General features: G+C 48.3%; 1 protein-coding gene and 1 pseudogene across 1 annotated transcript; one reads left to right on the forward strand and one right to left on the reverse strand.

Moving 5' to 3' along the window:
* The first annotated feature begins 27,244 nt into the window (after positions 1-27,244).
* Positions 27,245-37,720, forward strand: LOC144130141 (chitinase-like protein 3). Its single transcript, XM_077664153.1, has 7 exons — positions 27,245-27,450; positions 28,911-29,158; positions 30,441-30,535; positions 32,396-32,483; positions 34,450-34,635; positions 35,299-35,427; positions 37,352-37,720. The coding sequence occupies exons 1-7, from the start codon at positions 27,246-27,248 to the stop codon at positions 37,583-37,585; spliced, it is 1,185 nt and encodes a 394-aa protein (XP_077520279.1). The 5' UTR covers position 27,245; the 3' UTR covers positions 37,586-37,720.
* Positions 37,721-39,717: 1,997 nt separating this feature from the next.
* LOC144129536 (inactive selenide, water dikinase-like protein pseudogene) lies at positions 39,718-55,118 on the reverse strand (annotated as a pseudogene).
* Positions 55,119-71,870: the final 16,752 nt, after the last annotated feature.

A 71,870-nucleotide genomic window follows, 5' to 3' on the forward strand; every position in this document is an offset into this window, starting at 1 on the left:
GCAGCAAAAAGGCACTATTTGCGGAGTAAAATACAGACATGAAAGAAAAATTCAAACAGCAATTTAATGCATGGCTTGCAGAGATACATTGGAGTTTATTAACGAACAAAGAATTAAAATAATTAAAAGTGCAAAAATATACTATCCCTTCGTGGAAAAGAGAGCTCAGTCTTGCTGCATGCGGGTTCTCGGCTCACCCGAATTGATGACCAGCACGCAGCACAATATGCTCAGAAACAAACTACTTTAATCAGTTAGTCAGTCTTCCTTGAACAGCAACTGCAGATGCCTCGAATTTTTCTGGGTTGAATTGCTTGATGATGATGAATTTCTTGGTTATAGTCATTTCTGCGCTTCACTATACGCTCTAGGTGCACGTTCATCATACAAAGGCCGTCCAGCCTGCCGTTTGTCATCGTTGAGCGCAGCCAGGTTTTCACTCTCCTCAATGTGCTGAAGAAGCGCTCGACCTTACAGGTAGTAACTGGTAAAGCCAGAGCCATCTCACTGGCTTTTGCAACACCGGGAAGAATGTCTCGACCTGAAGTAGAAGCTCTCAGTAAGTTACTTACGATGGATCCCCAGTTTTCTTGCACCACATCTGGTACCAAGAGAGTGCCTCTTCCTTGAAGTTTTCAATGCCGTAAAAGCATTGAAGTTCTTCGGCGAGGGCAGCGAACTCAACACGACTGAAGTGCTTCATTTTTGATGGATGCAGCTGGAGAAGTTTGAAGCTGCTCTCATTGATTTCAGAAAATCGGCGAGCTAAAGAAGCAGTGAGAGAGTCCAAGTACGGCACATACAATGCCACACGGTAGTATTCCTCCGGCGACTGAATCCCGTAGTTGTCTCGGTGGGCCGGACGAAAGACTTGTCTTGGTACAAATATCAGCACACTTAAGTGATTGGCTACCTTCATTGCGGCATTCATGATGTCAGAATACTCCTGAACAGCGTTTGTCCGGTGGCCGCGAAAAATACGTTGCAACTCAGTGAGAATGGAAGTCCATGCATACACCTTGCAGAACGTTGGTAACTGTTTCGAGCCGAGCGCTGTACTTCGCTGCAATGTGCAAGCAGACGATGAAAGATGAGCTTGTTGTTGCGCAGTAGAGGATGTGGGCTCGTTGTCTAGTTGCAGCGTTCGCGCATGATATCGTTGACGCGAGCTCCTCGAGTTTTTCCACTATGACCACGTAATGCTGAGAGAAGTTCCTAATAGACATGCATTTTGCATAGCATCTTGTGTCACACAGCATCGGAATGTTGGGCACCCATTTTCTCCTGAGCACTCTCTCGCCGAAGAAGTTTATGGTTTGTTTGATTATCCCAATTGTGTTTCGAAATTTCAAGATGTCATTCAAATCTTTGATGAGAAGATTTAGTTTGTGACTTGCGCAGTGTAAAAATAGTGCATTCGGGAACTGTTTCTTTGTACTTTTGTTCACTGCACCTTCTTTTCCATCCAAGGTAGAAGATACATCGTACCCGTGTTCAACGAGGTTCGAAAGAATCAGCCCGACATTCGTCAAAAGCTTCAAGATTGCTGAGGCGATGCAAGGGGAGTTCAATTGCTCCATCTCTACAAATCCCAAAAACTGCTCTGAAACGCACGCTTCGGCTCCCGTCTTGTCAATAAAGCGAACGCCTATAGACGTCTGCTCTTTCCCTGAAGTATCTGCAGTTGCGTCAGCATGAACGGAAAAAGCGAACGCTGTGTTAGCTTCGGCAACTATCTGCTCTCTCAGGATGTCGCCACAGATTGTGATGATCTCGTTCTGGACGCGGACAGAAGTGCACTTACCATTGCCAGCAGAAGAAGCGAAGTGCTCATGAAGTCGAGTTTCTCCAGCTTCTATCCGAAAGTCAAGGAGATCATTGACGACTCCACTATTGGACTGCTTGCCGCGAATTGCCAAGTCACGCGTCGAGCAAAAGACAATGCTAGAAAATACTGAAATAGTTTCTCACGATTCCTTTCAACTTGCTCGTGCAGTGCTCTGTTCAGCTGCTGTAAAACGGGTAGCTGCTTGCCTTTCATCTCATCCATAAAGTTCGGTGAGGCAGTCATTGCCTCCTGGCGTCATTGGGATTTTACGTGATCCCTGCACCCCTCGTGCATTTTTCTTTAGTTACTGAAAGCGTGCTCGATAAAACTACCTTGAGTACCCCGGTGAACACGCGGAGGAAACGTGACGCAAAAACGACAAAGGGCGCCTTTCACCGTCGCTGAGTACGCAAGACAAGGTGCGTAATCTTTCATCCATTGGTGGCGAAAAGGCCTCTTTCCAAGAGGTATTCAACACGACCGCTCAACCGACCGGATGTATTCAACACGAGGACTTAAAAAACCAAGCTGCTCCTCGCCCGTAGTCACACCGTGAAGAAGCGACCGAGGCGGCCCCGAAACGTTGTGTTTTTCAAAAATTAACCTGGTTGGCGTCAGTCATTATTCTACTAAATTAATTTTCCCAACCATACAGACTTCTGTAAAATGTTTTCTTTTAGCGGCTTACTTGCCGCAATGTCCCCGAGTGCACACTTTGATGGTGGAAGGAATGCCGCGTGACTTCCGAGAGGAACACTCACCACTCCGGTCGCAAAATTTGTTTTGTGTGTTTTTATGGGGTTTAGTGTCCAAAAGCGACTCAGGCTATGAGGGACGCAGTAGTAGAGAGCTCCAGCTAATGTCGACCACCTGGGTTTCTTTACCGTGCACTGACATCGCGCAGTACAAGGGTGCCTTCTGAATTTCGCCTCCACCGAGACGCGGCCGCATCGGCCGGCATCGAACCCGCCTACTCGGGCTCAGCAGTCGAGAGCACTACCCGCGGAACAACCGCGCCGAGGCTGTGGTCGCAAAATGTAAAGGAAGCACTCACAGCAACAAACATATACGCATGAAAGGATGCCATGCAAAGGGCGCTCGATTAAAATAGCGTTCATGCGAGGTGGGTGGGTCGCGGGTCACACCGAACATTAGAATAATGGCAGTAACGTTAAAAGCCGCATTGGAATGTTACATTCCGGTTGAACATTATTAAATAACATTATGTGTTATAAAGAATACATTTCTCCAGCTTTGAGAGTAAACATTGTTTCAATATGGTGACTTCTTAATGTTAATCTATTGTTAAAATTATCACGCAATCCTATATGTTGTGCCAAAATATTAGTGTAATGTTCCAAATGATTATTGCTTAAATATAGTCCTCTAAACTTTATTACAATGTTGCAATCATAAATATAAACAAAAGTGAAATATGTTTGTCCCAGACTTTTTATAACTGTTCGTGCAGTAAATATAATATTCGACTAGCTGTACGTTGCAATTAAATCTCTTATAATGTGCCTGCCATGCATTCTATGAACAGCTCTAATATTTTGTTAGGAAGCTTTCTTTAACACCCGTTCGCCCCTATTACTCACCAGCCACCCGTTGGTATCGGGTGTGTAGGCTTGACACGATTGCACCTGTCCGGAGGCGAATGTGTGATTTGCATGGTGTGCTGTGAGCACACCATAATAAGAAAAAGGCTGGAGGATGTGCTAGCGATACTTCCTTATCACTTTACTCCGCCGATTCAAAGTTTTTGTGCTCGCATGACTGGAATTTTCGTTAGCTTGCGCAAGTGTGAAAAAATATATATCTATGTGTTGGTGTGAGAAGAATAAAGTAGTTGTTAGTGCTGCTCCAGTCCTTGTGTTTCTCCCGTCTGTGCGATTCGTCGATTGTTTTGCGCACATCGTTCATCTGTATCACTATGCAGCATTTGGCTGGTGATGCCGTCGGGACCTGGTGCACACCTACGCCGCAGGCCCCTGGGCGCAGTCTGAAGCTCACGAAGCATGAACGGGACGTCCATGATAGACATTGAGGAAGCAGGTGGTGTATATGTATGCATTCGAGAATTAGCACGTTCAAGTGCGTCTGCAAATTCCTCAGCCAAGCACGAAATAGGTTTTTCCTTGCGTATTGCGAGAGCTTCAAAAGGCTTCCAAGGGCGAGATTCTCCAGCAAGGCTGCCAATAACTCGCCATATTCTCGTCATCGGTGAGAACACAGTCAAACTAGCGCAGAATGAGGCCCATTGCGACCTGTAGAGCTTGTTCGTGTGCAGTCGCATGGCAGAATTCAGCCTATTGAAGGTCGCCTTCAAGTCTCTGTCGTCCTTCGATCTCCCGCATGATTTGGCGCTCCGCTCTTCTCGCTGCGCAAAGGTTCTTGAGTTTTAAATCCCGGTCCGGAAAATGATCAGGTAACTTGACGTCCGTAGTTTCTGCCAGCTTACTAGCAATAATTTTGTGAATAACATCACCAGAGACACATTCTAGGTGCTCTCTGTACTTGTTCCAGTTGACCACATTGCTGATTTTAGGACCGCGCATACAAAAGTCAGCAGAAAACACAAAAATCGGATAGTGATCACTTTTCATGCGGCCAGGCGCTGTTGACCACCTCACGCGGACGTCAGATGAATGCAGTGTCAGGTCTATAGCTGTCGCTGAGGCTGGAGGCCGGAGGAAAGTGGGGCTTCCGTCATTGGCAACACACAGGTCCAAACTGTCAATAACCTCTACGAGTTTGCGTCTACGGGAATCCGTCTTCCTGTCACCCCAGACGGCATGGGCTTTGAAATCACCGCAGATGATTCCAGGAGCAGGGCAACGGTAGCAGAGCTGTTGTAGAAACCAATCCAATGCTACCTTCTTCCCCGGGGACACGTACACGGATGCAATAGAAAGGATTCGAGTGCCGAGCTGTATTCTCGCAGCCGCTACCTCAATGTCATCCGTGCAAAGATCGGCAACGCTTAGTGAAACATGTGGAATTTCCCTTCTTATGTAAAGCGCAGCACTTCCTGCAGGAAATGACTTTATGCTGCAGTTTTCATGGGCGACATATCCAGTCAAACATCTCCCGCTTGGCAGGCCAGCTTCTGACAGGGCCAATACTGGAACACAAGTCTCTTTCAAGAATAGTTTTAGTTCAGCTAACCGACTTAAAATCCCAGCGCAGTTCCACTGCAATATAAACGGCACTTTTCGGTGCATATGAGGTCCACGAGGTTTAGCCCCATCCATTTTAGTTCGCAAGGAAGTTTGCTGCGAAGGTGGAAATTAGGGACTCAAAAGAAAGCACCAGCTGTAGGAAGTTCTTAAGGTTACCAGGCGGCATCGCTGGAACATGTGAACGCAGGGCCCCAAACAAAACATGAGGAAGGTCAGACAAACCTTGATTTTTGAGCTCCTTATTTTGCGCAATGCACTCACTTCCAACATCGAGAAAGGATGCCGACGGGGACACACTATTGGCCGCAGTAGCTGTTTTTTTTTGTCACTTGTGCCTATGAGGGTCCCCCTTGCCGTGGAGTCTGACTGTGATCCGGCCGCTCAGGAACATGGACACTTTTTGCTGGAGGTCGAACAACCGACTCGCACGCAATGGACCTTGGCGTCTTGCTGGTCTCAGGTCTCTTAGGGACATTCTTGGGTAACGCTACATCATCAGACTCCAACACTGGGAACTCGTCTAATCCTGGGACAGGCGTCTCACTCGGTTTGGTTTTGGGACCAGCAATAAAGGATATTCGACGGTGCAGAGCGCTCACACGGAAAGGGCAGCCTCCGAAACCCGCTGGATGATCGCCATCGCAATTGGCGCAAGCAAAATCGGCCTTGCAGGTTTTAAAGTCGTAGTCGCCACCGATCCCCTTACAGCGTCCATCCTTTGTGCAAACTTTGGCCACGTGCCCAAACCGTTGGCTTCTAAAACACCGTAGAGGAGCTGCAGTGAAATTGCCAACTGCGTGTTTTGTGAATCCCAGATCAATTTTTTTCGGAGCGCTCTGAGTTGGAAGCGAATTTCAGCAAAATAGCGTTGGTGGGTTTCGCAGCCCATTCTTTTTCTGGAGACTTGTGGTTTCAGGTAATCAAGTAGGCCGCTTTCTGCTCTTCCGTTGAGATATCCTGCTCTTCCGTCGAGACATCCAGCTGAAGAGCACCTTGCATGGTGAACCGATTACGAATCGGAGCTAATCCCAGCAGTGATTGAATGGCCGCGAAAAGCAAGATGGCATTCCTCTCTCTTAAATTAACCTCTTTCTGTGTGGGCTCAACCAATACCGGGATCCCGACCATTCGTTGCTTGCGATGACTCACCAACTTGAAGCCCTCGTTGTCCACGTTAGCCATATCGGCAACTGACTCGACACCGTCCACAATCGTTGACTCATCGCCACTGAGCGACCCGGTCTCGCTGGACGGGTAGTCGTCTCCATGTTGTGGCTCCACGGCCTGGGAAGCCATGGCCGCCTCTTCCGAGCCAGCTTCCTTAGGTTTGCGGGGTCCCTTTAGGCTTGCCGGCGCGCCAGAGTAGCCGTTCTCTTCCCATAGGGACAGTACCGCCTTGAAGAGGCGGCCGTCCTCGAATACTCAAATAAAACTAGGTAAATTAGGCAAGACGGTAAACAACAAGAGCTTAGGCGACAGTAGGTCGAACAACGCCTTCGTCTTCCAGCGTGCTGATCTCGCACTCCGGAAGCCCTGGTTCGGTTCCCTAGCTCGACCAGTTTTCTACTCGGTTTTATTTTTTAATGCTTCTGCGATTTTTCGCTCACGGCCAACGCCGACGACACCGACTTTCTGTGACGCGGGGCCCTTAGCGCTCTCGCGTTAAAAGGCGCCCGTGTGCTGTGCGATGCCAGTGGCGTTAAATAGTAGAATTATGAAATGAAAATTGGTTTTTGGGGAAAGGAAATGGCGCAGTATCTATCTCACATATCAGGGGACACCTAAACCGCGCCTAAATGGAAGGAAAAAAGGAAGGAGTGAAAGAATAAAGGAAGAAAGAGGTGCCGTAGTGGAGGGCCTCCGGAATAATTCGGACCCCCTGTGCATATTTAACGTGCACTGACATCGAACAGCACACGGGCGCTTAGCGTTTCGCCTCCATCGAAACGCAGCCGCCGCGGTCAGGTTCGAACCCGTGAACTCAGGATCAGTAGCTCCTGGTAGCCGAAATTTCCTGGAGCCCTTCACTACGGCACCTCTTTCTTCCTTTCTTGGTTCACTCTCTCCTTTACCCCTTCCCTCACTGCGCAGTTCGGGTGTCCACCGAGATAAGTCAGTCAGTTACTGCGTCATTTCCTTTCATCAAAACCAATTTTCAATATTTTCAACCCAATCTTGACATGCTCATGCGTGGGAGCACCATTCAGAGAAAATGCAAACAATAGCAAAGACCCAATTAGAAACAGCTGACGTTGGCCATCCACCTTAAAAAGGGTTTAATTGCCATTTATTTCAAGGCGAAAACTTTATATAGTTAATTAACAATTGAACCTGGCGTCGTTGTCGCCGTCTAGGAAATGTGGTCCGCGAAATCCTCAGTGACGTAATCAGTAAAGAAGAAAAATATCTTTTTGAAAGTGCGCCACCCGATTCTTGGTCGATCCCCCAGTGTGGGTATGTGGCATCTTTTCAGAATCAGAACGTTTATTCACGCAGAAATTGATACACAAAATGCTATGTAGTCATCTGGATCCTTAGCCGCTATGGCTAGTGATGGATCCATTACAAACATTGTCAGAGTTAAACAATCACTATATGGAGCATTGCTATGAGCAACAACACGTATTTAGCTTGGTGCATCAGATTGCTTGTTAAGGTAGTGGAGTTTAATTTAGAAACAAAGTTGGACGTGTATTTCATGTAACACGGCACGGTATTCCATATTTTAGCCCCGATAAAAGAAATTGAGCGCCGCCCGTATATGTTGTGAGCTATGGGTAAATTAAAATTATTGTGCTGTGCCTGCCTAGTGTCACGTTTGGGAGAGATGAATATGAAAGAAGGATGTGGAGAGTTCGTGCTAATTATCTGGTGGACTAAAATGGCCGTTTTGTACTCACGTACATTGGTGAAGGGCATTATGTTTAATTCATCAAAAAGAGGTTTGGATGGTATTGCTCTCGGTGCATATGATATTATTCTGACAGCCCTTTTCTGGAGAGTGCTAACTTTTGCTAAGTAAGATGCGAAGGTGAAACCCCAGGATTCAATGCAGTATATTAAATGGTTATGGAAAACGCTGAAATATATCATTCGTAGTGTGTTCTTGTCAAAATGTTTTTGTGCTTTAATTAGTGCATAGCACCCAGAGGTTAACTTTTTGCATAAGTTTTCTATATGAGGTGCCCAGTGTAGATTCTCATCAAGAGTTACTCCTAAATATTTGTAGCTTTGAACCCGTTCAATTGGTAATCCATCGAGATGCAGACTACATTCTACGGGGGTAGATTTACGACGGGAGGTGAAAGCAATGAACTTTGTTTTTTTAACATTTAGCGCTAATTTGTTAGTGCTAAACCAATTTGCTGCTTTTTGGAGGCTATCATTTGCAAGTGATTCAGCCTTTTGTGCCGACTGATGAGGTATTAGTAGAGCTGTGTCATCTGCGTACATGACTGCTTGTCCATGCTCAATGAAACGAGGAAAATCATTTATAAAGAGGGAAAAAAGCAGGGGGCCAAGTACTGACCCTTGCGGAACTCCTGTCCTAACTTCCCCCATTGAAGATCTTTGATCTGAGATTTGCACGAATTGCATGCGGTTGGTAAGGTAGCTACGGAAAAAATTGCTGGCTGGTCCTCGAAATCCATAACTTTCAAGTTTCTGTAACAAAATGTCATGTTTAACAGTGTCGAATGCTTTTCTATTGCCAAGGAATATGCCTATAATAATCTTGTTTGAATTTAAAGCCCGGTTAATTATTTCTGTTGCTGAGTGTACTGCTGTGCCTGTAGAATGACCTCTGCGGAAACCATGCTGTTCTCTTGCTAAGATGCCATATTTTTCAACAAAATCCTGTATTCTCTTAGCTATTAGTTTTTCGAAGAGCGTATTATTGCAACTCAGTATGGTGATTGGGCGGTAATTTTCTACATCATTGGGATTGTCGTTTTTGTAGATCGGTACAACTCTCCCAATCTTGAGCGTTTCAGGATAGATACCCGATAAAAAAGCCTGATTAAATATTTTTTCCAGTGGAAGGCACAAAATATGAATGTTGTCCTTAATGATGTTCACTGATATTTCGTCATGACCCATAGCTTTATTAAGCGACATCTGGCGGACGACAGCAACAATTTCGGCAGCTGTTATCTCTGTGTAAGCAAAAGTATTAGAGCACGGAGTTGGCAAAACAGTACAAGAGTTGATTTGCAAGGTGGCAGCTATACTACTACCTATGTTAAGAAAAAAATGGTTGAACGTTGAAGCAAGACATGCTAGGTCAGAGTTGAAGGCACTGAGCTCTGGTAAAATACTACATTTCTCGAGGGATCTAGTAATGGAAGCGATTATCCGCCATATTTCTTTTGAGTTACCTTGGGCTTTCTTAACCAGGTTGCTATAATACTGTTTTTTTCACCTCCGCATCATAGAAAGTGACATATTCCGTATGCTTCTGTACTTTTCCTTGTAATAATTGTTGTTTGGATTTTTCATCAACTTAGTATGCCAATGCTCTTTTAGTCTGATTATGGAGAGTATTTCTTCATTCATCCAAGGACAAATAGGTGAATGAAGGCGCCATGCTCTGCGAGAGTTGTATTGCTTTTGGACGCAACATGATGAAAGCAGCGTGCTGAATGCATTATATGCTTTGTTGGCGTCATCAAAATCGATGCTTGAAAAGTCTTTTTCTTGGATAGAAATTTTTGTTGCCTCATAGTCCCATCTAGGTGACATATGAGTGTTGTCCTTGGAATGATGTACAGCTATTGTAGGAGCGATAAGGAAGGTCGGGAAATGGTCTGTAATGTTATATTTTATCACACCAAATTTCAAGGGGCTGACATCCAAATTTGATAATATGTGATCTATTGTAGATGATGATGTTGGCGTTATTCTGGTTGGACTTGCTATATGGTTTTGAAAGCCGTAGGATGACAAAAGATTTACGTATTCACTACTAGATGAAACAGCTGTGTTGATGTTAACGTCGCCACAAATAACCGCCTTTTTTTCCTTATTTGTGAGGCTGTACAGTGCCTCTTCTAGTTTGTCCAAAAATGGCTGAGTTCTAGACATGGGTGGACGGTACATGACACCAATAACCATGTTGTTCCCTAGTTCTATAAAGAGCATTTCGTAGTTACCCATACTGGTCTCTGTAATGTCCAGTAATTTTTTGTAAGTGATTTCCGATGACAGGTAAAAAGCTACACCACCGCCTCTAGAACCAGCCGCTCTTGGCAAGGACACAAATTTATAACCAGGTAGATTCAGAGATTCGTCTCCTTTAAGTCACGTTTCTGAAATTGCTATGACGTCATATCGCATTTTCTGGTGAGAAAGAAAGGCAGCGAGTGAGTCATAGTTTTTATGCAGACTTCTAATGTTGCAGTGTAGTAAAGATATGTTTTTTCCACGTATTCTGGCTGTGTTGTTCAGCATTTTTATGCTTGTCGCTATGTAAGCGCAATGCTTTAGAAAATAGGAAACGGCTATACTATCTTAGACAGGTCGTCGCGAGTGGCTATGTGTATTACAGTGGAATTTTCTGCTTTCCTTGCCAGTATTTTAGAGTTAGAGACCCAGAGGAACTTCCAGTTGTTGGCTTTCTTTCGGGCAATTGCCATTCCAAGCAATGCTTTGTATTCGGGGCACAGGTGCTCGTTCAGGTACACGGGTGTGGTCTCGGAAAAACCGATGTCATTTGCGGATAGCCTCTTTTTCCTTGCAGACTGCAAAAATTTGTCCCGAGCTGCGCGTGAAGCAAACTTGACAATGACGTTCTTTTTCGTTTTTTCTTCTGTGGGAACACGATGTACTACGTCTATGTCGGTTGTTTCTACGTCCATTCCAATTTTTTCACCTATTTTCTGGACCACTTCTACCAGTGACTCGTCCTCGCTCTCCGGGATGCCCTTAATTTCCACGTTAGAAAGCCTGGAGTATTGCTTTAGTTCAATCAGTTCCTTCTGCGTTTTTGCTAAGGTTTGTGCTAGTTCATCTTTCTCTAGTTTTAGGGCAGCGTGCTCTTTCTTCAAGGCCTCGAGTTCTTCACCTGTCGTGCGAAAGGCTTCGAAGGAATCGTTCATGAAAGTCATGCTTTGCTTCAGTTCTTCTACTTCCTTTCTAAGGTCGGCATTCTGATCCTTTACATACTTCAGCAGATCTTTGATTGTACCAGGTGGTTTGTCACCCATTTTTCAACAGCGAGCGATCAAGGCGCCGAGCGGGTAGCAAATTTTCTAAATAAGAATAATTCAATGCTACACACCTGCAAAGAAGTGCAGAAGCAGTTATGCCTTGCTCGATGCGCTCGCTCCGGGATCGCTCGCTGTTATGATGCTTGTTTGGCGCTGGTGCGCCAATTTATAGCTGAAGGCCGGGATGTCGATGCAATGCGCCGGCGCTTAGTCAGGATCTGCCGCTGGAGATTTGGTCGCAGGTAAGGCAGGCTCCCCCGGAAGCGGCAGCGATAGCTCCCCTCAGCAGCACGTGTAGTCCTCCGGTGATTGTGCAGCAGCGTCCGTGCAGTTTCAACAGCTGCAAAGAAGTGCAGAAGCAGTTATGCCTTGCTCGATGCGCTCGCTCCTGGATCGCTCGCTGTTATGATAACAACAACCAAGGGCCTACTGATTGCGAGGTAAGCAAGTAACCCATACGCCACAAAACCGCGTAACTTCTGCCAAGTGAATGTCAACCTGTAGTATATGGGTTGTCTTACTACTGTATGTTAATGAATAGGTGTGTCATTAGACAGAAAAAACAAAAATATGAATGAAAAATTTATGCTGCTGCCAAAACACATAAATAGCCAGTAAATATTTTTTGCAACTCCGTCGGGAAGTTACTAATGCTAAGGACATGAAAATGAGTTAGGTCAAGTATTCAGTATTATCTACAAATCTTAGTTCAGCACGTCTGTCAATATATTTATTATAACATAAGAAAAAACCATTATCCACCAACACAGCCCTACTACGTGGTTCCAGCAGAAATGGCACTTATAAAGTGTTGTTGGTCAAATGTTTAGGGGAATCCACCACGGTGGAGTAGATTTGTAATGAGGAAGTCATTACTCATTAAAAGCCATCCAAGCGCAGCCATATATGGTTACACAGGAAAGCTATGCAGCTTCCTAGGAAACTTGGTAGTTAAAGAAAAAAATCGTTCTAGTCCGGTGCTCGAATCTGGGACCACCGCTTCACTGGAGCAGTGGCTCTACCAACTGTGGCTCTACCGCAACCGACCGTTGCGGAGATGGACTGATCTGAACAGCATAAAAGCACTTGCGGTAGAGCTCAATAAATTTATGCTATCCTATCCCAAGCGGGACAGCTAGCTTATGGTAGGGCGAGAGAGAATTGATGAATAACTCGAAATGGGAACTTGTTGTGTCAAATGTTTATTGAAATCCCCCAGGGTTGAGTATATTTGTAATAAGGGAGTAATTACTCATTGACATAAATAAGTAATTACTCCCTTATTAAAGCCTATCGTTTCTAGTTTGAAAGAAAGAGAAACATTTCATTGATCTCTTGTAAAGACAGAACTGCTGCGTAAGATATTTCTGTTACACTTACTGCCATGAAATTTTGCGTTGTTACACGTAAATCCTAGGTGCGAAATGTCACTATATCAGTCTGCTTATGCGCCGTAAAAGCTTTGCACGTTTTTTGAAACTCATATTCCATGTATGTCCACGGCTTGCTGAAGTTTTGAGCACCGTCCTAACGCTGGTCTGTACCGAGTTATGCACCAGAAGTTCAAGTTATATTATTTTCTCCCACAAAGCCTTCATGGGCTTCAGATTGAGGTTACAATATATTAAAAGGAGTGTTCAGTAACTTTTGCCTTTTGAGCTACATTTTTGTTGTTGTGCGAAATAGAAAAATTTCACAACCGAATGAAAACTTGTGATTTCCTCTTTCCAAGGAGTACATCAAGTTTTGTGTAGTACCTATAACAGCACGCGTGCACTACCTTCAGCGTTCCACCACATGTCTCTGCATTGTCAAGAAAAAAATTAAGGGCAGCTGTTGCCGATACTAACGGCGCCCTGCACTGATGACTACTTTGGTCGCAAAGAGCGTGCCCTTTGTCGGGCGCGAAAGAGCAGGAGGAAGCCTGTTATGTTTGCCAGCAGGATTTGGTCAACGACTGCATCACGCATGCCAGCGATGTAAAGGAACACAGGGAACAAATCCATCCACCCAATGGGCACCGAAACTTCACAGATGATGACAATATTCTCTGGGGATGCGAGGGAAATTCACCACCCAGAAAGCTCCTGCAATATCCCTCCGCTGACAGCTGGGAAAAGTTCATATGCAGTGAAGACAAACAAGCACAAGGCAGCATCGCATATTGGATTCTCGGGATCGTCCCTTCATGGATGCCACCTAGGGCGAAAGTGGGCTAACGACGACAGAAAAGCATAATAAAATAGATTCCTCTTCTTACACAGAACGTCGGCATGACGTCGCAAATGTCCCCAGGACATCCAAGGTAGTTATTGGGCATCCACTGAGGATATTGTTCTCAGTAAATCTCTCTCCCTTTCTTCTTATGCTAACGCTTCTCCGTCAACAAAAGACGCATTTATTGGTAGGAAAAACGCGCTTTAATTTCTCGCCAGTCAATTCAAACTCGTGACGTCATTAGCGAAAAGGGTGGGTTGCCATCGTTTTGAAGTGAATAGCGGTGTACCGGAGCCTCTAAGATCCGCGAGAAAATTCAATGTCGGCGCATGCTTTTTACTTGCGAATTCGGCCGGTGGTGGGGACACCTTTATCTCGTTTCTTGGTCTTTTGCTGGCTTATAAAATCTCCGTTTTCGGTGAGAGCGCTCTCTTCGTGTCAAGAATGCAGTTCCTTGTCGATCCAGGCCAAATTCTAATTGCATTCAGTTTTCTCTGATTAATCTCGCTGTTCTCTTATTGTTCCCTCAGTGTTCTCTAATTGTCCTCAGTATCAATTAATTAGCTGAACTTGCCGTCTTAGTGAATATTAAGAAAGTAGTTAACCCTGACGATGCTAACCTTTTCTTGTCTGCAATACCGACACAAATCGGAGACAGTGCATGGAAAGAAAATAAATATCTACGCAGAAAAAAGTAAATGCTTGAAAGCGCTGAAACTTATTCTCTTCTATCCTACAAAATTACGTGCCGGTATGACAAAATCAAATAGCGTTCATTTCTGATGCATATTCCAACTGATCCAGTCTCGTGTCATCAACCTTGTCCTCGCATCATTTCCACTTTTCAAAGGCGAAGAAAGAGAAGTGTCAGCCGTTCGTCACAGCCCTGCTTCCGAAGCATTTGGTTTTCGTGAGGACACCCGACTTCTAAGGGGTATTAAGGAAAAGCCAGCTTTCCGACCAATGACGGAGCGTCGACCTGCAGTAAGCGCCGTGGGCCGCCGCCCCGCCCGTAGCACGGATGTCCGCAAGACGCGGTCTCCAAGCATCGCTACTCGGCCTCCGCCGGTGCGGCAGCCGAGCGAGCGGGTCATCAGGTAAGCAGGGAGTGCAGTACCTAAGCACCTAAGGTCTGATCACCTAAGCAGCTTAGCACCTGTCCTGAGTGTCAAGCACCTAAGCCCCACCGAGGCACAAGCACCCAAGCATCGCCTGTCTTGAGTGTAAAGCGCCCAAGCCCTTAGCACCGAAGCATATAAACGCCTAGGCATCAAAGTTTGCCCCTTAATCACTCCCGTGAGCAGTCGTACACTGCGCTGCAAAGCTCGGGGGCTCGGCTCGTCGAACGGGCCGACTGGTCGCCGAGGAGGCACATAAGCTCTTGGCCATCCGGCGGGGTTGACATTCTGCGTTATGAGGGGCTTCGCCTCTCCCACTCTGCTGACAAAGGTTATTGTCTCTCTGTTGCGGAAGAAAGTCCTCTTTCCCGAAGTCCCACTTCTGTTGTGTTAACTAACGATTGTCACTGTCTTTCCTGCCTTCAGTCGAAGAAGGGATTACGACGACAACGTAATTTCGTGTTTGTTCGCGCGGGATCTGAAAGCGGTAAAACAGATGGGCATACTTTTCTCGCGAGCAAAAAAGGCAAATGCAGAAGTGTTATAAGGAAAGGAAAAACGCGCAGTAATTGTTTAACACTCTAGGCGATGAAGGATGAATGACTCTCTATATGTAAGGGATGAAGAACAGAGGAAAACAAGGCACAGAGGAAGAGGTGCCGCAGTGTAGGTTTCCTGATAAATTACTACCACCTGGGGTTCTTTAACTTGTACTGCATACGGATGTTTTTGTGCTGTGCAATGTTAGCTCACGTTAAAGTGCACCAGGTGGGCGATATTTATCTGGAAGCCTCCACTGCGGCGTCTCATGGCCCTCGTGGAGCTCCGGATTGAATGATTGGTTGATTGATTGACCAACCGACCGGAGTATACTAGTACACACAAGCTCTGTCCGTTTTGAAGCAGCGTGTAACAGTGTTCGAAAAATTCTAGGTCTTTTTGTACTTTCCGAGGCCACAGATTCGAAGGGTCGCACATTATTAATTTACTTCTGTAATGTATGATGCATACCGCACTAACTTTAAAAGATGATGTTCTAGGTCGCAAGAAATAATGTAAAATTCTCGTAGTAAAGCGGCAAATGCATTTCCTAAAGCAGCTCTCGAAACAAAAGTGAAGTGAGTGTCAGCTTCGCGATGAGCAGTGGTCATGCTCAATTGCCATTGACTGATAAAACTCACGTTCCCACCGAAGCAGACTAGATCCCGCGGATGATTTAATTATGCTTAATTATCCTAATTCAGGTATGCGCCCTATCTAATGCGTGCATTTTATTCTTTTACAACATTTAGGAATTGCCGTAATTCGCTTATTTTAATTCTACTGTGCGACTAGTTTTGCAATTAATTTACAAGTTGTTTTTTATTGCTTTTCTTCAACATAAGAGTGAGAAGCAACCAATTCCTAGAGGTTCCAAATTTTTATCGTGCGTTTTGATTGCCTGAGCTTTGCAGCGTTAAGTTCTTGTAAAGCATTTGCCTTCGCATATTTTCCTCATTTGGAGCCACACAAGCAATAAACACAAACAGGTCAAGGGAGCCTCACAACAGCCGCTGCAACTACAAATGCGAGAATCCCGCAGCCGAATCAAAAACCATTTTCAAGCTAAATTGATGCGCCCCGATATCTTGCTGCTGCTACCGTGAAGTGCAAGGTGCAGTCATAAGGCGGCCGACTTCGTTATGCTTGGCTGGTCCTGTTGGCCGGTTATTGCAGTTTTGTGACGTCGGCTGTGACCTAAGGCAAGAAGCAGCTGCTGCACCCTTCGCCCGGGTGATATTATTTTTCGCAAGCGCTAAAAAGACACGGACTAAGAAGGAAAGAAGGAACATACAGGACGAGTGCTCGTCCTCTCTGTTCATTCTTTCCTTCTTAGTCCGTGTCTTTTTAGCGCTTGCGAAAAATGACAACCGTGCACCAACTAGCCCGATCCGCCAGTCTCCCGGGTGATAGCTTAGCACGATATCGGCGCAGTAATCAATGTCGTCATCAATCTGAAAAGTGATGGAATGTACAGTTGTTAAGATGCATCCGCGGCCGCTGCGCCTATGTGATCTTTTATTAAGAATCCTACCCCTAAACATGCTTAACTGACGAATGCGACAAACAAATATTGACACACTATAGACTTGAGAATCTTCATCACAAGCAGCCAAATTGCGTCTGCTGCAAGGCACAAGCATCTCCCGTTGATTTCATATTGAGGAACTTTTTTTTCGAAGTTTGCCAAATCCAGAAATCGAAATTAGGTGAGCAAGCGAGCGAAAAACTTATTTTCTCATAAACTAATTTTGCAAGCGAGGGAGTAAATAGGTAAAATGATTGTTGGGAAAAGGAAATCGCACAGTATCTGACACACGTCTCGGCGGACACTCAAACCGCACTTTAAGGAAGGAAGGGATAAAGGATGAACTAAGAGAAGAAAGGAAGAAACAGGTGCTGGAGTGGAGGGCTCCGGAATAATTTCGACGACCTGGGGATCTTTAACGTGCTCTGGCACCGCACAGCGCTGGGGCTCCTTTGCGTTGATGATGAAATAACTTTATTTGCACCCGTCAAGGAATCAGAGGGCGATAAAGACGAGTCTTGACCGCCGTCATCTTCCTCCCCTTTCAGCAGGCTGGGATCCCTTGGGATTCAGCGGTGTCCAGGGCCAGACGGATGACTTCTTTTTGTTCTTCTTCTTTCTGGCTGGCCATTAAAGCCTCCCAGGACTCTATATTCCTGTCTGGTTCGTTGTGGCTAGGGCATGTCCACACCATGTGGATCATGTCTGCTATTTCATTACACTGTTTACACCTGGGGTCTTGGATCGCCGGATGCCATCTGCTTAGTGCGAGTGGGTTCGGAAAAACTCCCGCCTGTAACTTTCTCCATATGACCTCTTCCTTTTTGCTGAGGCCCTTGCATGCTCCAGGTAATGTCTGTCTTCCTAATCTGTAATGGTTAAGAATATCTTGGTACGTGTTCAGCTCCTCGCTCGTCTGAAGGGACTCTCTACTCGACGAGACCGCATTGGGGCCCCGGTGTGTGAGTCCTCGGGCCAATGCGTGCGCTGTCTCGTTTCCCCGGAGGCCCTCGTGGGCCGGAGTCCAAACAAGGTTAATTAATTCTGCCGGTGTTGGGCCGGCTGTGAGAATTTTGACTGCTTCGACAGATACCCTGCCTGCGTTGTAGTTGCGGATAGCCGATTTGGAATCTGTTATAATCACCCTAACATTCCGTTGAGTTAAAGCCAGCGCAATGGCTACCTCCTCAGCCGCTGTTGCATCACTCTGTTGGGTGCTGCAGCACGAGACTCGGTCTCCGCCCTCCCTGGTCGCCAGGGCTACGAAACCCGTTCTGCCTTCATATTCCGCCGCGTCCGTGTAAACCACGTCCTGTCTATTGGCTAATTTTTTCTGCAGAGCTTTCGCTCTGTCCTTTCGCCTACCCTCATGGTGTACCGGATGCATATTCCTTGGGAGTGGTGGGATTCTGATTTTGTTCCTTATGTCTGTTGGGATATTCTCCGTGTGTTTGAGCCGCGCTCGAGGTTCGAAGCCTAGCTTTTCTAGTATTTTTAGCCCCGAATGGCTGCGTAGAAGTCGTTGTTGTTGCGCTACTCTGGTAGCCTCAATGAGCTCGTCTAGGGTGTTTGAAATCCCCATGTTCAGAATTTTCTGGGTGGATGTGTACGGGGGGAGGCCCAGAGAGGTTTTGACGCCCTTCCTAATTAGGATTTCAATCTTGTTTTTTTCTGCTTTGGCTAGCCGTAGGTATGGTGCCACGTATGTGATTCTGCTGATTACAAATGACTGAACTAGTCTTAAGAGGTTCGTCTCCTTCATTCCCGCGTGTTTATTTGCTATTCTTTTGAGTAGCCTACACGTCTGGCTTACACTCGATTCGAGTTTTCGTATCGTTTCGGTGTTCTTACCATTTGTCTGTATCCTAAGACCCAGTACTCTAATCATCTCCACTGATGGTATTTTGTCCCCGTTTACCGTTAGCGTTATCCCATGTTCATGGGGCTTTGTTTGTCTCTTTTGTGGGCCGAGGAAGAGCGCTTCAGATTTCTCGGCAGAACATTTGAGTCCTACTTGTTTTAGGTACGACTCAATTTCCTCGATCGCTCTTTGGAGGGTACCTTCGATGTGCGCGTCACTGCCTCTGGTAACCCAGAGGGTGAGGTCGTCCGCGTATATTGTGTGGTTGAGCCCTTCTATACGCGTCAATTTCTGTGGTAAGCCAATCATTGCAATATTGAAGAGTGTCGGTGATAGGACCGAGCCTTGGGGAGTACCTTTGTTGCCCAGCCTTATGCCTTTCTCTTCCTTCCCTCCTAGGCTGATAGTAACTGTTCTGTTTGAAAGAAAGTCCTTCACGTAGTTGTATACCTTTCCCCCTACATTTAGAGTTTCTAAGCGTTCTAGTATGGCTGCGTGGTCAACGTTGTCAAAAGCTTTGGCCACGTCAAGGCCGACTATTACTCTGGTATCAGCTGTTTCGTTGTCTAGCACTTGTTCTTTAAGTTGAAGCATAACATCGCATGCAGAAAGATGTGTCCTGAATCCGATCATTGTGTCGGGGTAAAGCTTTTGTTCTTCTAGGAATCTGTTTAGCCTCGTTTGAATAACGTGCTCCATTAGCTTACCTACACATGAGGTAAGCGAAATGGGCCTCAGGTTTTCGAGACTTCGTTTCTTACCTGGTTTTGGAATAAGGACTAGGTTGGCCTCCTTCCACGAAGGTGGTATTCGGCCCTTGTCCCAACATTCCTGCATGTACGCGGTTAGGTTTCTAATTGATGCATCATCCAAATTCCTCAGCATGCGATTGCTGATTCTGTCTGGACCTGCCGCAGTTTTAGTTCTGAGTCTGTTCAACTCCGCCCTAACCTCTCCGATGGTGATGGGCCCATCTAGAAGAGGATTCTCTGCGCCATGTACTCGGGGAGGGGTGTGGGTGGTGTGCACCTCAAGTACCTGTCCCTCACTTCAGAGATTAGTTGATCGCTAGTGCCTTCGTATTTATATACGAGTTTCTGTAGTTGTTGTCGTGCCTCATACTTTGTCTTGTCCGGGTCTAAGAGATGTCTGAGCATTTTCCACGTGTTGGCTTTGCTGATTCTGCGGTCCATCTGCTCGCAGATACTACCCCAGTTTTGTCTGGTTAAGTTCAGCGCGTGCTCCTCGATATCTCTATTCTGTTTGGCTAGGAGCTTACGTATGTTTCTGTTCCCCTTGTTTTGAGCAAGGTTTTCTTCGAGCTCCCTTTTCTTGCGCCACAGGCCTATCATACGCCTGTCTACCTCCTCTTGCGTTTCGTCTGCTTCCACCTCTTCGGTGGCTTCTTTAACTGCTGCGAGAAGGTCTGTGCCCCAAGATTCTATGTCCCTGATTGCGTCTCGGGTAGGAAGGTTCGCCCTGAATAGATCCCAATTTACCGCTGCGACCTTTTTGGGTCTCGGTGTGGGCGGTCCGTCTTCTACCACAATCTCAATAATTTTGTGGTCGCTTCCTAGGTCCTCCCCCGTGTTACACCACCTTGCCGTGATTTGGCCTCCGGTGAGTGTTAAGTCAGGTGTAGTGTCCCTACTCACGCTATTGCCCTGTCTTGTTGGTTTGATGGGGTCAGTGATCAAGATGAGCTCATTGTGGAGAATGCTGTCCCAGAGTTCTCTGCCCTTGATTTGCGTATATTTGTATCCCCATGCGGGATGATGAGCGTTAAAGTCCCCGACAATGACGATAGGGTTTTTGCCCGCTATCTGTTTCGTTTTTGCGAATAGCCTGTCGAAGCCGCAATCCTTTCTCTGTTTCGGAGAGCTGTATACGTTTAAGACGAATAGGCTTTTCTCTCTCCGCTTACGCGGTATCATTTCGATTAGAGTGTGATCTAATTGGACGTGCCCTGTCTCGTGCTGCAGCGCGGTAACGTTGCGTTTGACAAGGATGGCAACCTGCGTGTTGTCCCCTCGGCCCGGGTACGATTTGTAACCGGGCAGCTTCGCGTTTTTCCCGCACTCTTGTAAAGCTATAATTTCGGGTTTGTCTCCGTTTGCAAGGAACGATTGTAAAACGGCCCGTTTACGCAGAAAGCCCCTACAGTTCCACTGCCAGATAGTATTATTGTTCTTTGGCCAAGGCATTTTTGGTTGCTTGGAATTCCGCGTATATCCATTGGTCCCTTTTCTCAAATTCCGCCGTGAGAGCAGCGTCTCGCTTTGCAAATTCTGCTCTGATCGTTTCTGTGACTTGTTTCATGAATTGCATTAGTGTTTCGTTCAGTAGTTTCATGTCCTGTTGTTGTTTGTCGTTTAGTTGTTCGAATTTGGTCTCAAGATCCGACTCTTTGGTACGTTTCTTTTTTGAAGGGGGTTTTTCAACCTTCTCTGTCTCAACCTCTCTATCCTGCTCCACTTGCATAGGCGCCATTGCCGTTTCCTGTTGCGGTTTGTTTTCCTCGGGTTGTTTAGCTGTCGTTTCTAGCATTTTGAGCCGCTCTTCTTGCTTCTTAATATAATCAGTTAAAGTCTTAATCTGATCTGCCTGCTGTTTAATAAGTTCTTTTAATTCTTTAACTGTCTCGGAGTCCTGGGAAACTTTAGCTGGCCAGCTCACCTTTGCACCTTGCTCCTTGCGTGGCTGTTGCTGTCCGGTTTGTAGCCGGGGGAACGACTCCGACCGAAACCTCGTTCTGCTGCCGGATCTATCACGGGAGCGGCTGTTCCTTCGGTCTTCTTGCTTCGCTTCTTCAGCCTCCTGTTTGGCTTCCCATTGGTGTTTCTTGACAATATAAGGGGTGCGAAAGAGATTTTTGCACCTCTTGTCCCCGGTGTAGTGTTCTTTGCCACATAGTTGGCACTGCGGTGTACATTGGTGCCCCTCGGGGGGCGATGTCATGCCACAGCCGCGGCACTTGGTCACCTCACTGTCGCAGACGTCCGAGCGGTGGCCAAGTCCTCCGCACTTGTAACAGACCTCATAGCGTTTCTTGTATAGAAACCACTTGAAAGTGATTCCGCTCAAGACTACTCTGCGTGGTACTTTCTCTTCTTCAAAGGTGATTAGGAAAGATTTAGTCTTCCCCATTCTTCGTGCATCTATGACTAGAGGGTTGAATCCGTTAATGTTCAGTCCTTCTAGTACATACTTGTGTGTGTATTCCACATCAATTCCATGGATGACTCCCCTGCCGCAACTCTCTGGTGCGTTCATGTAGGTGGTCACACCGCGTTCCTTGTCTCCGATCTTGACAGTTTCAAGTTTCTCCACCTTCCTCGCGTTTTCGTAGCTAGGCGAGTGGTAGGTAATCGTTCCTTGCTTGGCGTTTATAGCTAGTCTGTCCTTCAGTGCCTCCTCGTCCTTGATTCCGGCGTTCTCCCTGATGGCCGCCGCAATTCTCATCTCGGTGGTGCTCTTCAGCATTGTGAGTCCTTCTTTGGGACGCAGAACTACTTTCCATCCGGTCGCTGGAAGTCTCGGGAGGTCTGAGGCTATTGAACGTTCAGCGAGTTTCCGTCCCGCCTCTCTGTAGGCTCTCGTGTCGCTGCCGTCGGTCGTCGCAACAGTGGCGGCGTTCGCTGCCGCCGCGTCTCCGGCACCATGTGGGTGTCCTAGGTGGCGTTCGTTGTTCTCCAATTTTTCCGCTCGCATCTTCAGTCGCATAATCCATTCTTCTTTTTCGGTTTCTTTGGGGTCGATGTCGGTTCCCACCACCGCCACTTCCATCGTCATCGTGGAGCCGGGCGCGGTCGGCGATGGCGGGAGCTCGCCAGTCGCCGCCTTCCCGGTCGAAGTAGGCCTATCGTAGCGTGTAGCGCTGGCGAACTTGGAGTGACGATATAGGCTTTAAAGATGCACTTACAGGCACAAATGTCGTATCCTCGGGTTGCTTGCACCTTAGGAAACAGGTTTCAAGGACATTTACGGTCAACGTAGGAAAAATCCGCCATGAAATCACTGATTTCGCGGAGCCGACGTGAAACGCGTCCGTACTCCTCGACGCCCCCTGGCGGTCTCCTCCTTTGCGTTAAAACTTTATTTTCTCATAAATAAAGTTCTATAGAAGACTGGCGGCCTGCAGCGCCAGGGCGCCTGCAGCGGCTACCACAGTCTACTTCAGCTGACACACCTGCTCAGGGCTGGATCGCCCCGTACTGCTCCAGCTGTGTGGGGTTGTGTACGTTGGTTACCACCGTATTTCTTTGGCAAACACATGTAGTGTAATAGTGTGGCCCTTTTCTCTCATGCTGGACAACTGCCTATACATACGCGGTGGGGTGCATTTTACTGAGCATACAGAGGCATCGGTACGTGCACCTTAGGAGCTGGCACCAAATTACAGCCTGTTCCTCAGTTTATTTAGAGTGGGGAGGTGGATAGCGTCTCCTATCTTGAAGTTCATTTTTATGTTGCCCATGGATCTTTCCTTTGAAAAACCAACCAACAGTAAATGTGCAAAATAACTAGCATTTTAAATCATTTCACGTTCAGGCGTCCAATGCGTTGCTGCGTATAAAGTCTTCTTGGTTTTCTCGGTTTCTGTCAAGCTCATTTCGGAAACGCTTGGTTCTCAGCTTAGTCTAACGCTTGGTTGAACACAGATTGAAACAACCCCCTAAATAAAGTGCCTTGGCGTGATTCTCCAATGCAATATGTCATTATATTTGCATACTGATACCTTTATTAAGTAACTTGCCAAATGCAAACGTATTCTGCGCAGGGTGCGTTTCCTGTTGCCACTTAATATCAAAGTTTTACTTTACAACGCTCGATCTATTCCTGTCTAACCTTTCCTATTTACGTTTGGTACGGGGGCACGACAAAAACTTCAAACCCACTTAGATTATATAAAATGCAGAAAAAGGCTGTTCGCATATTTTCGAATGTAACGTTTTATGCTCATGCTTAACCCCTTTTCTCATCGTTGAAGATAGCACCAGTCACGGAACTATACAATGCAATGCTCAGTCACAGTTTTGAAAGAAGCAGAAAAATGCACGATTCCTTTCTTGAAGACTTAGCTAACATGCGACCAAGAAGTAAATATTACATAACACGAAGCAACGACAGCTGGTATATGTCACGTTTTAGGACCAGTTACGGTCTTCAAATTCTTCGCTTTCAAATTCCTTACCTTCTTAATTCTTACAGCGAGTTTTAAAACCTGGGATTCAATTTGATTTCTTGAGTATCTCCTTATACTTATTGTATGTTCCTGCTCCTTATACCAAAATGTGTGTCCAAATAGTTCTATTTTGTGTGGCACCTCAATGCTTGTGACTTTGTTTTCAAAGCAAATTCTGCCATAAGGTTCATTACCTTTTGTTGCTGCTATCTGTACACTGTTGCTGCCGCGGTTTTCTAGAGGAAGAGGGTGCACTACTTTGTCAAACGAATCTAGGAATTTTTTGGTGCACTTCCTAACATCCACTGATGTTGAAATAAATGAATTTGTATTGTATTTGTGAAACTCCTCTGTTACCCCTTCCTTCCTCCTCTCTTCGTATCTGCCACAACAGGCTACGCTCCCCTTCAGTTGGTGTCCACGTTTCTTCACCAACAGACCAACATACGGAACACTTCCTGCACGAGAGTTTGAGTAATGCTGTGCAATGTCACCTTAGTCTGCTCCTCTTCGTTCTCATGCACAGTGAGGGTGGCGCTGTGGTCGTCGTCGACGAGAGAAAACAGGAAATGCTCGGCCCTGAAGGAGTACCGGAGACTCCCGTGGTGGTGATTGCACCTGCGCCTGCTCTTCCTCCTGCCTCCCACCCTCCTGCAGTGCCGCCGCAGCAACAGCAGCAGCACCGCGTGCGCAAGCAGGCCACCCGCTTCACCCACCGCCACGACATCCGGCGACAGCTGCAAGCGGGAGACATGGTACTGCGCCAGCGTTTTGCCTTGCAGTGCTCCTAAGCAACTTTCCTTGGTTCCTCCCCGTGCTTTATTCAATTGCTGGCCCTTCTTCGCCGCTTTCTTACGTCTTTTGCATCTGCCCAAGCAGCACAGGTCATCGGCCCAATATTGCAACACGATGGTTCCATCCTGGTCCTTCGTAGGGCGAGCTTTGCCAATACAGTTCCAATGTTGTGCCAATTACTTGTGCTGCTTGGGTGTTCTCTCGTTTGCTGATTGCAAAGAGTGAGGGTGTGAGCAGCTTAACCTGTGTTAGGCGTCAAGGCTTTCACCTCATAGCTGGCATTGTGGGTTAACTGAAGCACCACCGTGTGCAGTGCGAGACTCACTGGAGTCGTTTTATTGCATGGAAGGATCGGATCCCTTCATGCTTGGTTATGGCCCTATGCAGGGTACAGTCAGGATTTTAAGTGATGATGTGTTGAAAGGGTACGAAGGAACTAGTGGAGGGCAAGACAGCATACGACGCGCCGTCTTATACAATACCCACTAAAGAACCCCAGACGAGGACCTCGGATCTAATCCTCAGCTGAATAGGTGCGACCATGAGTTCCGTGAGTTTCGGCCCGGCGGGATCATACTACATAAACCGCATGGGGCTGGTATCCCCCTATGTTGCTTCCATTGTCCTTAATATGGTACGTGCCACCCTGTTCAGTACATGTCCATAAAATGTGAGAACTACAGCACTGCTGTTATGAATAGATGATGACACTAAGACAGGCGGGAGGCACAGTGAAACTCCTTGACAGCGTAGGCCTCCCATGTGTATAACATGAAAGTTAAGAACAGAAGGGGCAATGCACTTCCTAGACAGCCAGCTTTTGAAAGGCTGTGCTTATGATGCAACAACTCTACGCTGTCCTTCAGAGCACTTTGGTAGTGCAGCATGGGGCGAGTGTCACGTCCTGCATTTCAGGGCCTTCCTCGCGTGGTCGAGGCGGGCATGGACCCTCGACCTTACCTCGGCATGTCCAGCAGCGCCCCGGGCTTCACGTGGGTGCTGTCCTCACTGGCCGGTGCCTTCGTCACCGTGTCCGTTCTCATCGGCGTCGTCGGCTTCTTCGTGCTCAACATGCGTGCGTACACTGGAGTAAAAAGGGAATAAGCTGGGAGTGCACACGAGAACAGATTACTCCCTTTTTTACGCCATTATATAACCGCATTCATGTTTAGAGTGTATTCTCTTATTGCCTTCTTCCTATTATCGATCTCTTTCTTTGAACACTAATTCCAGATTAGAGCGACAGTTAAGTTTGATACTTTAAGAATACACCTGTTATATTCTGGCTGTAGGCAGGCGCCTTTTAAGATTCTTTTTAGAAAAATATTATGAGCGCTCACCTAATACCTGTGGGCACTGAGTACAATTATAACACAGCATAAAAACTTCAGTTGCTTTATTTATAAGTGTTCACTTTTGCTAAGAGTATACTATAGTTTGTTCTGCAAATCTGGTGTCATGTCTTCGAGCTTGTGACAGAATGAAACTACTTTCCCACCTTCAACTTTTGAAACATTTGGCGCATTTTTCCATTTTCTTACCTGTTAGCCCCTGACGACCACCACCTCGAAACCGTCGGTAAGTTTGTGACGATGGATCATGAACGATAATCGACTTTTGCCTTTCATAACTATAGACTACCGCTGACCGTGTACATCTGTGCATTTACCCATTACCCAGGTGGAGCGGACCGAGATCACACACAGCCGTACGGTACGTTTGAGGCGGTGGGCACTCTGCGCGCTTGTAGGGATGATCAGTGCATGCAACCGCGACCAGACGATGCAAACTAAGACTTGACGACGACATGTGATCATCTGGTCGGGTAGTAGGTTCATGTCGAAAAAAAATGAACGCCTACTAAAGGCCGCTGATAAAATGTTAGACGTTTCGGCTTCCGCACGAGAGCCTTGCTGCCACGGACCTCGACTCGCGTTTGTGATGCCGTCAAATGTACGCACACATATTCTCATCTCTCTTCTCACCCCATCGTAACCCATCAGGACCCTCTTTCTTCTCTTCTTCCCCTTTCCCAGTGCTGAGTGGCAGACCGGATATATCCATCGTTCCGCTTTTATCCATTTTTCCGCACTGCTTTTAACGCGTGTTCGCCGACATGTATGGCCTTGGCACCAAAACTTGCTGCATGCGTAATGACCAGTGCGGGCGCTAAATATCCGGCAGCTGTTGTCATCCCGCAGCAGATACCGTGGGGGATACTCCCACAACACCCATACATTCTGTAGCCGCACACACCTTCAAACCATCCTCGTCTCGTCCCAAATCGTAGCTCGAAACGCGTTGGCGTTGTCTTTGCGAGCGAAAAATCACGGACGGACATGGTTCTGGCAGCTGGTCCCCAGAGAGCAACCTTGGAAGCAGGTGGGCCGCCTAGGTCACGTGACCTTGCAGCGTCTTCACAACCTCCCGCAAACTGCCCACTGGGGCAACAAACTACAGTTATCGAACTCCTCAACGTGGCAGGTGGCAGTTAAATTATTGATTGGCTGCTCGGGATGGTGCAACCTGGGTCGCACAAGGCCCGCCGCTAGGAGCACCTGCCATCGCAGGGCAGTGGCGCATCGCTTAACCGCTGCATCACTGAGTCAGGAGGGGTATGACGACTCTTAGGGATCTATGAATGTAGAAAATGACCTTCTGCATACATAGGAATTAACCCATTACGCTATCCAGTCATACCCTTAAGGCGAAGCTTAAGTTCCCACTCCAATTTTCCCCTCCCTGTTACGGCTGCTGGTCCAACGTCGCAGATTCCAGCTGGATGGGCGCCAACGCGGTTGTTCCGGGCATGAGCGGCGGTAGGACCGCGGTGGTGTGCTACTGGAACTCGTCTAGCCTTCTGAGGGCTGCGCCCAAAGACTATGACCTGGGAAAGCTGTGCGCCCACTGTTGCACACACCTCGTCTACATCGGTGCGCGCGTGGACCCTAACGGACTTCGGCTGCAGTTCCAGGAGGACGACACCGGTATACGCACACGCATTTTCTGCGCCTGTCCGGAAGCAGGCACAGCGACACTTCGGTTCAGTGCCACAAACTACGAAGGGGCGAGTGGAAATACAACTGCGGGGCTCTTCGGCGACACAAAACTAATCGACTTCATGCCGTTTATGTAGCTCATGTCCTAAATATCATCAGGATCAGTGATGTCTGTTTTATTTAGGTAGTTTTATGTACCGTGATTCCCATGGTGCTTGACTCTTCCCATAATGGCTGCCCTTGAAGATCGGAGTGACATATCTCTCGATAGTATCCTTGGCACAAAACTATGTATCTTACTTGACAGCGCCGGCTTGTAAAATACCAGAGCTCGCTACGTCCAATAGCACGGCGAGTTGAATTGGTAAAGTGCGCGTTCCCAATTCAGGTATATTTTCGAGGAGTAAATGGATTATTTCCGTGGTAAGCATGAAATGCATGCTTTGAAGAACAGGTGCAGCACTGTCTACGATGGGTTATGGATGAATGGATGATGCTGTTAGCTGCATAACTGGAATCGGTCTCGAACCGGTCATGCTACACTACACCACAAAACATTTCTGTCGCCGACTTCGATGTAGCGCGTAACGAGCCAGACACACATCACTCATGATAAGCGCAAACGAGTCAACGACTGTGTATCGAGTCAAACTGACGCTCATTTAAGGTTCTTGCAGCCGACAGAAACACAGTCGAAACATCTGCGACTCAGTGCTAGCCCACGCCCCGGACCACCCAATTTCCGCCACACCCGCCCTTTTTTGCAGGCGTCCCGCGTCTGTTCGCTATGTAGCCCCAAGCTGGGGCGCACACAAAGGCAATCTTGACATGCTCGGCAACTGATTCGGGGTACCCGGGTTCGAAGCTGACCGAGCGGCCGCGTTTCGATGGAGGCTAAACGCTAAGGTACCCGTGTGCTGTGCAATGTCAGTGCGCGTTAAACCCCAGGTGGTCGAAATTATTCTGGAGCCCTCCACTAGTACGGCACCTCTTTCTTTCTTTATTCTCTCGGTACCTCCTTGATCCCAATCCTTACGGCGCGGTTCAAGTGTCCGCCGAAATGTGAGACAGGTACTGCGCCATTTCATTTCCCCAGCAACCAATTATCAATTTCAGTCGCTTCCACGCCCCTGGGAGTCGGGGCTTGCCAGTGATGAGGAGATAAAATCACTGTGCTACACGCTGTCACTAGCAACCCGATCTTCGCAGTGATCGCAGAGGCCTCGAAGTCCCGCATGGCACCCATCCATTAGCGGTGCGGCGGTTACTTTCATTTGCGGACGAAAAGTTTCACAAGGTTGGAGTCACGTTATCTTTCTGGTTCACCCGCTGTTTTCGGTCGATGTTCGCCCAAGTATGCCGAGAACAGGAGCTAAATAATTTCGTGCTAAAGATAGGGATGTGCTTATACGTAAAAAGAACTTCACAGCTGGCGCGCTGCTCCGCAGGGCTCAAGTCCGTCCGCGACATGGACGCCCTGAAGACGAGCCACCCGCAGCTTAAGCTGGTGCTATCTGTGCGGCTCGTGGGCTCCGGCCCGCAAAACCTGACCGAGGGCACTGACGCGGCCTCGAGGCGCTCCCTGTTTGCCGACAGCGTGGCCCGCTGGCTCGGAGAGTTCAACTTCGATGGCGTCGAGCTGGACTGGGACCGGCTGCCGGCGGACCTCAACCCCGTCTACGTCGACCTCGTCAGGGTACGCTCCACGAGTGGGCGTAATAAAGATCAACCTCAACATGAACCATAGTTTTGGTGCAGTACGGCTGTGCCCAGGTATGTGCTGATGGGTGATTACGGCAATGCGAACCAGCACACGCCACTGCCCCAAGCAAGTGTTAGACTCACCATAGTTCGCCATGATACTGGTGGGCGCCGCTTTGAGCGCGCCAGTTTCGAAAGGAGCGTGCGATGGTCAAAATTTTTTAACAGCAGCGCCAAGGGCACTTGCGCTTTCGAATTCTAGGAATTGACAGAGCTGCACTAGTAGCCCTCTTTGCATTGTTAGACCACTCCGTGCATTTTCACGCTAACAGGCTGATGAGAATCGGTCGACGCCATTGGCTGGAAGGGGGTCGTTCCATTGAGGGGGGAAGGGCCGCTTCGTTCTTGAGTTGTATCCAACCATAGTTCACATGACTGACCTGTTTTCTGATTACCGTCAACACTCGCATTGCTATGCTGCCAGGTCTGTAGTTAAAAAAATTAGCGACGGGCTTCCCTAAAACATCCAGCAGACACCCTGATTCATTTCAAAAGGCAATGAGTGTAGACTTAAGTAAATTGAAATGCACAAGCAAGCCTTTGGTATTCCTCTCTTTTGGAACTCTGGTGACTTACTGTACCGCATTTCCTCGCTTAAAACTTACACTGTACTACTATATAACTCGTTCTATGAACTGATGTTTTTCTGGAAAACCAAATTTCGCAGATTAGTCACGCCGCTGCGATAAACTTCAGCTTACTTCCTTTATTATTAAGTTTGATTGGTAACGTATTGACGATTTTATTGTTGTTCGCGCACTCCCTGCTACTCCTCAGGCGTTTTGAATAGGCAAAGCGAACGTCGCTACAGCACTTTCCGCATGGGCGTGTTGGCATTTGTGTACCTTCGCTGTCTGGTAGGAAACACGCAAAAGGTCCTTCAAGATACCGCAGAAAAAAGCACGATGTAAACCGCGTAAACTATGAGCTCACCTCGCGCACCATACCCACACACGTAAAACAAACCTGCACACGACTCCACGCCGTAAACACAGGTCGCACCTACGAACAAAGAAGTGCAAAGCCATGAAAACGTGCTAAATGATGTTCATTGTTAAAGGAGCACTGTTAAAAATGTTCACAAAGAACGTCATCGAAATAGTTGTCTGAAATAATCTCCTTTTAATCTTTTTTTATACAGAACTTCGTCACCTGCGAATACTAAGCGCGTAATGATTCCTTTCTCTGTATGCTAAGCGCCTATTTTTTTTGTGCAGGCGATTCGTGTCGCAACGAAGAAGAACCGCCTGTTGACGCTTGTCAGTATCCATATGAAGTGGGGACCTTCATACAATGTGGAAGCCCTGCATAGGTATGCTGCAACGCAACCTAACCTAACGTAAAGTATGCTGCAAATGCCCTAGGACCACCTTGTTCCGTGGAAGCTGCTTATGTGTCCAGCAGCTGCCGCCATTTCTGCTATCCTGATTGTAAGTGAACGGAATGTTAGTTCACTGCCCCTTCTACAGTCCTGTCCACATTTAAGTCCCCTTATACTCCCCTCCCTCACCCCAGTTCTCTCCAGATATACTTCTCGTGAAGAGAATCAGGTCGGCCTGGTGCGCCAGGCAAAGCCTATTTTGAACACTTGATTTGTGCTCTTAAAGTTTTTCACCATTACTACTACTAGTAGTACGGGTGGTTTGGGGTTTGACGTCCCAAAGCGACTCAGGCTATGAGGGACGCCGTAGTGAAGGGCTTCGGAAATTTCAACCTCCTGGGTTTTTTTAACGTGCACTGACATCGCACAGTACACGAGCCTCTAGAATTTCGCCTCCATCAAAATTCAACCGCCGCGGCCGGGATCGAACCCGCGTCTTTTGGGTCAGCAGCCGAGCGCCACGACCGCTGAGCCACCGCGGCGGCTACTACAAATGGTATGGTATGGTATGGTATGGTACAATACGGTACGGCGTATGTTATAATATGGCACGGTATGGTATGGCCTATAGAGTCCGTGTGGACGTCATGAATTTGAACGGAGTAGCGGGAAATTTTTTAAATTCAATTCTCTCTGCCATAAGTACGTTTTGCTGCCGGATAAGCGTGAACATACCCAAAAGAGTGCGGGACAAAATACCGAGAACAATAATGGGATGCAGCAGTCCTCAGCGCCGCTTAAGCTTTCTCCTCAGATTCCTTCTGGGTGCTCTTTCTTGAGATACAAATTTACACAATGACCTACATTTTTTTCCTGTATGTAGGAAGAATTCTGGGTAACAAGGCATCCGCGTCGTCGTAGTATGTTGCTTAAAGGCAATATTATCGAAGTGGACCTGAGCTTTGTATGCGGATTTGTGGACGTGCTCCTGGTAATCTATCTGTAGTCACGTGCGTTACCTGAAGGGCTGTTCTCATGAAACAGGCCGATTGAATTTCGTCTCGAATATCGTTACCACTTTTTTGTTTTTGTACTTCTTGTTATTCTGGCTTCGCTATTTCATTTCTGGCGCATGAAATGCGGTCTGCAATTGTAGAGGCCTGCCAAAACGTATTTTAGAAATGCAGAAATCACGAAAGTGCCTAATTGCTATTGCTAGTCAAAGTATGTATGCTTCCAAGATCTCTGAAAGATGGCTTACCGTGGCTTCCGTGTTCCGAATGCTACAGGCGTCTATACGTGGATGAAAGTAAGACATAAAGGGTTCCTTTATGAGGCTACGCTCTGTGCGTAATTGAACGACAGGAGTTTTTTCCCAAAAAACCCCTAAAGACAGCAATCCCTAAACTAATCACAAGATATGATTTCAATACGATAACTTAACTTAGGAATTAAAGTTCTCCTAATGAAGACATCCGGGCGTAACGGCATGAGTTTAATGCGCGAATTAACTCTCTTGTGTCTTTAGTCGATGCTGTCACGGTCAGGTGAGGCGAGAGGCCAGCTTAAAGTAACATCAACTAGTTGTTGCCACTGCCTTGATCAGGGGCAAATTTAAAATGTCCACCGCCCTCCCCGGGTGCCATTTGTTTGCCGGGAAATGCGTATGAGGGGACCCAATGTTATCTTCGAAGAAAGTTCGAAAAACAAATGGTGCCGATACTACTACCTCTCCAATGTTGCACGTAAATCCCCTCCTCCCCCCTCCACCCGCCGGCTTTGGTGTATTGCGTGTCGGTTCAGTGCTGCTAAACCACCTAATGGACGTCGTTGTTGCGCTCATCCTTGTAGCATGAGCGACCTGCTGATCGTCCACGCGTACTCCAAGGAAGACACCCCCAAGACGGCCGTCCCACCAATCATCTTCAAGGAAGACCTGGTAAGCGGCATTGTTTTCTGCTCCGCTAGAGGCTTTGTATGGGTTGTCATCAATGGCTGCAGCGAAAGCAGCACCGAGTACGTTTCACAGAATTGGGGCGAAAATGACTTTATGTTATAGGAAGGAAGCAGGCGCTATCCTTGATTCGGCGGCCGCGGTTATTGCGACGAGTGTCTCTTCTTTTCGTCTTTCCTCGCAGTTTTCTTCTGTCTACACGCGTACTGCACGGGTCGGCCCGGTATTGCACTGCCACCGGGATCGACCCGGGGCATACCAGCACGCGCCTTTTCTTTCCATCTTTTCTTCTGTCTTTCAATTCTCCCACTTTCAGCACGAGGCAGTGGTTGTGGCTCGGCTTGAGCCAGTGGGCAGGCCCGTGCTTTTTCTTTTTCATTCTTACTATCGGCAACAGCAGCAGGAGCAGTAGCGCAACCTAAACACGAAAAAAGTGAAAATGGATTAAGCTGTTCTCTAGCGCTTTCCATTTACGGGGCAAGGTACGTTTCCCGACTCCTGGATAAGTTTTCACCTCTAAAAACGCAGAATACTTAAGGTTGGCGACCAAACACAACTTCCCCTCTTCAAAACATGCGAATTTCCATCAGTTACGAAGAGTTTAACCGAGGTTTCAACCTCCCCTTTTTGCTAACCTCGAGGCCTCCGCTGCCGCGTTTGAAAGCCTCCTCCCGTTGCCTACTGCATTAAGTTTCTATGCTTTGCAGAGGGACTGCATCATCGTTGCCTACACAGTATATTTAGTGATCGAAATCTACTCCGGAACATGGTAAGAATACCTTGCCCCAAAAAGATTGGTGCGCTAGAAGAAAAAAACGATAATAAAAATTTGTTTTTGGAGAAAGGAAACGGCGTAGCATCTTTTCTCGGTGGGCACCTGAACCGCGCCGTAAGGAAATGAACAAAGGAGGGACTGACATAAGAAAGTCAGGAAGAGGTGCTGTAGTGTAGGGCTCGGGAATAATTTTGATCACCGGTGATCTTTAACAAGCGCCGACATCGCACAGCCCACGGGTGCCTTAGTGTTTCGCATCCATCGAAACGCGGCCGCCGCAATCGGGTTCGACCCCGGGTTCATTTTTACTTCCATCTAACTTTATTCGTGTTTAGGGTGCGGTAGAGACAGGGGCCCTGTTGGAGCCAGTCGGCTAGCAGCCGATATAGGCAGGTGCTTGAAGAAGAGCACCTTTCGCTGAATTAATATTCGAGAGTGTTGTCTCAGTCTCGAACAAAAATTCTGCGCGTAGTCCTCGGCTGCCCATAAAGTCCAATGCTCCTGCTCTGCTCATATGAAGAAAGGAAAGAGCACGGGTCTGTCGACTGGTTCCAACTGGGCCACTAGCACTTCTACAACAGGGTGGTCGAGCGGCTGGTAAGAAACCGAAGCAGCCACTGCGCAATACACTGGTTCTACTTCTGTTGCTGACAGGAAGAAAGAAAAGGAAAGTGCACGGACCTGCCTACTGGCGCAAGCCGAACTACGCTAGCTGCCGCGTGCTGAAAGTAGGAGAGTTAAAGGATAGGAGAGCAAAGGTAGAAAAAAAAAGGCGCGCTAATTTGCCCCTGGCCGATCCCGGAGGCAGTGCAATACCAGGCCGACCCGTGTCAGAGTGCCTCAAGCCAAGCCGAGACAGCTGAACCGCGCCGTAAGGGAAGGGATAAAGGAGGGAGTGAAAGAAGAAAGGAAGAAAGAGGTGCCGTGGTGGAGGGCTCCGGAATAATTTCGACCACCTCAGGATCTTTAGCGTGCACTGACATCGCACAGCACACGAGCGCCTTAGCGTTTTGCCTCCATAAAAACGCAGCAGCGGCGGTCGGGTTCAAACCCAGGAACTCCGGATCAGTAGCCGAGCACTCTAACCCCTGAGCCACCGCTGAGGGTCTTTTCGTTTACTCAAAAAAACAATTTTCAATTTTACCACTGATCCAAATTAGCATGTATGGCACGCAGGTGGAGGCGTGCGAGGCGTTCCTCGGCGAGCTACGCTCCCGGCAGCGCGTAGCCCTGGCGCTGCCGCTGTTCGGCTACGCCTACAGGCTACGCAACACTGGGCGCTACGAGCTGCGAGCCGCCGTCCGTGGACCCGCGCCCCCGGGACCGTTCACCGACGAGCGCGGGCTGCTCGCCTATTTCGAGGTGCCCTTGTCACGTCTTTTCTACGCAGCGACCCATCCCGGTCGTCACCGTGGTCACTAAACGTGAATTCGCACGTTTCATAATACCACCGCCAGCGTCTCTTATCAACGTTCGATATACAACGAAATTTCGTTATAACGAAGTGGTTCGTTGTAGCACATATTCACCGAGCTTCCAAGGGGAATCGTCATTGCTTCGTTATATTCAACTTGTCTTTATAAACCGTTTCGTCATAACGAGGTTCGGCTATGTCACTTTCTAAAATGGCCGCAGAGGATCTATGCCCGAGAGTATTTCGTTTCGCCCGGTGCATAATTCGGCTAAGATGCGTGAACAATGGTAGTTTTCCTTGCACTTTCAATTCTAGGGCTCATCTGACCTGCCCTATGGAAAAGCCACTTCTCTCAGTAGAGAGCATAGAAGAGGTGAATATGTTGAAGCGTTGTCATTGCTAACGCTGCCATGCTTGCTTAGCCATAGTTTCCGTGCGGTTGCAATTACCGCAGTTAGCGTGCTTACCGTACGGCGCGGTGCTAAACGCTGTACTACCACATGCAACCGTAATAAACGTGCTACAGTCTCACGCACTCACGGCCCTTGTGCACAATGTCTATGCACACAAGTTGCCCACTGACCACGTGCATGCGGTGGACGCGTGCGCAGATCTGCCTCGAGTTCAGCTCCGACCTGTGGGTGTCGCTGTACGACAAGGAGGCCGACTGCAAGATCGCCGTCAACCGGGACAAAGGACAGTGGATCGGATACGATAACAAGGCCACCATTCTCAACAAGGTCGGCGCGCATCCTAGCTCGCAACGTTTCTGATTTGCGAAAAGTCGCACTCAATCTAGTGCTTGCCTGTAAAAAATCCGTGAAGCACGCCTTGAAAATCAGGGCGGCGCATGCATCAGCACATTCCGGCGAGTTGGCTTGCACTGGCGTCACAGGCAGTGGCCGCCGTGCTTGAGACCACGTGTACAGCGGAAACCTGCGCACTTCTCCCCCTATCGCCACCTGCATTGTGTAAGCTATACCGCGTGCTCTTCAGCTGTGGCTTGTTATTGTTGCATTCGAGTTTCCGCACGCAGAATTAGGACCATAAAGCTTTCATGGACGTATGCTCGAACAGCTGTTCAGGAGTGGAATTAGCGATAGGCCTAAGCTGGTTATAGACAGAGTTAGATTGTGGCGTCGTCTCCCACATGATGAATGCATTGCTGACAAGGTGATGCCACATCACATTACGGAAAGCGCCAGTGACTGTGCAGCGTTCACGGCTTGAAGCTACCTTTCTCTGTTATATGAGCTTTAAAGTCCTATATCTGTACTATCAGCAACGAAAAGGAGACAACTGAGGTGGCAGGACAAAAAAAAAACACCATATTAGCTCCTGGAGAGGAAATACAAGCGAGGTTGATTAACACTTCTGCAAAAAGTTTTCGCGCCTTCGAAATTAATACCCTTAGCCAGTATTGAGCTTCCCCTGACTAACAGCTTCTTACGGTGCTGTTTGTGGCTCAACTGTTTTGTTCGCGTCTCGTTTCTTGCTTATAGTACATGGGCTACGAGGGACACTGTAGTGGAGGGCTCCATAAATTTATACACCCTGGGTTTGTTTAACGTGACCCAAGTCACACAACACACGGTATACAGCGAGAGCTGTTGGTAAGAAGTCCACCAAAACAAATGGTGCCGTCCGCATCGTTCAGCACTGCGGAAGAAGGAGAGGCACGCCACTTTAAGCGCTCGGCGCAGCGGGAGAGAAGCGCTATGAAAGTTTGTGGGAGAGGAGAAACGACGCGTTACGAACAAGCAATTCAATTCGGAAGATAGGAACGAAAAGGAGATGCCCGTCGCCACTACACGGGCGTGCAACGGACAGAACACATTTGCAATCATTACAGCGACCACAGGGGTGCGCTGTTCGTAGCGGACGAACAGGTGGTAATGTGACACTAGGTAACCGCACGGTTCTATCGACAGCGCATTCAAAGCAACTGTGGGGGTGTAATAAACACTTCATGACAAATGAAAAAGTCATGCACACGTTAACGTTTACTGTTTACACATACCATTTTTTTAAAATTGCCGTTTACGCTGAGCGGCGAAAATTTGGACACCTTATCACCATGAGCTGTGACAATGCGACAACATTAGAACCTCGTTGTGAGGTGCCATGAACAACTTTGCACCTGCCAGCCATGGCATATGACAAGGTTTCTCCCTTAGCAGCCACCATGCGGTCTCTCTCTCCTTTCCTCTGGAAGAGGAGAGGAGGATGTTCATTTCTCCACTGCCATCTGCTCACAGTGGCAGGCCGCAGCTGTCTTCTTCCGTGTTCTTGGCAGGTGGCTCTAGCATCTATTAAGATGCCACTGTTTACCTTGCTGGTCGGAAGTGTGACACAACTGGTGAGTGCGGGGACATGGCACTTTTATGCTATCCAGAAAAATGCTAAACGCAGCGACAGCTAAACTATGCACATGCCCAGTAAAACATCGCGGAGCACCACATGCGCGAAACGCGGCTAACAGCTGCCACAGAGTTTAGCGCTTTTCAGCTTCATTTAAATGCGGTCGACACGACCGGGATTCAAGATCACAACCTTGGGCTCAGCAGCCGACGCCAAAGTGACTGAGCCGTCGGACGGGTATGCCTTCCTAGCTTGTGGTGTGTACGCCTACTAGGCAATTAATCGTCGGTGAATACCGCGCAGGTGCTGTTCGCCAAGCGAATGCGTATGGGCGGTATCGCCGTGGTGACCGTTGACATGGACGACTACAACGGCGACTGCGGCCAGCGCAATGTGCTGCTGGGACAGCTGCACAACGCGCTCAACGAACTGGACCGGCCCATCAAGAGGCTATCGGCGAACCTCAGCCTGCCCGAGTCATCGTCGTCGTCAACGCCCGCCGCGTCCAGGAGGACTGCTGCTATGGGGAGCACTTAGATGATTCCGGTTAGGCCTAGAGGGCACGTGACAATCGCTGGGCTCAGCGATTGCGGGAAACGTTCACTCTGCGCAGGGATTCATTTTACTGCGTGGGGCCTCGCATACTTCGTGAGCCCAGATTAAATGAATGCTACGCGGATTCAAAATATACGTTTCACATTGAAGCCAAGATGAATGTCGGCCTTTGTAGTATGCTGACGCGGTTGAATGTATCCAGAGACGATTCATACAGCGAAAGCTGTCTGAGCAGATGGACAAAGAAATTTTACCCCCTGCACAATTATAATAAAGAGGAGTTTTCTTCACTGACAGCAGACGAGAAGGGCCAGCTAGCTGATGAGGCAAGGCTACTGGCCACTACCTTTCTATGCGCTCGAGCAAGACTGTGGGTTGTGAGGCAGCTGTATTGGTGTACTCGAAACAGTTTTTGACCATGTGGGGTTTTTCAATGTGCACGAACATATAAGAATACGGGTGCTTTTAACGCGATAGCGTTAGGGAGTTCATGCGGCAGAAAATTTGGCATCGGCGTCGGCCACAGTAAGCGAAAAATCCCCAGACAAGCAACCTGGAAGGTGAGTGGGCCAGATGGGTAGCGTTACCTTGTGGCGTCATCTGAAACCTGCCCACTGGGCTTTGCGCGAACTGCCCACCGTGGCAATTATATTAATTATTGGTCGAGAGAGGCTGCTGAGAAGAGCAACCTGGATCGCACATGTCCCACCAGTGCCATCGGCCATCACAGGTTAGTGACGCATCGCTTAACCGCTGCACCACTGCGCCGGGAGCGGTATGAGGACTCCCAAGGTTCTATGAATGCTAAGTAAAGGAGGCCCAGTTCTGTATATAAGGGAATTAGCCCATTAGCTTGCGCATTATACCTTTGAGTTGGAGCTTAAGTGCCCCCCCCCCAGTTTTTGCATTTAATTTTGCCTCATTTGAAATGCAGTTATTGCAGCTGGGATATAACTCTCAAACTCTGCCGCAGTGTTCAAATGCTACAGTAACCAAAACCAATGATCTTAATGGGAACCTTTAACAGTATTTATTATACTTAGACAAGTTGCCATTGTTACTCCAACTGATGGCAGCATCATGTGCAGGTTGGTTTGCGTCAGCCTTGTTACAGCATGTTGTCTCACTTAAACATTTACGTACACAACGCAGGAATGTGCAGCAGCGCCATGTGCACTGTTTACATGCGCAGTGCCCAAAGTAGACACTGGAGCAAGTACCGTGTTCATGTTCCGAAATAAGATACTGTAAACAACTCATTTTTTTTCAAGCTTAATATTTCACAAATTCAGGTAAAGTCGCAATATCGGAATATTTCGCGAGCAATAAATTTTAGAAAGGATAAATGACAAGCTCCCTAGTATTCCTTTTAGCCACATTATTCACAGGAGCAATTTTTTGCAATGTGCTGTTTGTGATTCGCGACAAAACGAGAAAATTATATTTCCACAGAAATTAAGTCGTTCTACAACATAACAGACGGGAACGGGGGAATGGTGCTAAGTAATGTCTGCTCTTTATGATGATACTGATGGATAAAGGGTCACTGTGCCCACGCACGCTCCCAACAGAGACAAGAGCCAGAACTTTTGCAAAATATTTTCATTAGCGATCCATGGCGAATGGAAGCAATTGCAGACTGTGGGAGATGCTCACGGGAGGCAAACCATCCTCCACACCACCGTAATATTTAGTCAGCCCAGACTCATAAAGGTCTCTTCAGGGAACAGCCAGTTTCTTAACTGAGGAAACCATGAACGCCACTATATGATATAAGGGGCAATTATTTTACATAATGAACATATGTAGAGGACTATGTTAAACAAAAATATCAGTGTGCTCATAAAGTGCATAAAATATCGCAGACACAACACAAAATGTTTGTTTGGAGCTCATGCAGGCCGCATAAGAGCAAAGCTGTCGCCACTCGTGTATGTGGCATTCGTAGTTTCATAATACAGCCATAAGGTACCCCATCAGTAAAAGCTTCATAGCTCAAACTTTTTCAAAACTCCTTGAACGGCTGGAGACCTTCCTCGCAACAAATTCTTTCCCTGTCCCCTATTCCTAAGCCTGTGTTGCCACAGCTCAGACTCCTTGTCGGCTGAAGGCACTTAGAGCATGCGTGGAGAGTCTGTCAGCATTGCTATCCGCTCCCCTTCAGCATCGCCAATGATCCACGCTGGGCACCCCTCCTGCTGCTCAATTTCTTTGCAATATGCTTCAGCTTTCTTCTTGGAAGGCACATCAGGTGTGCACCTGAGAAAGGGAAAATGAAAACTTGCAACTCACTAATGCCATACATTTCAACAGTATAGACTGTTTTGCAGCCTAATAATAAACTTGAAATCAAACTATATATATATATATATATATATATATATATATATATGCACTCCTTCTCTGAAGCCCCCAGAGGCTTTGAAGGTATTGAAATAAATAAATAATTACATTTCTTATGCTAATATATTGGTAAAAGAAATTAAGAAAACACCCAAAATGATGCTTTAACACGTTCACTGCATCTTTGATTACCAGTGAGTGACCCAAGACACTGAGTCGCGCGATGAATCTGTCGCTAAGCTCTGATTTATCAAATAGCCTGTGGAAAGGACACACGCCATGTCGCTGTGGTCGTTTATTGGCGTTTCCAAGAAGTTGGCTTCACCGTGCTCCATGTGCATCGTAGCTGTGCATTGTCGCAATACGCCCAAGAAAATTAAACGTGGCGAACCAGTGGGCCGCGCCCTACAGGGATTAGGTTTTCGAAAGTCGCCGCTGCAGTGAAAGTGTTAAATATAAGTGTGCACCAAAAACATGCTTGGATCAGTAGGTATGATGGAGTGAAGCAGGTTTGAAGTAAAGCTCACAAAAAATCCAAAGCGGCTCAGGCTATGAGCGTCATAGTAGTGAAGGACTCCGGAAATTTCAACCACCTGGGGTTCTTTAACGTGCACTAATATCGCACAGTACACGGCCCTCCAGCATTTAGCCTCCATCGAAATGCAACCGCCGCCGCCAAGATCAAACCCGCGTCTTTCGGGTCAGCAGCCGAGCGCCATAACCACTGAGCCACCGCGCCGTCGACTTAGGAAGCCGTCTGAGGAGACAAGAACTATTTATCTGCACTCGATTCCAGTGTATGCCTAAGTTTTTTTGACCCATCGGTTGTACAGTCCAAAGTAATCACACACTTAGACGTGGGATGGCAGCGGAGACCGGAAAAGGTGGGGAGAAGAGGCTCCCCACAATGGGAAGGAGGAAAATGTGCTCACGTCGGGAGTTTAGGTGCAGGAGGCGGCGTACATGCTGTGTCCATTGTTCACTCGCAAACAAGCACTAACTTCAGTACACAATACACTTCAGTACACAACAACTTTTTGCTACAATAGTACTAAGAGCAGCGTTATCTGTGTGAGGACAAGAAATTTTATGTGTGTGAAGCCTCAGTGAATGAAGCCTACACTACCAAGAAGTGCTAATAACCTGCCTACTCCACCCTCGACAAGAACCACCCATCATAAACCCACCTGCCTCCACACACCAGAAGTACATCCAGCAGCAGAGAAAAAAGAAGCAACAGTAAAAAAATTCAGGGGACCCTTTGTTGACCTAAAGTGCGGTGGGGCGAAAGCCTTTATCGCGGTGTTGCTGCTTGTGTCCCTGACGTTGGGTTAAGATGTTAATTAAGTACACAATTGTTTGTGAATCTTAAATGCTGGAGACACTGGAGGGCTTTTAGGAGGCATCGGTCTGATTCGACGCCTTTCTGCAAACACTCTCCAGTGTACTAGACAAGAACTACATTACAGTGTCCTTGTTAAGGTGCCTTCACATCGCTCTTGTGAAAATCTCGCTTGCCGCTTAACCACGTTCCCTATAGCAAACTAACTGCATTCACGACATCCGAGGAGGCTTCGGATTTTCAGTCGCCGCCTGGTTGCGTCTCATACAGAAAATGTCACGCAGTTATTCCTGGACTCGAACTGCGCACCGAGGCGAGGCCTAGCGCCTCCGGTGACGTGCTGGCGGGGGTAGCTCCGCCCGCGCCGCTTGCCTCTGTGGCATTCTCGCCAGTACAACCGCCCACTGAGCATGGGCCGGACCTCCAAAATCATGCCTTTGTTTCATCAGATACGGCGCCTGTCCTGCCTTCTCCAGATGTACAACAGCTCGTGAGTGCTTTACCCTCTGGACGGAACACAAATACGGCTGCTCAGCCTGTACTTCTGGATCGACCTCTACCAATACCACATGGTACGTTGAGCACTCCAATGGACCTGTCATCAGCCCCGCCAATCGGGCCGCCGGTCTTCCGCTCTCCTCAAAAGCGCCCTTCGGAAGACGCTGCAACGGGTTCCTCTTCGGCCAGCGACGGCTCACAAGGCAAACGTTCCTGCCTAACCACATACCGCCCAGTTGTGCTTACCCACGGCTCAGTGAGTTAAAAAGTCACTATCAAATCTCTGGCAATGAAAATCCGTACAGATATACCGACCAGAATTCTTCAGGCAAACCTGGATGCATGTCTCGGAACGAAAGGTTTTCGCGGCTGTACGGCCAGAAAGAAGTCCAATACCATTGCTGTGTGGCTCCCCACCTTAGCTGCCGTTGAACGTCTGAAAACGCTACAGTGCATTACAGTTAGCAGCGAGGTCTCCGTAGCGGTACCGATGTACCTGGTTGATGGATCCGACTTGCCACGTTGTGTTGTCTACAACGCCGATGTTAATGAGAACCAGGCCGCCCTTCAGCGTGAGCTTTATTGTCCCACTCACCGAGTGATCCAGGCACGTTACATGGGAAAGGGGCGCTCATGCATCGTCACCCTGCAAGGCCCACCAACACCGCCGGCCTGCTTGTACTATTATGGCTGCATTTTACGGCCTCGGCCATACAAACCAACTGCCGTCCACTGCTACAATTGCTTCAGACCTGGCCATATGCGTAGATCCTGCCCTTTCACAACTCAAGTGGAACCTGCGTCAGAAGGCGCAGCGGCGTACAGATCATCATCATCATCATCATCAGCCTTACTACACCCACTGCAGGGTGTAGCCTTACTACACCCGCTTCCGATCTCTTAACGTTACACCTATCATTTTTCTTTCCATGGCTCACTGCGTTGTCCTTAACTTAAGCTGAACTCTTTTCGTTAGCCTCCACGTTTCTGCCTCGTAGGTGAGTACCGGTAAGATTATGCTGTTGTACACTTTCCTCTTGAGGGAAATTGGTAAACTGCCACTCATTATCTGCGAGAATTTGCCATATGCGCTCCACCCCATTCTTATCCTTCTAGTTATCTCCCTCTCATGATCCGGATCAGCTGTCACTACCTGCCCTAAGTAGACGTATTCCGGCACAATTTCTAGGCTCTCGCTGCCAATTGTGAACTGTTGTTCCCTTGCTAGGCTGTTGAACATTACCTTGGTTTTCTGCATATTAATTTTTAGACCCATCGATCTGCTCTGCCTGTCTAACTCGTTGATCATGATTTGCAGTTCACCTCCTGAGTGACTCAGCAAGGCAATGTCATCAGCAAATCGCAGATTATTTAGGTATTCTCCATTTATTCTTATTCCCAACTGTTCCCAATTCAGGCCTCGAAAAACCTCCTGGAAACATGCGGTGAACAGCATTGGCGAGATCGTGTCTCCTTGCCTGACGCCCTTTCTTATTGGAATTTTATTGCTGACTTCATGGAGGACTATAGTAGCTGTGCAGTTGCTATATATATCTTCCAGTATTTTGACATAAGGCTCTTCTACCCCCTGATTACGCAATGGCTGTATGACTGCTGAGGTTTCCACTGAGTCGAATGCTTTCTCGTAATCAATGAAAGCTATATAGAGAGGTTGGTTATATTCTGCGCATTTCTCTATCACCTGATTGATAGTGTGAATATGATCTATTGTGGAATATCCTTTACGAAAGCCTGCCTGATCTTTTGGTTGATTAAAGTCTAACGTTGCCCTGACTCTATTAGCGATTACCTTAGTAAATACTTTGTAGGCAACGGATAGTAAGCTGATCGGCCTGTAATTTTTCAAGTCCTTGGCGTCTCCCTTCTTATGAATTAAGATAATGTGGCTTCTGCAAAACTGACGACCATGACATCACATCACCTACTTGCCCCACAAAGCAGAAGGCACCAGAAAAGATTCGTCGTGGGTATTCTAAGCAAATGACTGAGAATGTGAATACGCCCCTTGTGCAGACTTCCAAACGGTTTACACCTCTCCAGTGGGGTGATGACAAATGGCGCGAACTTCCCGTGTTCCACACGCATGAAACTGCTATCCAGCAGACTTATAGCGATAAAGTGCGTAAGGAATGCTGACATCAGCAGGCTACAAAACAGCGCAGCTTCCCGGAACCTCTCAACGATGACATGGTAGCAGTTGATGACCAAATTGCACGCCTTCTGGCAGATGACTCAAGGCTACCACAACACCGTGAACTGCTTGCGCGCCGCATACATGCAGCGGGATCTCGCACCGCCACTAGAAAGGATGAATCAGCGCCGAACATGTACCGCCCACCAGCTTCTTTCACCGCTCCTCCCAGAGTACCTGCTACATTGCCAGATAATTCTGCAGCGTTCCTGCTCCGCTTCATAGTTACCCAGTTACCCAACATCACATCTGTTCTCTTGCAACGCTTGAACTACTAAGCGAAGATGGCGCATTCCGGCTTTTCTGGTGTGCTCCAGTGGAACTGTAGAGGCCTCTCCACTAAAGTGGGAGAGCTCAAAACCTGTCTTCACTTGCACAAGCTCCAGGTGTGGGCCATGTTACTGCAGGAGACCAAGGCCTTGCCAGCAATTCCGGGCTTCAGTGGTTACGCGCCGCCTTCAATGAACGACCATCGTGTGCACACTACTTCCCCACCAGGAAAGGCGGCAATGTACGTTAACACGCGTTTCCCTCACGTATGCCTCTCTCTGGAAACTTGGTGCACCTCGTATCAGGAGGTAGTTGCAGTTGCTGTAAAATTACCGAAGGCAACTATTGTGGTGGTATTCTACTACGTAAAACCAGCGGGTGGCGCTCCCTCCCGTATTAATCTAGCGTGGTTATTGACAGTGCGTAGGCAATACCCCGGGTGTCCGATTTTAGTCGAGGTGACTTCAACGCCTCACACCCAGACTGGGGGTACCCTACTTCGAGCCCCCGCGGCAGGCGTGTGCGGGATGCCTTCGCGGATTGTTTATTCTTCTAAAGCACCCCAGTTCAGCAACGCGGGTTATGCGTCACAGTCACAGTAGCACCTATGCTCCTGATCTGACGTGGTGGTCTGGCCCCGGCACTCCCTCGTGGCACCTTGATCCTGACTGTTGGGGAAGTGACCACCACCCTATAATCATCGGTGTCCATACATCACGGGCTCGCCGGTTACGCCGCAAGTTCACGGTGGTCAATTGGGATTGTTTCCGAGCTATTCTTCAGGATCTCCCTGCAGAGTCGTCACCATCGCTTGTTGACCGCATACAATGCGCGTTAAACAGGGCTACCACCCGCACCTGGGCGGATATCGATCGACCGGTTCCAGATATCGGTCTGCTAAACTTGTGGGCTGCTCGCCGACAGGCCGAGCTGGCAGCCTCACGTGATCCCACATCTGCACAGGCACGTATAAGACTAAACTATATTACTGCTAAGGCTCGCAAATACGAACGCGATCTATCACGAAAGGCAGTGGCATGCGCGGTGCGAGCAGTATTCTGTGAAGTCGTCGAATCCATAGCTCTGGCAAACTTTTCGTGCAATGAAACACTGTTACCGTCGCCCCGATGCAGCTAGCACTTCATGCTTCGCAGCTAACTTGTCTCCGGAGGATTTCGCCAGAGAAGCGGCACGAAAATTCTTTCCAAAATATAATATGCTGCCACCCTCAGCTACCCAGTCTAGCTTGGCAGGGATTCCCGCTCACGTAGATAAACTGCCATCAGCACCAGATGCCGAGGGTACTGCGTCTTCTTTTACCATGCCTGAGTTGCTTGCAGCAATAGATGAGGCTAAACGAAAGACTTCGACGGTCCGGATGCCATTCCAAATGAGGTGTACAAGAACATGAGTTGTGCTGTCCTCCCTCAATTTCTCGACACCATTAACACAGTATGGCTAAACGGCTCTGTGCTTGGGACTTGGAAATTGGCCACTGTGATCCCAATTCTAAAAGCAGGGAAGCCACCGACGGATCTTGGCAGCTTCAGGCCTATTTCTCTAACATCAACACTGTACACGCTGACAGAGAAAATGTTAGCCACACGACTGTCGTGGTGGCTGGAGCACCACGGTTTCTGCCACCCCACCCAAATTGGCTTCCGTCCATTCATCGGCACTGAAGAATGTTTGGCTGTCTTGGCGTCGCAAGTTCTCTCATCGTAGCCACAGTGTACGTACCGTCCTCGCCATGGATATCGAAAAGGCTTATGATAATATAAGTCATGCTGCCATTTTGCATTCTATTGACATGCTGCAGTTCCCTCTTCGAGTATGCAGTTTTATAAAATCCTCCCTAGAAGGCAGACGATTTGCCATGCGCCTCAGTGGTGACTCCATTGGATCATTTGAATCTGTTCGCGGCGTACCTAAAGGCTCGGTGCTGTCACTAACACTGTTCAATATTGCCTTCATTCCTCTTGCATGGCGCTTACATGATGTCCCTGACATTAGGTTCTTACTGTACGCCGACGATATCACGGTATGGAGCCCTCACCATGACCTGCTAACTCAAGCGGCGGCCCTACAGTCAGCCTTAGATATTACCGCCAATTACGCTATGTCTGTCAGCCTACAGCTTTCAGTTAGCAAAACTACGTTCATGTCAGTGGCCAACCGCCGGGGACGCCATAAACTCGCTGCCATGCCAATCCGTCTCCAACTATCTGGAACCGCAGTTCAAGAATCTTCGACATTGAAAATCCTGGGTTTGTCAATACATCAGTCCGAAACGGGTACTGCCTGGCTTTCTTAAGCTAAAAAGCAGGAATTGCAAACTTTGGGCCTAATCAGACGTATTGCTCCCAAAACCGGCGGCGCTCGCTCCCATGTCGCACGACATTTGGTGAAAGCGGTTTTGCAACCGCGCCTCATTTACCAAGAACAGTTCCAACACTTAACCAGAGCTCAGTGGGATCGCCTGAAAGCCGTCAATCGAGAGGCAATGAGAGCTATCACTTGCCTTCAACGCATCACGCCGATCGTGGCACTTCAAGAAAATGCTCAGTTAAATACCCTTGACGAGCTTGTGCAGCAGCGCCGTGATGCCCGTAGCCTGAAGGCCACCCTTCTGCATTCAGCGCGAGCACTCCGGACCTTTGCTTCATCACACACCATACTGTCGCCGCCGCCGTCAGTTCTTCCCCCATGGTACTTTGTGGAGCTGAGCGACAATAAAGCTACCGATCTACGTCGCCCAACCTCACCTTATGCGGCATCGTCCCTTCGCGAGCGAATCGCAGAACAAGATAGTCTCCTACCCCGCGGCTCAATTATTATATATGTTGATACCAGCATCCTGGGCTGTGTAATGACGGCTGCACATTACTGTCCCTGCCAGCCTGCACTTAACAAGACGGCCAGGTTTCGATTCGCGGAACGCCCTACTTCCTTCTGTGCTGAGCTGCTTGCTATACAAGATGCGCTTCGCTCTGTAGTCGCAGTTACTTTGCTCCCTACCGCTCACATTATCATCCGTACTGATGCCATTCAAGGAACTCGTCTACTCCGACGCGTCAGTCGCAGCCAAGAAATGTGCCAGAATATCCCCTGGCGGCTCGTATCCCGTAAGCCATTCGATTGGAGTGGATCCCACGTGACCTACTAAATTCACAAAGATCTGCAGATTCTGCAACCACCCGCTTGCCAACCCTACCCACGTCAATGCCTCAATTCCTCAGTATGGATGATGCTACCCTCCTTCTCACAAGAAAGGAACACCTCCGGCGCCGCATGCGTGCTCTCGTCCCTCTTTGTGCAATAACCCTCCCCGCGGCCTTACCCGTGCAGAGGAGGTTGTGCTCCGGAGGATCCGGGTAGGAGCTGCCCTCACTCCTGCCGTAACTCGGACGTGGCCTCAATTTCGACACTTATATCCCCACCTAGGCTGTCCAGTCTGCAACTCACAAGACACTGAGGCTGACATTCACCAATTGTCAAATTGCCCGGCACTGAAGCGAACTAGAATTCGCTACCTGGCAGCAGCGGGTCTCCATCCAGACCCGTCCTCATATATTGTCACGTAGTGGTGACGGCAGTCGAAGCAGCGATGAAGACGGACGAAAGGGTCTTCTAAATGAACTGTTTATTGGGCTGACTTGCACCCAAAATGTACTGAATCACTCGGCGGCGGCGAAGCGACAAGCGTGCTCGGCGGTCGTCGAACAGAAAGCCGGCCGCTGTCGGCCGTGCTCAATTTAAAGCTGATAGCGAACGTTCGAGATAAAGAGCGCAAAGTTACTAGAACATTCCGGAACAACGTAGAATTAGCTCTGCCTGGCTGCTATCAATCGAGATAAATCTAGTCGCGTCTTGCGTAGCAAACAAAGCGATAAAGTTATGTGGCGGCAGATTTGAAAAACGAACACACTGCAAATATTCGCGGCATTACTCCCCTCTCAAAGAAGCATCGACCCGATGCATTAAAACAAATAATGCGACTAGTAAGGAGAAAAACGGATCTTGCGAAAATAGAGCATTGAAATGCAGCGGCCTTTAGCGCGCATAATACGCCTTCAGACGGACTACATGGACAACTTCTGGTCGTACGCGGCGTCGCTGGGATGCAGTCATTGCGTCAGGGATAACTTCATAATCAGTTCATCCAGCCGACTAAGAACCTTGTACGGGCCGAAATAGCGGCGCAAAAGCTTTTCACTCAATCCACGGCGGCGAATGGGCGTCCACACCCAGACTTGGTCTCCTGGCTTTTATTCCGCATTGCGTCTTCGTAGGTTGTAGCGTCTGGCGTCGGACCGCTGCTGATCTTTGATCCGTGATCGGGCAAGCCTTCGAGCTGCTTCTGCGCGTTGAAGGTAGGCGGCAACGTCGACGTTCCCTTCTTCTGTAACGTTGGGCAGCATGGCGTCTAGCGTGGTCGTGGCCTCCCTGCCATGGACGAGCCTAAAAGGTGTCATCTGGGTGGTCTCCTGCACTGCGGTGTTGTAGGCGAAGACGACGTAAGGCAGGATGACATCCCAGGTTTTGTGTTCGGCATCGACATACATAGCGAGCATATCGGCGATGGTTTTGTTCAGGCGCTCGGTCAGTCCGTTATGGTATGCAGTTGTCCTCCGGTGGCTGGTTTGGCTGTAGCGCAGGATGGCTTGCGTTAGTTCCGCCGTGAATGCTGTTCCTCTGTCCGTGATGAGCACATCGGGGGCGCCGTGTCGAAGAAGAATGCCCTCCACGAAAAATTTGGCGACTTCTGCTGCTGTTCCGTTCGGTAGGGCTTTCGCCTCGGCGTAGCGGGTCAGGTAGTCGGTCGCTATAATAATAATTAATAATTGGTTTTTGGGGGAAAGGAAATGGCGCAGTATCTGTCTCATATATCGTTGGACACCTGAACCGCGCCGTAAGGGAAGGGATAAGGGAGGGAGTGAAAGAAGAAAGGAAGAAGGAGGTGCCGTAGTGGAGGGCTCCGGAATAATTTCGACCGCCTGGGGATCTTTAACGTGCACTGACATCGCACAGCACACGGGCGCCTTAGCGTTTTTCCTCCATAAAAACGCAGCCGCCGCGGTCGGGTTCGAACCCGGGAACTCCGGATCAGTACGGTCGCTATGATGATCCACTTATTTCCAGATGTTGACGTTGGAAAAGGGCGAAGCAAGTCCATGCCAATCTGCTGAAAGGGCCTTGAGGGAGGTTCAATGGGGCTCAGAAATCCTGCTGGTCGTGTGGGAGGAGTCTTTCGTCGCTGACAATCTCGGCAGGTTTTCACATAGTGTGCGACATCGGCAGACAGTCGGGGCCAGTAATACTTGTCTTGAATGCGGCGGAGGGTGCGAGTAAACCCGAGATGTCCAGCTGTCGGCTCGTCGTGTGAAGCCTGTAGAACTTCTTCGCGGAGACAAGTAGGTACAACAAGGAGGTAGGCTGTTTTGTTCGCTGTAAAGTTCTTCTTCACAAGGACCTCATTCTGCACACAGAAGGAAGGCAGTCCTCGCTTGAATGAAGCGGGGGTGAAGAAACCTTGCTTTCCAGGTACTCGATGAGGCCTTTTAGGTCGGGGTCCGAGCGTTGCTGCTGAGCAAAAGAGCTGGGGCTGATGGGTCCCAGGAAGGCGTCCTCATCGTCGTCCGGCGGCGGTGGATCTACAGGGGCTCGGGAGAGGCAATCGGCGTCAGAGTGCTTGCGTCCGGACTTGTAAACGACGGTGACGTCAAACTCCTAGAGACGCAGACTCCATCGAACAAGTCGGCCAGAGGGGTCCTTCAAATTGGCAAGCCAGCAGAGCACGTGGTGGTCGCTGACCACCTTGAACGGCCGTCCGTAGAGGTAGGGGCGGAATTTTGACGTAGCCGGCACTCCTTCTCAGTTGTCGAATAGTTAGCCTCGGCCTTGGAAAGGGAACGGCTAGCGTATGCGATGACTTTCTCCAGCCTGTCGCTTTTTTGAACGAGGACGGCGCCTAGTCCCATGCTGCTTGCGTCGGTATGAGCTTCAGTATCGGCGTTTTCATCAAAATGCGCAAGGATCGGTGGGGACTGTAATCGACGCTGAAGTTCCTTGAAGGCTTCTGCTTGCGGCGCTTCCCATTTAAACGGCACGTCTGCCTTCGTCAGTTGGACCAGGGGCTCGGCGATGCGGGAAAAGTTTTTCACAAATCGTCGGTAATATGCGCCCAGTCCGAGAAATCGGCGCAGTGCTTTCTTATCGGCCGGCGGTGGAAACTGTTCAATAGCAGCTGTTTTCTGCGGGTCTGGGCGCACTCCTTCCTTCCTAACGATGTGGCCTAGAAACAGCAGCTCTTCGTAAGCAAAGTGGCATTTCTCTGCTTTCAAGGTTAGGCCAGACGACTTGATTGCGTCTAGTACTGTTCGAAGTCTTTTGAGGTGCTCTTCAAAGTTCGAGGCGAAGACAACGACGTCATCTAAATATACCAGACAAATTTGCCACTTCAGGCCTGCCAGCACTGTATCCATCACTCGCTGAAACGTCGCTGGTGCGGAACAGAGACCAAATAGCATCACCTTGAACCCAAACAGCCCATCCGGGGTGATGAATGCTGTCTTCTCGCGATCTCTTTCGTCGACCTCAATTTGCCAGTAGCCGCTCTTGAGGTCCATCGATGAGAAATATTTTGCGTTGCAAAGGCGGTCCAGTGTGTCTTCGATGCGGGGGAGGGTGTAGACGTCCTTCTTTGTTATGTTGTTCAAGCGGCGGTAATCCTCGCAGAATCGAAGTGAGCCGTCTTTCTTTCTCACTAGAACAACCGGTGCCGCCCATGGGCTGTTTGAAGGCTGGATGACGTCGTCGCGAAGCATTTCTTCGACTTGGTCCCGGATGGCTTGTTCTCGCGGTGACACATGGTAGGGGCTTTGACGGAGAGGTCGGACGTGTTGATCCGTTATAATGCGATGCTTGGCAATTGGCGTCTGTCGCACCTTCGGCGATGTCGAAAAACACTCACTGTAGCTTTGAAGCAGATTGCGGATCTGGTCTTGTCTGTTCCGGTGCAGGGCTGGGTTGATGTCGAAAGTGGGCGAGTTCTTTTGGTCAGGCGAATCTTCTGCGGAGGGGTCGGAGAGGGCGAAGGAGTCTCGTACGTCAGATATTTCGTCGAAGAAAGCAACCGTCGTTCCTCTGTTAATGTGCCGGTATTCTTTGCTGAAGTTAGTCAGCAGTACTTCGGCCTGGCCATTGCGCAAATGTGCGATGCCCCTTGCGATGCTGATTCCTCGATCTAGGAGCAACTGCACGGTGCCCTCGATGATGGCTTCAGCGTTAATTGCTTTCGGGGCGCCTACGGTCAGGATAACGCTTGATCGGGGTGGGGCGCTCACTTCTTCTTCCAGGACACTCAGGGCAACGTGATTTTCCCGAGTTTTCATCGAAGCGATGGCTTCGTCCGTCGAAAGCGTGATCAGCTTGGATCGCAGGTCGATGATTGCCTGATGCTCATTAAGGAAATCCATACCCAAGATCACTTCGCGGGAGCATTGCGGTAGCACAACAAAGCTCGCAGGATAGGTATGTCCTTTGACAGTCACTCGCGCTGTGCATCATCCTGTTGGCGTAATGAGGTGGCCCCCTGCGGTGCGAATTTGTGGGCCGTCCCAAGCCGTTGTGACTTTTCTCAGCTACGCAGCGAATGTTCCATTTATCACCGAGTAATCGGCTCCTGTGTCGACTAAAGCGGTAACTTTCCGGCCGTCGATAGTCACTCCTAAGTCAGAGCTCCTGGCTCTTGCATTGCACGTCGGTCTTGGCGTCGGGTCACGGCTTCGTCGCGTATGCGAGTCGCGGGTGGGGCGTGTGGTCGAAGGTCTTCTGGGTGGCGGCGTAGTTTTCAAGGCAGCCTGCGTCGTGGCCGGGGTTCTCATTGTGTGCGGCGTCGGTGCAGCGAGTGTCGGTTCTTCATGTGGCGTCGCGGGTGCAGCGTCTTCATGGGGCGTGGTCGGTGGATGATCTTCGGCGTTTCGCTCTTGAGCAACCGCACCTCCAGAGGTTGCTGCCTTTAGCTTCCCCTACGGGAGCTGGGAGACCTTCCTCGTACCGCGGCTGCGTAGCTGCGGCGTGGCGACGCAAAGCGCGAGGTTGACGGCGATGGTGAGCGCGAAAAGCGGTTCGGGGTGTACTCTTCTCGACGCAGGTACTCGTCGATTTCCTGCGGACGTTGCCCGAAGCGTGGTCGTGGGGCGTTAATGGCAAATCCTCGAAGACCGATACGTCGGTACGGGCAGTGACGAAGAATATGGCCGGCCTCACCGCAATGGAAGCACAACGGCCGGTTGTCGGAAGTCCTCCAGGCGTCGCATTTCCTGGGGCTTGAACGTCGGTCATAGGCTGGGCGGGCGGGGGCTGGAAGGCGGCATTGTGGAACAAGTGGCTCATCTCGGGGAGGACTTGGGGGTTGTCGTTTGGGCTGGGTAGTCCTTACTGCAGCGGCGTAGGTCATGGCCTGGGGTTCGGTGGCCGTCGGGGTGCCAAGTGCCTGTTGCACTTCTTCCCGTACCACGCCCATCAGAGTCGCTGCTTGTGGCTTTGGGGAGGATGGCAGTAATCGGCGTAGCTCCTCTCGGACGATTTCGCAGATAACTTCCCGCAAGCTGTCGCTGGTGGTGGCCGGCGTGTCCGAACGGATTGCACAGGCAGAGGAAGGACGATTGTAATGCCGAGCTCGGACGTCGAGGGTCTTCTCAATCGTGCAGGCTTCTTGCATGAATTCCTCGACTGTTTTTGGCGGCTGGTGGGAGAGGCTTGCAAAGAGTTGTTCTTTTACGCCGCGCATTAAAAACTGAACTTTCTTTTCCTCGGTCATCCGGGGTCGGCGCGGCGAAATAGGCGCTTCATCTCCTCGACGTAACCGCGGACGGGCTCATTCGGAAGCTGGATCCTGGACTAGAGGAGTCGTTCGGCTCTTTCTTTCCTCATGACACTGGTGAATACCTTCAATAGTTCTCTCTTAAATAGCGGCCATGTCGTAAGGGGCGACTCGTAGTTTTCGTACCACGTGCGTGCGGAGCCACCCAATGAGAAAAACACGTGTCCAATTTTTGGCGCATCATCCTACTTAATGAATGACGCCACGCGCTCAAATTGATCCAACCATTCTTCAGGGTCTTCGCCTAGGGATCCATTGAAAGTTGGCGGCACCCGCGGCTGCTGCAGTATGATCGGTGTCGACATCTTCGGCGAGGTTTCGGTGCACGTAGCCGCGTCTTTTCGCTGTCTTGTGCGGTCCGGCAATTTCCCGAACTCAGGCTCCTCTCCCTGGAGACGTCGGCTCGCTCGCTGAGCTGCTGGCTCGTCCTCGTGTGCGAAGCGCTCAGGGCTGGCTTCACGACTTGAAGGGGGCGTCCGGAACATGGAAGGCTACCCCGCACCTCCACCAGATGTCACGTAGTGGTGACGGCAGTCGAAGCAGCGATGAAGACGGACGAAAGGGTCTTCTAAAAGCAAACTGTTTATTGGGCTGACTTGCACCCAAAATGGACTGAATCACTCGGCGGCGGCGAAGCGGCAAGCGTGCTCGGCGGTCGTCGAACAGAATTCCGGCCGCTGTCGGCCGTGCTCAATTTAAAGCTGATAGCGAACGTTCGAGATAAAGAGCGCAAAGTTACTAGAACATTCCGTAACAACGTAGAATCAGCTCTGCCTGGCTGCGATCAATCGAGATAAATCTAGTCGCGTCTTGCGTAGCAAACAAAGCGCTAAGTTATTTGGCGGCAGATTTGAAAAACGAACACACTGCAAATATTCGCGGCAATATTCATTGGACGCAGGGGCCACATCACCGCTCCCTCCTCGCCTTCATTAGGTGGGCACATTTTTCATACCTTATTTAACACCCACGCACTATATTCTTTTCTTTCTTTTCTCTTTTCTTCCAAACTCCCCTTATGCCCAGAGGCAATGAACAACGCTACATAAAAAAGAACTGCATATTCGTTAGCAGGAAGTAGCGTAGTCGTTAGCACTCTCGGCTCTGGAATGGAGGAATAGTGGTTCGAATCCCATAGCGCAAAAGATTTTTTTCTTATCGAGATGAGTGTCATGGACGGACGGACACCGCGAGTATGAGCCATTAAAGGCTTTCGCCTTAATACTATTCAAAGAGACAGTGGGAAAGCCAGCTGCCCTCCAGAGCATCATCAACCGGCCACAGCCCCACCATGCCTCCTAGCTAGGGGGCTGCCAAGCTAGCCACCCTCCAGAAAAATTCTGTCGCCTGTGCAAACCCTCGACATAAAGTGAAAGGATTAATTAAAGTAAAAGCATCGAAGGAATTACTGAGCGAAAATCCAACTGCTGTTTTAGATTTCGCGCTTCAGGTTTCATGATCGTCCTGTCAATTTTGTTTTATTTTGCTCTGGTGCCACTGACAGTAGAGCATCTGAATTGCATCAGAAAAGTCAGAAAAGAATTTTATCAAAAGGAAACAACAACATATCTTTCCACGGAACAACAAGGGATCTCAAACAGGAACACCATCACTTTCATGTAACTGATATATTCATATACTTTAGCACTTCCTAACGGTGAAAACTTGAAAAGTTGTGTTCTATCTATTTTCAAAAAGCTGTCAATGACATGAGAAGAAAATTCTACAGTAGAGAAACAAAATTTGATTGGTTGTCAGTCAGTGGCTCACAAGAGTCCTCGGCCTAATACCCCTCCATTAGTTTGCAGGAGGTGCCCGCGGCGGCCAGCAGGGCAGGAACCTTGGCTATGATGGGCAGCGTCTGGACCACAAAACCCACTGAGTACTTCTGCACCTGCACAAAGTTCTGGACGTGGCCGAGCACACCGAAGCCTGTCACGTTGTGTGGCACCGTGGCAGCCATGCTTGTGCATCAGCCATCAGCCAAGCTCCTGAAACAACAAAGGCAAAAAAAATTGTTTTAGCGCTTTCCGCACAAGCAGGAGTGAAGTTAAAGTCAATGCCCACTTGGTCACAAAATACACAACTGATGAATGGTCATGCAATGCCTTTCAATTTGTGATATAAAAGGAAAAAATATAGCTGGTCTGATAAAGACCTGCTGTGATCCAAATGAAAACTTTTCCTCTTCAAAACTCTGCATTTTTGTGGTAGCCTTTCTGTATGCAGACATTGGAGTACTAAGTAGAACACACATACCTGCACTTGCAAAATGTGAGACTGCACAGATACTACCAGCATACCCTTGAGGTGGGGTAGTAATTAAATTACTGAAATCTTTAAGGTTGGTCGCCTGGTTATCAGTGTCCCGCAGCACATGGGCTGCTAACCAGCTCTTTCCATGCAATAAACAAAGAAGCAAAAACCAAATGGTAAAATACAATACCTCCCAGCGCCACCACCTTCTCAAAGCTAGTATTTTCTAATCTAATCTAACCTGTAGCCTTGTTTCTACTATCCAAAGACACGAATTTAATGATTTTCTTTTTCTTTTCCTTCTTCGTTGGCAACACACTGGAGTGAAAGGCTTTGGTAGTAAAGAGACAGCCACAAAGATGGGATGCTTCATGAAAGAAAACAAACTGGTTGTGGGGGGGAAGCCTCAGTCCGCTAACCAATATTTCAACAAGACGAATTTTCTTTTCTCCCACCTCTTGTCTAGTTGCGACAGCGTCACCTCTTCTTGCGTTCACCTTTTTACATCTTGCCTTCCTGACTTCTGCCTTTTTGCCCCACTGGGCTGAATTAACTCTTTTATGTTAAACGACAAAATCAATTATTCCTTCATGATTAATAGGAAGGCAATAGTTCAGCAGTACTGGAAAGTGGTCAACAAGCGAAACGCGACACTTTGCGTGCGTGACCTTAGACATATTTGGTACTTTTTGTTTTTTTACCTCTTGGGCGGCTTTTTATAGAAAGGGTGCTCTCTAATCGTTATTCTGATATTCGAGTGTTTTGATTGTTTCCCGAAGCATGCACGCTACATCGCAGAAGTTCGCCGAAAGCCACGCACCCGCTCTATCGCATTAGATACGTTGGCTTGAGTATACCCGGCCAATTCTATTTCAGCCCAGTGCGAACGTTCACCGGAAGGCATGTCAGCACTTTCTATCTTCGCCGATTGGCGAAACCAGCGAGAATAGGCTCTTGCGCCCAAAGCTTATATAAACGCGAGTGTCATCCGATAAGCTCTTCCCATGAGCACCAGATGCCTCCGGCACGGTTAATTTGTGGCCCAGCTTCTTGGCCATGCTATAACCACGGCAAACTTGAAATTGAACGTCAGCGCGTGGATGAAGCCCAAAATGATAGCTGACTTCTTCGAAATCATTCTAAAACCCTTCGTCAGAATGATGTCAGCAGAAAAAAAATCTGCAGGGGACACTTCAGGTCCGCCTTAAATGTATGGCGGGACGGGGTTAAAAGTATGGCGTGATAGCGTTAATATGCAATGCCCATAATGCGGGATTAGTCATCCTCTGCTTTACATTCATAGGTTGCTGGGAGTCTTCGTATCACTCATGGTGGAGCGGTTAAGCGGTGTTTCACTGCTCCGGCCGGCAGGTGGATGTTGCAGACACAGCCTCCGGTGGCGCTCGCAAGCATATAGTTTCTTACTATTAACTAGAGGGAAAGCTGGCGCCGCCTATGGGAGTTTTCATTGAGCTTCCTTGAGACCACCTGAGCCACCTTGGGTGCTCTAAGCATCATGGGGGGGAGAACTACCGACTGCAGAACCACAGCTTTTGGCCAAAAATTAATGAAAAATAAACATTGTTTGATAATCAAGAATGTCCTAACATTCAATATCCTGTCTATATTTTGCAACAAACGAGCAGAAAACTATGTAAATAGGAAGTTTGCCCAAAATAAGCGATGGTTTGCTCTCCTATTGGAAGTAGTGCAGACGACAAAAGCCAATATTTCGTGCTTAACAGGCGCACTTTTAATAAGAAATAGGTTCTCAAAAGAAACGTTGTCGCTTCAACGCCTTAAGACGTTTTTTTAAAGGCACTTCGGAAACAAAACACCTTTTATTGGCGTCGTGTACTGTTGTGTTTTCGCTACTAAGGCTTTTGCGCACTATGTTTGCGCCAAATTTGTCTGCGCTGTGGACGGAACGGGACACTTCAGTGACGCCACTCTCTGTTCCTGAAAAAAACCGACTGTCCCGCACCAAGTAGCTCATCGCCCCATGATGCTTTGAGCGCCCATGGTGGCTGAGGTGCAGCGCTGCTAGCTTTCCCTCTAATTAATAGTAAGAAACTCTATGCTCGTGAGGCTCGGGTTGCACTTGGCGAGCAACTTTTCACGACAATCCATTAATGCACCTGCCACGGTGGGCAGTTCGCTCGCAATTAGGTGGGCAGGTGGAGATGACGTCACACGGCCAAGTATGGGGACTTCTCTGGGATTTTTCGCTCACGCCGTCGACGACGACGCCGGGTTTTCCGCTGAAGGAGACCAATAACGCTATAGCGTTAAAAACCTGAACCACCTGCAGAATTCGAACCACTGGCGGGCGAAAAGAGCCATGTCCTTTCCTGATGGAAAAAAAATTGTTTTTATGAAAATAAATGGCGCAATAGCTGCCACTTCTCGGTGGACACTTCAAACCACGTTGCAAGTGAAGTGATGATAGGGAGAGTGAATGAAGGAAGAGAGAAAAGGGTGCCGTATAGTAGAGGGGCCCGGAATAATTTCTGTTCTCGTCGTCGTTTCGGTGGACTCAGTTTTGCGACGCGCGTCTCTTTCACGTCTCCTCTCACGTCTCTCACGTTCGGATATGAACATCGTATAGTGGTTCCGAAGACCCCCTGGAATTCGTGAGTTTTAGAAGGGTGAGGAAGAAATTGCTCTCGCCTTCGAGTGCTTTGGGATCCTGACCACGCAAAACGAGGCACCCTTCATGGCCGAGAAACCAACCGCATGGGCTGCAAATTTTTGACGACGAGTGCAGTTTCATCATCATCATTATCATCATCATCAGTCTGACTGATTACGATCAAAGAAGGGCTCAGGCCTCTCTCATGTCTCTCCAATTTACCTCATTTGACAGCTGCGGCCGCCGTACCCCCGCAAACTTCTTAATCTCATCTGCTCACCAATTTTCTGCCGCCCCCTGTTACGCTAGCCTTCTCCTGCAATCGACTCCGTTCCCCTTAAGGACCAGCGGTTGTCTTGCGCTCGCATTACATAACCAGCCCCAAACCGATTTCTTCCTCTTGATATTGACTGGGATGTCATTAACCCGCGTTTGTTCCGTCACCCGGTCCGCCCGCTTCCGTTCTGGTAACGTAACACGTAATATTTTTCTTACACATCACACCATCGAAAGTTGGCACGCTGTTGAACTCTGCTTGTTATTCTCAAACCTGTATCATCTGGATATGGGCGGGCAGGTGGTAACCGTTAGCTGATCCAAAAACAAACAAAATCATGGTCCCGACAAGCACCTTATCAAACAGCTTTCGGTTTGTGCGGTTTGCAGTGAAAAAAAAAATGAAATGAAGGCCAAAACTATTGTCTGAAATTTTCACAATGCAAAACTCCTGCCTAAGCCGGCAAGAGAAGGGGCATGAGAGCCCAAATCGCAGGGTTATAAATATATGTATAAGTACAACAGAGGTTCACTGTGGAAGAGGGTGAGCGATGAGCGCAAAACTATCTTTGAGGGCAATATAAACTGACGTCACTCTTGCAAAGGTCGTTCTTCACTGACGTTGCTTCACACTGTTTATTACATTTCTCTTGACAGATGAGCTAAGCAGATTTTATATTGCTTATGACCTTCAGTTCTTATTTAGAGAAGTAAATAAAGCAAAATAACTTTAGCAAAATCAATGACACCCGTCGAAATTCAATTTAATTCACCATGGCCGCAGTATTCTCAGTGCTTCTTCCCCGCGACACATCAACCGAATAGATTACAGTAAAACCCCAATAATTTTGAATTTCGCGGGACTGAAAAAGTTTTCCGAATTATTGGAATGTGGAACTATCGAGAAGACCAAAAACAACCAAAACAAAGCTTCCTGCATTAAGATTACTTTATTTGTTGTGGAAATTTCTAATCTTTGATTGCTTCTATGCGTGGAAATAACTCTATTTCGCAGCTCCAGCAAATGGCGCAGAGCGCGTACTCTGTCGTATATGGACCAACAAGAATGTCCTCTGAGATGCTGACGGCGTCAACATCAACAAAAAAAAACGTTTATCCTACATACACGCAGGCGACGCAGTGTAAAACAATTACACACGCCGCGATAACACGCAGAACGCTGACAGCATGGTCTGCGACGCGCACACAACGAAAACAAATGAGAGAGCGGCAGAGAAGAGCACAAACGACCAAACTTGGAGGCTGAAATTACACTCCGCCTTAAGTCTATGACCCGATAGCTGGATTATGTTAATCCCTCTAAATGCAGAGTTGGTCGTTCTCTCTGAATATTCATATATTTTTGGAAGTCCTCATGCCATTTCTGGCGCAGTGACGGAGCGGTTAAGGACGCTTTTTTCGGAGCTCAAGCGACTTCGTCCGAAGCTAAGTGCTTTTTTGGTGTTCGCTCTTGTACATGCTGTAGGGGCGGTCGTTTTAAACCGTGTTAGGGGTAAGAAGGCTAGGGGAAGTGTGTGTGCCGTAGGTCTTCGCGTAGTAATTTTAGCCGCCTTTACGTTACGTAGTCGTCCGGGCGATTGTTGAGTAGGCTAGGAAAGCCAAGGTGGACGGGGAGCTCGTGCAGTGCCAGGAGAGCGAGAGTTGGTGTTATTTAGATGAGACCGAGTTCGGGAGCTTAGCCGAGGCAGGTGGGGCTAGCTTCGCGTACAGCAGGATATGTAAGCGTTTTGAGGAGGCCGTTAGGACGTTGAAAGGGCAATGGGCAGCCAGGATTAAAAATAGCTTATCCAAAATTATGAACCCTTCCCACCACCAAGACTGACTAAGCAGACTAAGAGACAATAAAATAAGCGATATTGCTCACCCCTTTGGGCACCTTTCGTTCCTTGGGCGGATCGGTGTAGTAGTGCATGGGATTACAGTTGTTCTTGAAGATGGGGTCCTCGTACCATAGCACTGAGTACTCGTCGCCATACAGGTCAGAACCTAAGCGCCGGTAGAGACCACATTAAGGGGTACCATTGGAAACAAGCTGCGTCCGGACGTCTGTCAAACAGTTATGATGAAGGGCCTTGCTAAATGACCCAATTAAACGGAGATCAGAGAGTAGCGTAATCGTTGCGACTTCGAAATCTGAAACTGCGAAATATTTTACGCCTCTGGTCATGGAACTACACAGTGCGCTTTTTCTCACGCTGTGACAACGTTCACGGCATATATACAATATCTGTCAAAGCCCGCAGGGTCCTGGCCTTCGCAGAGCCCTGACCTAATGCGCACGTGAACTAAGGCACGCTATCCGTCACAAACGCAGAGAGCGACGGTTGCATCCGTCTCCGCATTGCACAGTGTCAACGGGGAGCGCACCAGGAAGGGTGCGTACCGGCCATCTCGTCAGGATGTGGCCGCTCTCTCTTTTGAGGGAAGACAATGCAGTCCCGCACGTGATGCAGATGTGGCACATTCACAACCTTCAGCTGGCGGATGTCCCCCAGGTGCATGCATGGGTTCTTGGGCACGATCACGTCGCCTGCGCATCCCACGGTGAATACAATACTCAGTGACATTAACGCTAAGTGCGGCTGAAAATACAGGTGAAAAAAAAGTGAATCTAATGCGTCAACCGTTCGGCTCCTCTGCGCGATGTAACGAAAATAAAATAGTCCTTTCATTCCAAGCCCATGGATAAAATGGATACACTCGCGGACAGCTTGTTGTGGCCACGCTGCGGAAGCTACGGGCGCTCGCCGCCAGCTTAAAAGCCTACCTCTCTCTCTCTCGTGAGAGCCTGATAATAGCGCGCATGTGAAAGCTTTGCGCCTTCCCCCCGTAGCTTCCACTGCATAACCACAAAAAGTTGTACGCCAGTATAGTATACTGTTTCGGTTCCAGACGCCGGTTTATCAAGATTACCGCGAGTAGCAGCGCACAACGCACTGGTACCTCACCAATTTATATTGTTTTATTGCATATCCAGTGCTGTCAGCATAAAAGCATCGATGCCGCACTACGGCTTGCAAACCACGCATATCTCCCAAGATATATCCGGGACATTTCTTGGACAACTGAGCATTAGTGAAGTCCTGGATTCGTCTTCAAATATAAGAATGCCGTGATTAGAGAGCGATCTCGCAGGCGAGGCCGAAAAGAGATAATTTCGGTCAGAACCAGCACACGAGAAAACTAGGCGTGCGTCCACGAATACAGACTGCAAAAACTTGGCAGTACCGTCGGAGCATTCTACGTTTAGATCCGACTACAAGAGTCTGCATTTCTGCTACAACCGCCCGCGAACACGCAGCACGTTTGCATACACCCTCAAAGAATGTACTCTGGCACTTTATGCCCCTACCATTTCTAATTACGTCCAGATTATTGGATCTTTTCGAACAAAATACGAAATCTGCTGCTGCCTACACGCACGGGACCATGCTGCGCTATGCTTGCCAGCACGAAAACAGGTTGACGGGATACCTTTGAGGATAGTCGCGGGGTCGTTGCCCTTGTACCGTAGCATGTCGTTCGAGTACTGGACGAACACCTGTCCGTACTCGAGCGTGTCGGTCTCGTCCAGCACGCCGAACATGGTGCACCTGTAGCTCGGAGGAACCAGAATACGAGCCTTGGTCCTCAGTTCCTTTGCAAAGGTGCGTACATTATCCGGCTTGAAGAGACAAGGGTTCGTCGTTCACGCATGCTGTTGTAGAGAAGTTTCGGAAAGCTCCCTGATGGCAGTTCGATGCCTTACGAGCTGATGTTGGCCCTCAGGAAGCATTGATCTTTATGGGTCATCTTTGACTTGCCCATAATTTTTTGTCGACAAATCGCTGAATGTTAAGCCGGTCCTTTAGGTGCCATTTATGCCTTCGTCGGCTATTACAAGGCTCGTACGCGGGCCAAAAATATCTGTTGTTCACTGTGAGACTGATTGAAGGCAATTAAGACCAAATACCGCATTCTAGTAATGTGGGGTTATAATAGACGCAAAGTTCCACGACTGTAAGGGTTACCGCAATCATCATCATCATGATCAGCCTTACTACACCCACTGCAGGGCAAAGGCCTCTCCCATGTCCCTCCAATTAACCCTGTCCTTTCCCAGCTACGCCCACCCTATACCTGTTAACTTCTCAATCTCATCCGCCCACCTAACTTTCTGCCACCCCCTGCTACGCTTCCTTCCCTTGGAATCCACTCCGTCACCCTTAAGGACCAGTGGTTATCCTTCCTTCGCAGTACATGTCCTGCCCAAGCTCATTTCTCCCTCTTAATTTCGACAAGAATGTCATTAACACGCGTTTGCTCCCTCACCCACTCTGCCCGCCTCCGATCTCTTAACGTTACACCTATCATTTTTCTTTCCATGGCTCGCTGCGTGGTCCTTAACTTAAGCTCTTTTCGTTAGCCTCCACGTTTCTGCCGCGTAGGTGAGTACCGGTAATATATAGCTGTTTTCTTTTGAAGGATATTGGTAACCTGCTATTCATTATCTGAGAGAACCTGCCATATGCTCTCCACCCCATTCTTATCCTTCTAGTTACTTCCCTCTCATGATCCGGATCAGTTGTCAGTACCTGCCCAAAGTAGACATATTCCTTTACCACTTCCAGCACCTCATTGCCAGTTGTGAACTGCTGTTTGGTTGCTAGACTGTTGAACATTACTTGGTTTTCTGCATGTTAAATTTTAGACCCATCGTTCTGCTCTGCCTGTCTATCTCATTCATCATGATTTGCAGTTCACCTCCTGAGTGACTCAGCAAGACAATGTCATCAGCGAATCGCAGATTATTTAGGTATTCTCCATTAACTTTTATCCCCAACTGTTCCCAATTCAAGCCTCAGAATGCCTCCTGTAAACCTGCGGGAAATAGCATTGGCGAGATCGTGTCTCCTTGCCTGACACCCTTCCTTATTGGAATTTTATTGCTGACTTTATGGAGGAATAATACCAGAATAGGCCTGGCTAATGCAAGGGACAGGCTGTCTATGGTGTTTCACCTAGAGCATTTAATCTATTGACCTAACATTAACCTGATGGTAAGAATCTTATTACGCTAACCATCGCACAAAAGCGACAAGGAACATCTGGTGAAGAAATTGAAAATTTCAAATAACTCTGGAAGGTTCCGGAAATTAGCGTAACTAATCAACCAAAGGACGAAGTCAGGGCCAGGGTGCTGCCTCTCTACACTTCTTCGCAGACTACAAAAGCAACCACAGCGGTTAAGCTCGTGCGTTTCACTCACTGAGGACCTTCTTGTTGACGGCGCGCACCAAAGCACGAAAGAAGGGCTCGGCTGTCAGGTCGATGCCCACGCCGGCCAGTTCCTTGTACGGGAGACGCATGAAGCGGTAGGTGCAGAGAACCTACACAATTAAGGCACCCAGTTTCGTTATCAGTTTAGAATCACCGTCCTACTTCATAGGTCGTCGCCCCTGTCACCTAAATCCTGAATCGGTCCTCAAATGTCGACTAAAATTGGATCGGCTGTCGTACATGGGTTTCAGTAAATCGACTAAAACAGGATCGTCTCTCTTATATGAGGTTTGTTAATCGACTAGTATGGGATCGGCTGTCCTACATGAGGTTCAGTTATACGTAGAACAGTGCAAACACTGGCATCACACATGGTACAAAAGCTGCGAACATGAACAACAAAATTTTTCTCCTGCGTGGTCTCGTGGGGATCCATCATGCTGTCGATGAAGGAATGGAGGATTCGGTTATGCAGCGTCCTTTATGGCACTCTGCTCCAAGATGGTGATCATAGATCGGTTCAGGTAAAGAACGCCTGCAAGGAGCACGGTAAATCATCACGGGCGTATGTATTCTGACTGGGAAGCACGCTCAAAATGTGGCTCTCTTGCAGTAATCAATTACTACAATTTGGAATGCATGCCACAGATTATGCTCACTATTGAGTCAGCGACGTCCACGGCTGAAGGAAGGCGTCCCCCTTCACACTTCTTAACATACTGTGGCTCGATGACTATGCCTTCTGTCTACTTGTGGTAAAGAGGAGCAAAAAGTACTGAACAGTGCACGATTACAAATTTTAAGCCCTAAGTCAGCTTTGTAAGCGCATCACTGAGAGGCAAATGTACATTTAAATTTTCGCGCAAAAAGCAGTCTTTCGCCGCTATCAATTCATTGGGTATTCATTACGATGGGTAGAGAATGAATACCCCTCCAGTTTTGTGGCCTTTCAGTTAACAGGTTTATTTGACCCAGAGGGAAATTTTGTCTGCAATACTGCTTCCCGTAAACATTTCTCGATGACTGTTCATGGCCACGTGAAAAAAACAGCACTACACTCCAACAGCAATTGTTTGATGCTCTGCACAACAATTCATTGTAAGCCTGCAACAGCACCCCGAACTATGGATCGCTGAAAATTCGCTAAGATACTCGTAAGGAGCCCAGCGCAAGCCCACTAGGACACAGCCTAACTACAGGCGGATACAACTGAAGAACGAAGCGGCTTTTACCCGTAAAAGGACCTTCTTCCAGCCAATGGCGTCGGCCGATTTTCATGACCGTCCTAGCGTGACATGCAAGAAGTGCCAGATAAAAACCGATTGTGCACTCCCTCTATGGTCGGGGATAGTCCCCTCCCTACATTGTCGCGCCACTCCCTGCATTATCACCTTAGCAGTGTCATGACAGCCGGCTGTCGCCAGTGGCTGGAAGGGAGTTCTTTTACATGGAAAAGCTGCTTCGCTCTTCAGTTTCATCCGACTATAGTGGGCTGCGGGAGAGAGTACGGGAGAATTATGTGTCTCCGGGTCCAACTGCTTCTCTAAGCCCTTTCTGTCGATGGTCGCGATCGTAGCGCATGAAGACAACGCACGCGGCTTGCTCGTCTTCAGCACGTACAGGTCGGAGTGGTCCGAGTGGAACTTGCGCATGCTCTCGCGGAAGACGACGCGCGGCCGCTTAGCGTCGGGTCCAGCAACAGCATTCACTTGCAGCCGCCGTAGCGGATTTGTACGGCGCACGGCTGCTCGCCCTCCTCTAGCTCCAAGGCGTGGTGGACCTGCGGAAGGGCGGACAGTTAAAGTTTCGACGAACTACCACGTACTTAGGTCACTCCATACATTACACCAAAACAAAAAGAAACAGGAATAACAGCCAGGACCTTCTCATATGCGGGAGTGGCAGGATTACATGATTCCCAGTTCCGTGCGGGTAGAAGCTTTCCCCTGGCCTAATATATAAGATCTGATGAAATCTCGTCTGGTCGGGTAGTAATTCATTTTTCAGCAGAAACAGAAAACAGACAAAAGAAACAGACAACATTTTTGAAAAGTTCGACAGTATACAATCTTTCTACCTACAAGCCCACTCAACCCGATCTAGCCGTGCTTGAGCTTGGACTAAACTTCAATGCGGGACCTGCACTGGACAAAAAAAATATGTGTTGTCGAACGTGAAATTAGCAAAGTTGACCACAATCGCCGTGGTGAGGCACGAACACAGGCAGTGAGCATTCTTTCTGAACTTCCAAGCCGACAGCCCATTCACATGCTTGCTGAGGAACGCGGTGCTGTCAACAGCTTGCGCAGGAACCAGGATATTGTTATCCTTCCCGCCGACAAAGGCAATGCCACTGTCATGTTGAACAGGACAGACTACGACCAAAAGATGCTTGAATTCTGCAGGACAGGATCACTTACGTCACTGTAAAGAAAGACCTTACGTCTAAGTTAGAACGAGAGCTGCAGAAACTTCTTATAGACGTGTTCCATTTCATACCGCCTCAGCATAAAAGGCTTTACTTTAGGCTCCTCTGCCACAACGGGTCCGCGCCTGCGTTGTATGGCTTGCCAAAGATCCACAAGGAGGGCATCCCTATGCGACCGATAGTGGACTTTACCCGTTCCCCCTTGTGCCAGCTTTCGGGCAACCTTCACGGCGTCTTCGCGCCGCTAGTCGGGAAAGGATCCACCTTTGTACGAAACCCGTATGAGTTCATCGAAAAGGTGCGTGGCGTCTCCGTGGACGACGATGACTTAATGGTGTCCTTCGACGCCAAGTCTCTGTTCACCAGCGTCCCTGTGGATCTAGCGGTGGATGTATGCCGCGCTGCCCTTCAGTCAAACGAGAAGCTCGGCGAAAGAGCAGCTTTCGAGGCACCGGATCTATTGAGGTTGTTGAAATTTTGCCTAGAAAACACGTATTTCGTCTTTCGAGGCACCTTCTACAAACAGGTGCATGGAACAGCAATGGGCGCGGCCATTTCTGTCACGGCTGCTACCCTGACCTTGGAGGCTATAGAAAACCGAGCTCTGGCGTCTTTCCAACCACGGCCTAAGATCTTCCGGCGATGTATTGATGATTACTTTTGCATCATGAAAAAGGATGCACTGGCCGCCTTCACAGAGCACATCAACAGCATCGCTGAGGTCATTACGTTTACTGTCGAGGAGGAGGTTGCCAACCGTCTGCCTTTCTTAGACGTGTCAGTAGAGAGAGATGGCCGCCGCCTTTAGTTTCAAGTTCTCGGGAGGCCCACCCACAGAGACAGGCACCTGCATTTTAACTCGGTCAACCCGGCATGCCACAAACATGCAGTTGCGGCTTCGCTGATTCAACGATCACGAAAAATTTGCTCAAGACCTGAAAATTGTGCCTCGGACCTGATACAAATACGCCATGACCTCATGAACTGCAGCTACCCTAGGAATTTTGTGGACTTCACTGAACGTCGCTCAATGCGGTCAGCGGAACCGGTCGGCCGCCAATGCAAAGTACGTGTCGCCATACCTTATGTACCGGGCATAAGAGAAGCACTGAAACGTGTCCTGCGCACGTACGGCGTGCACATTGCCCACGCTCACACCCGCAAGTCACAGCACGAGCTCGTGAATGTCAAGAAAAAACTAAATAAAAATTTCCGGGTGTTGCGTACAGAATTCCCTGCGCAAGTGCGACTATGTTTACACCGGCGAGAGCGGGAATTTTTAAAGGCGTCTGGAAGAACATATGTTGGACGTGAAGAACAAGAAATTCACTTCCAACGGCCTTGCGGAGCACGCCGTACAGGCAGGGCATGATATCTGCTGGGAAAGAGCTTCTATCATCGCCAAAGAAAAGAACTGGCTTGCACGCCAGTATCTCGAGTCCTTGGTGATCCAGACGACTACAAAAAGTAATTAATCGTGACGTCGGTGATCTCCCGCCAACCTACGCAAGATGCCTGGGACGATTATTGAGGCATATTAAGCACCGCTGTTCTAGAATAAATTTCAGTGAGCAAGGCTTTCGTATGGAAGCCAAAACATCTTGTTTTGACAAAAACCATTGGTCAGCGTCTTCGTTTTATTTTCTGTTGAAAAAATGAATTTCCCCTGAACTTGTGTTCGTCTTTCACATTCTCAGGGGCACAATAGCCAGACCCGCTGGGTCATCATGACCACAAAGGACACACTGCGGAGAGCGCCCAGTCTCTAGACTTTCTAAACGGCAAAGAGGCGAGTTTTAGATACGACATAGTCGCCACCACCGACGGCGACTCAGTCTGCCGCAGGGGAAGTCTTGTATACAGCTATCGCTGCAAAACAACATCCTATGCATCACAGATTTGTGCAGTTCAAGGTGCAGAAACCTGTCACATGCATGGTGCATGAGCAGGCATTGGATTTGGCTCACAATAGACATCCGATGGCCGCTCCTAACCAAAAGAAGTGAAGCATTCTCATGTGCGGCACAGTTCTGGTTAGAGTGTTCCTGTCAGAAAGTTGGATCGGATAAGATGGTCGTGGGAGGCGCGAAGCAGGAAAAAAGGCGCTTTTACTGTTACCAAAAAAAAAAGAACAGAAACGCAGGACTACGCCCCCACAGTTAAGTGCAAAGTGAAATCATCGCTCAAGTTCTGCCTGCTTCCGTGACCTTCGGAATCCCGGCCGACGGACAGACACGCTGAGGCGGATGACTACTTTGCACTGGGGTTTTGTCTCATGGCAATAAACTTTCCCTCTCTGTCTCTCGCACAGAATTTTTACAGGGTGTGTAACGCGAATGTATGATCTTTGCAGCGGTGTGAAAACAATAAATTTTTGAGAGCCATGCTCTGCCGCTACTCGCCTGGCAATGTCCTGGCACGCTGCCAATTTCTCTAGTCGATTCATGTCGACTCATAGTAATTGCGCTGCAGCGCCTTGGCACCGGCGAATTTCGTAGCTACCCGCGCGGGAGCAACTTCGCGCGCTGGCAAAATCACCGTCGACACAGCCACGCCTGCTTTGGTGACCTCAGCGACGCCGCTGTAAAACCGGGGAAGATTTATGAGCTAACGTTTTATTAAGTTTAAACTGGTTTTCGATAAGGACGATAATACACACGCTTTGCGCAGCAGGTCGTGCGATATTCGCCCTATGCCGTCGCTGAAGATGTACTCGCGATGGGAACCGTGGCTGCTGCAGCCAGTGGCTGCATGCCGGATATCCGGTTCCACAGTCGTGTTTTGGCTTGGGACCGTTAGCAGACCCAACGACTGTGAAAAGGCCTGCACGCAGGGAAAGAGGTCTCCCGAGTGGGCCACTCGCCATAGCTGGTTGGCTCTAAGGTTGGTGATGCAGAATTCATGTTTGTCCAGCTGGGAGTCGTGACCCTTGTGAACCCTTTGCGCAAGTATAGAGAGCATTAAAGAGTGGCTTCTCAGAAGTAGAAAGTGTGTAAGGGAAATATCTCAATAACAGGAACTGGTACTCCAAAAGGAGGCTGATTTGCGTGGATAGACCCCAGGGCACAGTCCGCGCAATGTCGTAATTATTTATGGACGATATTCTTACTTTCCATTCCCCCTTTGAAGCATTTCGGCAGTCCCGTATTCGATTCGAAAACGCGCGAGGCATAACCTATGATATTCTGAATAATTTCAGAGTCATCTATGAGCCACTACTCATGGCGCCTGATCTTTGTGGACCACTGATCAATGAAGGGCTCGCATTGCTACAATGCTATCCAAACATATGTGGATTAGCGCAACGCACGTGGCCTCGAAAGTGGGATGAATGATGGTGAAGGGCACAGTCACTTGGCTCAGCCTTCTTGTGAATAAAAGCTCCGTTACTAAAAGCGAGGAAGAGATTCGTTAGTTAGTTATATTGATTTTAATGGCGCAAAAGCAACCGAGGCTATGATGCGCCAAACACACTGTTAGAGCTTTTGTTAAAGGTTACGCTTTTTATATCTAAATTTTGTATAAAACATTGGCTTCTCTGAGAAATTTAAGAATGCTTGAAAAATCAACCAGTGCTTGATCTCCTAAATGTAACATGTGGTGTAGTGGGATGTATTCATTGTAGAATGTTGTGAAATATTTTTTCCTCAGTTGTTCCAGTTTTTTGCATACAATTAAAATGTGGTTTACCGTGAGTTCATCGCCACACATTTCGCAGAGAGGTTTGTCTTTTTTTGTCAGTAAGAAGTTGTAAGGTGTGTGTGTCCAATGCGTAGTCGACACAAAATAACTTCTATGAAACGCTCCTGATGTGTACATGATCTCCATTCTCCCAAAACATGTTTTATAGAATGTAGTTTGTTGTTTCTTAATTCGTCCCATGCAATCTGCCACTTATTTCTGAGTTTACTGTGCAGTAATTTAGAAAAATCCTTCTGTGGTATGTTAAATTGTTTTATATGGCCAATTCTAGCTTGTGCTGCGCAAGCATCTGCTCTCTCATTACCTAAAATTCCAACATGGCTAGGGACCCAACAGAATATAATGTTATGTTTTTGCTTTGTAATTTTAACTATGTTATGTATGATTTTTCCTATTATGGGTTCAGCAGCGTTTGTAGAATGCAGCGCTTTTAGCATACTCCGTGAATCGGTGTAAATGATGCTATTTTTTATGTTTTGTTTTACTATTTGTTCTACAGCTACAAAGATGGCATAACACTCCGCAGTAAATACCGATGCATACTGTGGCAATCGTATCATTTTTTCATTTGTTCCTTGAATTACTGCACTTCCGACATGACTTTCTGTTTTTGAGCCATCAGTGTAAAATTCAGTGTAAGTGTCATATTTTTCTTGTAGTGCAAAGAACTCTTGCAGTATGTGCTCGTGTGGTATTTTCTCTTTGTTTACGTGTGTCAATGTGAAGTCACACACCGAACGAAGGCTGTACCATGGTGGTAGATATTCATGTCTTTGTGCAATATTAGGTATGGCGTCCAGCACTGCTACGTCTTCACATTTATCTTCAAAGCGCATTATTAGTGGCCTGATAAAATGTGGTTTATTATTGAATAATCTCCTAGATGGGCACTTGGTAACAATGGGATAGCAGAGATGTTTAGGGAGAGAACAGGTTTTTAAGATGTACGTGCATGTTAGTGTGACTCTTCTACCCTGTAGTGTGGGCTCATTAGCTTCAACGTAAAGACTATTTACCGGGGATGTTCTATATGCTCCAGTTGATAGGCGCAAGCCAAGATTATGAACAGGGTCCAGTCGTTTCATAAAGGATGCTCTTGCTGAACCATATACCACACACCCGTAGTCCAGCTTGGAGCGCACCAAAGAGCGATATATTTGCAATAGGCATGCTCTATCGGACCCCCACCGTTTTCGCGAGAGTACCTTTAATACATTGAGGGCTTGGGATGCTTTCTTTTTCAGGTTGTTAATGTGTGACAGAAATGTAAGTTTCGTGTCAAAAGTGACGCCTAAAAATTTATGTTCCTGTTTGACTGGCAGTGTGGTTTGATTCAAGCACAGATTGGGATCGACCTGTAGGCCTCGTCGTAATGAGAACAAAACAGCTACTGTTTTTTGAGGGGAGAACTTGAATCCATTTTTCTCTGCCCAAGCAGCCAGTTTATTTAGTGTGATTTGAATTTGTCTCTCGCAGAACAGTATGTTGGAAGAAGTGTATGCTATCTGTATGTCATCTACATAAACTGAATACATTACGGACTTAGGTATTACTTTGGCCAAAGAATTCATTTTTACTATAAAGAGTGTCGTACTTAAAATGCATCCCTGGGGTACGCCATTCTCTTGGGTGAATGTCGTTGATAGGGTTGCTCCCAGACGGACTCTGAATGTGCGGTTAGTCAGGAAGCCGTTCAAGCAGTTCAGCATCCTGCCGCGGATCCCTAGCTCTGCTAGGTCATGGAGGATGCCGAACTTCCACGCGGTATCATATGCCTTCTCCAAATCGAAGAAGACCCCGATACAGTGCTGTTTGTGGATGAACGCCTCCCGGATGGTGTTTTCTAGGCGGACAAGGTGATCAGTGGTCGAGCATGCTTTCTTAAATCCACATTGATGTAAATCTAAGAGTCGACGAGATTCAAATGTGAAGGTCAGTCTAATGTTTATTATGCTTTCGAAAAATTTAGCGATGCAGCTGGTGAGGGCTATCGGTCTGTAATTGTTAGGACTTGTTGGTTGTTTTCCGGGTTTCAGAAAAGGTACTATTATTGCTTTCTTCCACTCCTCAGGTATTCTGCCAGTCATCCATATTTTGTTAAAGAATTTCAACAATGCCTGCACGGCAGCCTCAGAGAGATG

This window comes from Amblyomma americanum, chromosome 4, assembly GCF_052857255.1.
Source record: "Amblyomma americanum isolate KBUSLIRL-KWMA chromosome 4, ASM5285725v1, whole genome shotgun sequence".
In the NCBI taxonomy this organism is placed as follows: domain Eukaryota; kingdom Metazoa; phylum Arthropoda; class Arachnida; order Ixodida; family Ixodidae; genus Amblyomma; species Amblyomma americanum.

Coding starts and splice junctions, on each gene's coding strand:
- LOC144130141 (XM_077664153.1), top strand. CDS start 27,246: ATGGGCGCCAACGCGGTTGTTCCGGGCATGAGCGGCGGTAGGACCGCG. Junction 29,159..30,440: donor TCTACGTCGACCTCGTCAGG/GTACGCTCCACG, acceptor TTTTTTGTGCAG/GCGATTCGTGTCGCAACGAA. Junction 30,536..32,395: donor AATGTGGAAGCCCTGCATAG/GTATGCTGCAAC, acceptor TCATCCTTGTAG/CATGAGCGACCTGCTGATCG.